We start from the raw sequence: 72,089 nt of genomic DNA on the forward strand, positions 1-72,089 counted from the left end.
TGCCTGGAAGAGGAAACTTTGCCTTTCTGGCCAGTTTACCCACGATTTGTTCTCTCATGGAGCCTGAGGCCGTGTGAACTTTAATAACGTACTCTCTCTTGGCACCTGCCTGTGGAGGATTTAATGCTAAGTACCACCACCCCAAACACACACGTGCACACACGCACACACTCATCCACACCCTCGTGCACACACATGCTCGTATTTCTGGCAGCCCCTAGAGATAGTTCACGTGTATCCAGGAATAAATCCAGTCAGCTGCTGGGCGGTGTTCCCGGGTCCTGCTCCTCTCTCTGTCCCCAGTGAGTGTCACCACCTCCACCACATTCAGCGACCTGCTGCCTCTGCTGGTGCTGCTGTCATTGCAAAGGGAGACTGTTCAGGCTCCGGCTGGATGCCATGTCTCTTGCCATTGGCCTTCCTACATCCTCTGAGGTCCCATGGCCACTGCCTTCCCAGACGTCACCGGTGTGGCATCTCCCTTGTCCCACCAGACCCTGAAATCTGCCAGGAATTTTAACTAAGTTCTTCTTTTTTATTATTATCTTATTCAAATCTAAGTTAGTTAACATATAGTCTAATAATGGTTTCAGGAGCAGAATTTGGCGATTCATCCCTTTCCGGTAACACCCAACGCTCACCCCAACAAGTGTCCTCCTTAATGCCTCTTGCCCATCTAGCCCATCCCCCGACCCAACACCCCTCCAGCGACCCTCAGTTTTTCTCTGTATTTAAGAGTCTCTTATGGTTTGCCTCCCTCTCTCTTTCTATCTTATTTTTCCTTTCCTTCCCCTATCCGTTTTGTTTCTTAAATTCCACATATGAATGAAACTATGTGTTGTTTACCTTTCTCTGACGAACTTATGTTGCTGAGCATGATACTCTCCAGCTCCATCTGTGTTGTTGCAAATGGCAAGATTTCATTCTTTTTGATGACCAAGTAATATTCCATCGTATATATACCATGTCTTCTTCATCCACTTGTCAGCTGATGGACTTTTGGGCTCTTTCCAGAAGCTGGCTATCGTCGATATGTAACTAAGTGCTTAAGGTAACATATCTGCACAGTGCTTTCTGGTTCAATTAGGGATACTCTCTCCCTCAGTAACCTTTACTGAAATGTGAAATGCAATCCTAGAGTCACTCCTCTATTTATTTGTTTGGTCTTAAATTTAATTCACTGAGCGTCCTCTGTGTTCTTTGCACTGGGCGCCAGGCCACGGCCAAAATACTGCTGCCTCTAGCAGCACCACTTCTAATGACCACAATGACCACAACTATGACCCAGCCTCCTGCTAGACCCCAGTCACTGTATTCCGTATCTCATTTACCTTAGTTTATCCAGTCCCCAGGACAGCACAGTGAGGGGCCAATTCCATCCCGATGTTGCAGGTGAGAAAGACAAAGCTTGTGAGGTCAAGGGGTCTGTTCAAGGTTGTCTACTGGTGACAAGTACCAGAGTCGAGGTCCGAACTCACAAAGCCAATGACTGAAAAAGGGTCACTACCCTCCAGTGTCACGCAGTCCTGTTCCCTCTGATCTGAACACACTGGCATGCCATAGAAGCACGATTGTGTTGTCAGGCACATCCAGACAAACACACGTAGGGATATTTTGTGAATTTGTCAATCGTTGTCACCTCAGAAAAGAATGGGACACCCATCATGGTGGACACTCAGGTGTGTCCTGTAAGTCAAGCTGACTTCGTGACCTCTTCAATGCAGCATCTTCCGCTCTGTGGTACCCCTGACCGCTTATGGCGGCTGTGTTCCCGCAGAGGGTGGACGTCTGGTGCAGTTGTAGGCTGTGATGGTACGGTGGTCTGGAGAGCAGGAAATGTGTCTTACCTCTCTCATTGTGTCTCAATGTGTCTCTTTGAGCTCAGCAGGGGCAGAACAGGAATGCTTGTAAGGAAGGCCACCCTGGCTTCACCTCTGGGTGATACAGAACAGTTTCATGTATATGGTAGAACCTGGGGATCCACATCAACTGTTCTGGACTGAATGGACCTTCCCCCCTGTCCACCTATTTGTTGAATGAATCCTTTTTTTCTTCAAAAGATGCCTCAGATAGGAGGGGTCCTGTTTGGAACAAAGTGATTCGGGAAACACTTTGGGAAAGTGTTTGCAGGTCACTGCTCTTGAGTAACTTGATCTCAAAGAAGGGCTGAGGATGAGCAGAGCCACATCTATTACCTTACAAAAGGGACATTTGCCTTAATGGTAAAACAGTAACGTTCTAAGGAAATAACTGTTCGTAATGTTGTTAGTCACCGGCATGCAAAGTCATTTCCAAGCACTAAACATGAATGTCTTTGATGATGATTAGCGGCATAGAAAGAGGGCCTGGGCTTTGTTATTATGGAGGGGGCTGGGGAAAGAGGAGGAGAAAGGGTGCTTCCCAGGTTCCTTCTCTTGCAAGAACGGAGATTGGAATCTGAGCGTGAAGGCTACGGGTACAGAGACTGACCTCCAAGCATCCCAGGTTCATCCTGTCTAATGGGCACCAAGAAATGCTCCCCTTTCCCTGGGGAAGGAAGGATACTAAGCTCGCTTTTACTCTGGGAACTGAAATGGGGAAAAACATCAACAACAAATACAGGTCAAGCTACACCGACAACGTGTTTTTCTGTTATCCTGCCATCTTCCAGAAGCACCAGGGAAAGCAAGGACATGGTGCTTCTGACCATCTGTGTGGCCCTTGGAGTTTTCAGTCTGTTCACATAAACTGACCCACTATGTCTTCCAATAGCCCTGTGACCTAGGAATTTCCATTCACATCATATAGACAAAAAAGTGAAGCTCGGATAAGGGAGTTGAATCCAGTATTTTCTAAAATCACGGGCTTGTGGACTACGAGGCCATTTAGATGGCACCCAATCTAGCTGGAACTCTGGTTCGAATTAGTTGAACCCAACTTTATCCCATTGGATTCAGAACGTTCACGTATTACCTGGCTGTGCTTAGCACTGCATCAGATGCTGGGTATAAAAACCGGACTTGGTCGTGGTGTCTGTCCTTGAAGAGTCCATCTTCTGACGGGGGAAATGGCGTGGCAAACAAGAAACTCCCGTACTACGAAGTAAATGATACCCAGAAGAGGTGTGGTGCAGTCTGGGTGGGGGCTATGACCTTGCCTGGGAGACAGCCCAGAAGGGTGCTTCGAGCTAAGCTCTGGAGGAGGGCAGGGTGGGGCGGGGGAGGCTCTCTTCTGGAAGACCAGCTGGTGAAGGTGGTTGGGCAACAGGGCGGGGCCATGCAGGTGGAGGGCATGGCACGAACAGAGGACAAAGCAATGCTGCAGAAGCTCAGCAGTTCTGTGTGGCTAGAACACTGTGTTGTAGGAGAAAGGTGAGGAGGCTGGAAAGAGAAATTAGAATCAGAATCTGCAAAACTTTAAGGGCCTTGTTAAGCAAGTCAGATTTGCTCCAGTAGGAAATAGAAACTCATCGGCTGCTTTTAAACACAGGGGCTCAGTAATAGCGATAATGATAATATGACAATAATGAGAATAGGTAATATTTATTGAGCATTTACTACAAGCAGGCACTTTGCCAGGCACTTTATAAGTGGTACCTCAGTTAATCTTCTCAAATACACTTTGAGGTAGGAACGTTTAGAACCCCCATTTTACTGACGTGGACACCAAGGTTAGTAGCCTCCTGTGAGAGAGCCAGGTCTCCAGTGATAACAGGCTCCCATGTCTGTGTTTGTTAGAAGGATCATGAAAGGTAGTGTGCAAGGTTGGCCTCGGTGGAGAACAGGGTTATCCTGCACAGACAAGCACGAATTAGGCCCACTGGCAACGTCCTTGATTTCTGAGCTGGAGAGGGAAATGTCCCTTTCGTCCAGTGCTTGCTTCACTCCCCAGGAAGCCTAGGGAGGAGCAGGGCCCTGGCTACCCAGGCCACCGGCGACTGCCTCCCACCTGCCCCTCTACCGACATACACCCCCTTTTCCTTAGTGATAGCTCTGAAATCCACCACTGTGACCCCAAGGTCTTTAGTCAAGTCAAGGCTCTTCGACCTAGGGGGTGAAGGACAAACAGGGTGGGAAGCGACCGGTCCAAGACAGGTTGGGGGAGGCAGGATGAGTGGAGACCCCCATTCCATAGCACAGTCCCTGGAAACGCTCAGATTCCATGCCAATTAAATGTGGGTAATGTAATTGTGATTGTACTGGTTAAAGAGAGGAAAATGGCTGAACTGTAAATCAGTTTATTGAAATGCATTTTTGTGAGAGCAGAGTATAGGCATATCATTAGCTTGTAAATGTGTCTAATAAGCCTGTCTTCACTAATATGCCAAAAAGAGCCTAATTAACTTTTTTTTTTCCCTCCAGTTAGGCAGTAGTATGAGAGTCCCTGATCACATTTCCACACTATCTTTTTAGCATCAGCAAAGCGGCACTAAAACAGCCCCTGTGACATCTATAAAAATGCTAGTTTATAATTAGGACGATCTTGGCTTGAACAATAATGTTGCAATTTGCAGTGATGGCTTCCGTTTCCCTTTAATTTTAACGTATTAGCCTACAATGCTCTGGAGGTTTCTACGCAGACCAGCCTGTTGCCGTTTCCAAAACTGCTGGCATTATATGCTTTAGGTTGAGCAAGGAGGAGCAGCTGCTGTTTGGTCATTTTTGTTTTTAATGAATGCAAAGGCGGAAGGAATCCTGAGGAGGAAGCATCCCCCACGTGTGCTTAATTCATCGTCCGGACGTGAGGACCACGTCTCGGAGACGATGCTGACGAGAAGCAGACACAAATCGCCAACAGCAGAATCCTGGTGTCTCCCGATGCTCTCCAGGGCAGGGGTCGTTAGCCTCTTTCCATCAGGGTCCTGGAGGCCTGGAAATCTCTGCCATGGATTCCACAAACAAAATTCCTCCTTCAGTCCCGTAAGTCTTCCGGGACTCCACTTGCAGACTGATGCGAAGTGCCAACATCAGTGTCAAGACCACGTCACTGATGTGCAATGTGGCTCTTTCTGGTCCAGAGTACAATCGCTCCTGTTGCCTGAAGTTAGGGTTCTTAGTACTGGGAGAGACGTCCCCCCGGATAGGCTTCAGGAGATCTCTGAACACCCTGAAATAGAACATAATTCTGATTGAACATCAGTATTATTTGCAGGAGATTTTACCCATACCAAAAACTTGGATTTCACCATTGGATGGGATTAGGGGATCTGTATTAGAAAAAAAAAAAAATACCAGGGGCACCTGGGTGGCTCAGTCGGTTAAGCTCCTGACTTTTGGTTTTAGCTCGGGTCATGATCTCATGGTTCGTGAGTGTGAGCCCCGCATCAGAGTCTGTGCTGGCAATGTGAAGCCTGTTTGAGATTCTCTTTCTCTCTACCTCTCTCTCTGTTCCTCTACTGCTTGTTCTCTCTTTGACAATAAAGAGGCTTAAAAAAAATAAGAGGGTGCCTGGGTGGGTCAGTTGGTTAGGCATCTGACTTCAGCACAGGTCACGATCTCATGGTTTGTGGGTTGGAGCCCCACATCGGGCTCCGTGCTGATAGTCCAGAACTTGCTCGGGATTCTCTCTCTCTGTCTCTCTCTCTCTCTGTCCCTCTTCCACTTGTGCTCTTTCTCTCTCTCTCTCAAAAATGAATAAATCTTTAAAAGACAACTAGATCATTTTGATGATTAACCTTTAACCGGGAAGAATTTTCACAACTGTTATCAGACCCTCAAATACCCTTGTGAGCCCCAACAAGATTAAGAGCTATCGGCCTCAAGAAGTCTGGCATTCCAGGCATGTTCCTTCATCTGACCTCATCTTTTGTCCAACCCTGTTCTTCTACTGGGGGTTGAGGGACCCAGTGAACAGAACTGCTCTCCCCTGCCTGAGTTCTCAGCCAATTTAGAAATAAGACAAATGAGTCCAGTGGAAGGGAGATGAACAGATTACCTTTATTTCCTAAGTGGCTACAATTGAAGTGGCATGCAGCTTTAAGCTAGTGGGCTTGTTAATACTGAAACCCCAGCTTTCTACAGATCCACCCACCCAGTCTCAGGCAGTGTTGGACTGGGGGGTAGGCATCCCCCACCCACCAGAGCAGGAGGTGCCCCCGAAAACTTAGAAGTGGAGGAGTGGAATGGTACCCCACTCAGCTACTCTGAGCAGCTGGCTAGTTCTTTGTGCCCATTTAAGACAGTTGTTTTAAAGTCTTTGTCTAGGAGAACCTGGGGGGCTCGGTCGGCTGAGCGTCCAACTTCAGCTCGGGTCATGATCTCGCGTTGTGTGCGTTCGAGCCCCGCGTCGGGCTCTGTGCTGACAGCTCGCGGCCTGGAGCCTGCTTTGGGTCCTGTGTCTCCCTCTCTCTCTGCCCCTCCCCTGCTCATGCTCTCTGTCCCTCTCTCAAAAGTAAATAAACATTAAAAAATTTTTAAAAAGCCTCTCCTTGAAAAGCGAAAGGGACTTTTCTGACGTCACACAGTCTGTGGGTGCAGAGCTAGGCCCCAGACACAGCTTTTCTCACTCAGATCCATGAGGATCAGCTTAAGAGATACACGTGCCGCGGGAGAGTTCAGCCAGTGGGATTTAAGCCACCCCAGCTATGCTCCCATCCTGTGTGCCCTGACTCTGCCCTTTTCCAAACACCCTCCTGCTCTGTCGCACCGGCACCCGTGGTTTCTAGGTCTCCCCATGAGAGTGCCGACGTGGCCACCCAGATCAGACACACGGCTGCTCTCTGTCTCTCTTTGCAAGCATCGCTTCTAGAAGCCCCCCCCCCCCCCAACACCGGCCCAAGAATGCCGCTGGCACCAGGGCAGAGAGAGTGATGAGTGGCCCATGCTCTTATCTGAGGATGCTCACTGATTATCATGTGATTGCTGATGATGTCAGGCTCAAAGACTTGGGGTCTTCCTAGAACCTGGGACAGGGGCCTCTGTCAAGGAACCTAAACCTGTTCAGGTAAACTAAAAAAAAACGAATTTAAGGATATTTTTCATTGGCAACGATTCTCCTGCAGGATTCTATGTTATATATCCTGCATGGTGCCCACTGGTCTGATTATCAAGAGTGTAACAGGGAAGGTGGTGACAGCAGTGACTTGTTCTTAGCTACTCAGTGAAATCCTCGGGGTCCCGGTTTCGTAAACGTTTCGTGGATCACTAGCTCCTCGAGAATCTTACAAAGAGCTCCCACGGACAACGTGCATGCAAATAAACACACATTTATCCATGAGCTCGTAAGGGCTTCACGAGCCTCCTGAAATCCAGAGGTCAGGTTCAGCAACCATGTGGGCAGAAAGCTGGACTCAGGGGTCAGTGGCGCCTTGGTGGTACCTTAGCCTATTTGCGATGCCGGTTGGGGTCAGCCGGTTTTTTCTAGCTTTTTGTCTCCTCCTCGGTTCAGATGTGAAGGGACAGTGTGTTCCCAGTTGGGGAGAGCAGAAGGCCATGCCTGGTGGCGGTCTCGGCCACCGGAGCAAGTAGATGTTGGTGGCACACAAGAAGGGGAGGGATGGAATCTGCCTGGCAGGGGTGCGAGGGAGTCTTGCAAGAGGCTGGCATGACCTTCAACAGGCCGGCTTTACAGAGGTCCACCCACAGGAATAGGTTGGAGATGGGGGGTATTGACAGGTCTCGACGGGCAGGATGCACCGGAAGGCAGACGATGTTATGGGTCTTGGCAGGAACTGTCAGCACCAGGGAGGTTTGAAAGAAAGTGGCAGGAACCGAATCCGCAGACTGGGATGAGGGGCAGAAGCGCAGTCCCTGGGAAGGTAAGTCAGAGGAACAGTCCAGCAGGAAGTGGAATGTAGGCAGGTCCTAGAAGAAAGACTCAAAAACAAGAACCAAGAGCCATCTGGCCACAAAAGTGGGGCTCGGGACTGGGGCGGAGACAGGGGACAAAGCTGTACATTCATAGAAGCCGGACAGATTGAGGACAGACACAGACAATTGATAAAGAAAGGATCCAATGAATTAATCGGTACAGGTATAAAAGCATTAGACCTCAACATTAATCAAATAACTGCAAACTAAAATAACACAAGATACCACGTTTCACTTATCAAAATAGCAGTGATTTTTTTTTTTTTCATTAAAGCCAAATAACAACTAGTTTTAGTCAGGGAGTAGGGTCATGGGTATACACACTCGATGCTGGGCCATTTGATTGGTATAATCTCTCCTAATTAGAAAAAAAAAAGTATGTCAAAAAATGTGTGCATATTTTGGTCCAGCATTTTCATCTTGAGAAATGTATACTAAGGAAATGTTTAAGAATATGCACACCATTTAGCTATAAGAATGCTAACTATAGGGACGCCTGGGTGGCCCAGTTAAATGTTGGACTTCAGCTCAGGTGATGATCTCATGGTTCGTGGGTTCGAGCCCCGCATCAGGCTCTGTGCTGACAGCTCGGAGCCTGGAACCTGCTTCGGATTCTGTGTCTCCCTCTCTCTCTGCCCCTCCCCCTGCTCATAATCTGTCTGTCTCTCTCAAAAACAGATAAACAGTAAAAAAAAAAAAAATTTAAAGAATGCTAACTGCAGAGAAGTCAGATGTGCAACAGTAAGTAACTGGTTAATATATGACACAATAAACAACGTGTTGGCATACAATGAACAAGTATAAGCGGTGGCATATTTATTGGCATAGGAAGGTGTTCGTGACCCATTGCTGAATAAAACACAAAGACTAGTTCCAAATATGTGCATTTGACATGTTCTCAACACAGAGCATACTCAATAAAAATGTGATTTTTTTTCAAGAAAATTTTTATTTGAGCACAGTTGACACAACATGTAACATTAATTTTGGATGTACAAGATAGTGATTCGACTTCTCTACAGATTATGAAAAATGAGCATCAAATGGCAAAATGTCAATAGTTACTACCTAGGGTTAGTAGATACTGGGAATTTTTTCTCTTTCTTTCTTTCTTTCTTTCTTTCTTTCCTTCCTTCCTTCCCCTTCCTTCCTCTTTCTTTCTTTCTTTCTTTCTTTCTTTCTTTCTTTCTTTCTTTCTTTCTTCCTTCCTTTCTTCCTTTATCTGTTTTCCTACTTTTTCTCCAATGAACAGGTACTATTTGTATAACACACATAAAGTGAATGTTACATTAAAAAAAAATCGAAATCAGGGGCGCCTGGGTGGGTCGGTCAGTTATGTGTCTGACTTCTGCTCTGATCATGATCTCGTGGTTTGTGGGTTCGATCCCCGCATCGGGCTCTGTGCTGACAGCTGGGAGCCTGGAGCCTGCTTCGGATTCTGTGTCTTCCTCTCTCTCTGCCCCTCCCCCACTCAAGCTCTGTCTCTCTAGTTTCTCAAAAATAAACATGAGAAAAAGGTTCTAAAATGGAAATCGTTTGCTACATGCCTCCTTTACCAGGGGTCTTTGTAATACTAATTAGCGTGCCCCGATCTGCAAGTCAGGCTTAGATAACACAGTGGAGGTCTGGGTGGCAGCCACCAGGTGCAGGTACAAAGAAGGCAGGCAGTGTTTCTCCCATCCTGATTCCCTCCCCACACCCTGCTACTACCTAACACGAGGTCACCATCAGGCCCATGGCCAAATCCCAATTCCCACCCCCCCCCATGCCTGACCTCACTTGAAAGAGCTTTTCTCAAGCTCCTTTTGCTAATTACACAGATCTCAAACCCCACCACCACGATGGCTAACGGGTCTACTTTGTGTGCGGCATTATCCCCATGTCCATAGCACCGTGCTCGTCACACAATAGATCCTTGATAAGTATTTGAGTAACCGATACAGCACAATTCTTAGAAAACAATGTGGGAAAGAGAGGAAAGGAAATAAAATTCGATTCCATAAGTATGATCTACAGGCCAAGCACTATTTTAAGAATTTTTCACGACTCTTAAAAGTCAATACAACGTGGATGGAAATATACAACCCGAAAGTCAAGATGCCTGGGTTCTCCTTACTAGCTCTGTGACTTTGAGAAGGTTACTTAGCGACCAGAACCTCGGGGTTCTCATAAGTGAATGGAAAACATGGCAGCCGGTCTCCAAAACCGGCCCCCAATAAGCCACGCCTCCTGGTATTCATGCCCTGTGTAACCCCCTCCCACATTCACCTTCTGCCCACCCGTGACCTGACTGAATAAATAAAAGGAAACTGACAGTGATGTTCTGGGCATTAAAAAGCCTGGCAGATTCTGGCTCCGAGTGGTCATGCAAGAAGTCTGTCCTTCTGGGGACTCTGCATGAAGAGGTGAGGCCCTGAGACCACGTGGGGAGAGCAGCCCAACAATCCCATGGTCCCAGAGGAGCCTAGGCAACTCGATCCCCAATTGCATCTGAGAGCACCACACCACAGCCCCTTAAGCAAAGCCGGCAGAAGGCTCTCAAGTGAGCTCTATCTATCAACTCCCAGAACTTGTAAGAAACAATCCAATGACTGCGTAAGGCCCCGATACCTGGGAGTGGACTATCACACATTAGACAACAAAACCCTGGAACAATCGCTTTTCCCTTTTTGATAAAATAGAGTTGTGCCTGTGAAACACGTGGAGCATAATAATTGCTCAGAAAATTTCATTAGTTGTTCAGTCTTTGCAAACAATTCTGTCCGGGAGGTAGAAAACCACAGGGCAGATTTAAGGGGCCGGCTTTATTTCACTGCGGCTGAAGCGGCCACTTGCCCCAAAGTCTCAGGCAATCTACAACCGAGTTTTCGGTATCAAATCCCCCTAGTAACAAATAGCGAGGGAAAGAAGGACAAGGGCGCGGTGCGCCTGGAGGACCGGTTGGGGGGCTGATGGCTAGCTTGTCTTGGGCGCTCGACGATTTCAGCTGGGGGAAATGAGCCACGGGGAGTGACTGCACCAGGAAGCCACCCCGCTCTCTCTCCTAATGCAACGTAATGAAGGGAGTGAAACTACAAATGGATGAAAATAGGGATGGAATATTTTCTCAAGATAATGCTTCCTGGCACCTCCAAAGCGCTCTAACGAACACCATCCGCTGGCAGAATGAGAACAGTAAGCGCCATTCCGTGTTAATTACATTTAAATGTAAATCTAAAGGCGCCAGGCTCAGACGAGTCGTTTTTAATAACACCTCGTCCCCGGCTATTAAAATTTTTATTTGTCACCATCTAATTGATTTGTGTCCGTTTCAATGATTTGTTTACTTTACGCTCGTCACTCTTCTGGGCCAGTGGGAACAGGTGGCTGGCAGCCTTCGTTTCTTACTCTCATCAACACCTACCATCCCAAATATCTGACACTGGACCTTCTCAAAATACAGTTGCCCCTTGGAGAACTTGGGTTAGTGTAATGCCCGAAGTTCCGAAACCTCCCACAAAAGACCACCAGAGTCGTAAGTCAAAGCCAAGCGGCAAGGGTCGTTTATTGCAGGTTCGAACCTGGACCTCCGCGCACTCGTTGCCGGTGACACTAAGAGGCCCCGATCAGGGTTGGTACAGCGTTTTTATAGACAGAGACAAATAGCATAGGGGAGGTTTCAGATTATGAGGGGCCTGATTAGTTGATTTTAAAGTAAGGACATTTGTTGTTCTCTGGGCGTCTTTTGTCTGTCCTTTGGCGGGAAGGTTTTGTCTGTTACTTGTGGGGGGGGGGAAGGGGAAGGGGGAAAGGGGAAGGGGAGAAATGTGTTAAGCAAGCAAGATTACAGAAGCGAGAAAATGCTGGTTAGTAAGTATTTTTATAATCTTAGGGTATAGCAAACTAAGTCTAGAAAAATTTAGGCAAGGCTGACCGATCGGGACCAACACTCTTGAAAAGAGTGTGGCCCTGAACAGCTGGGGTACAGAGTTTTTAAAGCCGATCACATCGTTTTATCATTATCTGGGAACAGAACAGAGAAACAGTTTCTAGATGAGTTAGAAACAGTTGCCAGATGAGTCAGAAACAGTTATCGAATGAGGTGATTATTTCAGACTTTCTGCCGCTAAGTTGCAACCAGTGGATCTCCTTGACCTTGTCTCTGACGCTTTTTTTGAGGTTTTGTTTCCTTCATTAGTAAAGCCTGATTCACAAGAGTATGAAGTATGATTTACAAGAGTAAAAGTAAGGCTGTTATCTTTTGACCTTCAGTGTCAGAACAAAGTTGTTATTTTTCAAGCTAAGCGTTAGCTTTACAGTACAATTTAACCCTTACATTAGAACCACGCGTGTCCACGAATAAGTGGATTTTTTTTCGATAAACACAATATAGAATTGTTAATGTATTTTCTCTTCCTTACGATTTTCTTCATATTTTCTTTCCTCTACTTACTTTGTTGTAAGATCACAATATATATAATACATATAACGTAAGAAATATGTGTTACTCAACTGTTGATGTTATCAGTAAGGCTTCTGGTCAACAGGAGGCTATTAGGAGTTAAGTTTGGGGGGAGTAAACAATTATATGTGGATTTTAGACTGCGTTGGGTGGTCGGTGCCCCTAACCCCCGAATTGTTCAAGTGTAGTGCACTTTCTGCCTGCTCCCTGACCTTATGGTCCTGCTGATTGAACCCAGTTCCAAAGTCAGCCCAGGGAGGCTTCCCCACCTAACCTTATCCCTCTCTTCCATACTCACTACTCAACAGGATCACTGGATCCTGTATCAACATATTTTGCCTTTCAGGGTCCATCGCCCAACTTGTATTACATGTATGTTTGGTCTCATTCAGCATCTACAAGCTCTTGGGGGCAAAGTTGTGCTTTCTGTCTTCCAGCTCAGCTGTTTTTCATAATGGGCAACACACACAGCCACACACACGCTCCCAACACACACACCCTATCCAGTGCTCTGAGTTCTAATTCCTTTCATCCAAATTTACTCATCATGCGCCCCCCCCCCACCCCGCCCTATTCTCTCAAGTCTCCTCCAAGGGGCCAAGAGTGGTGATGGTGTCATTAACGAAATGAAGGGCTGCTAATATGTTAATTCTCTTCTGTGATCCTGCCAGATAATAATAAACTCTAAATTAAATAAAAATGCATGTATCTCCTTAGGATGAGAACTGAATTACTGGAGGACATAAGGGGCTTTATACTAGAGGAAGAGGGTGCATCATTAGAGACAAGGAGACCTTTTGGACCCTCAAATCATATCAGGAATTCAGCTGCCTATTGTGCCCAGTCTTTGAATGCCAGGTTTACAGCAACTCTGTTTTGTAAACCTGAAGTGGCTGATGTTGAAATTGGGGCCTTTAGGGCCCCCCCCCCCTGCTAGATAATAAAAAGCAGATGGGATATGGTACCCAGACATGCTGGGCTTTAGGGCAAGTATAGGACAGAGGTCGCAGTAGAAGCAGAGAGGGACACACCCCCCTCCTACACCCTAGTTGCCTGCACATCCCCTCCTCGCCCTCCCCCACACTCTCCCTCAAGCTCAGCCAACACGCTCGTGCCTTTGAACGCCTCCAACTCGAGGCATGATATGTTTTCCACAGCAGTATGAATCAGAGTAGACATGGCTTCCAAAGAGCCAAAGGGAATGGCATTCACCCATCACTGCAGGGACAGGCACTGGAGGCTCCAGCAGTTGACAATATGTTTGTAACAGATCACTGGGCAATTTTCCAGTCTGATACTTCCACTCTGCCTGTGTCCTCCAGAGCACAAGGTATCAGGAAAGTTGGCAGTCTAGTGTGAATGAGGGTTTGAAACACGACCCCATCACACACCACAGGTTGGAAGCCATCCAAGCCATAGGACCCTGTAGGATCCGTCTGCAAGTCTCTGAGCCCCAGGTTAATTGTACCAAACAATGGCCCTGACCCATCAGCACAAAAGGAAAGCTGCCAGGCTCACAAGCGTCTGTTCATTTAACTCGCCCTTCTAAGTGTCAAGGTACTTACGTGGGCTCGTGCATACGTGGTAAGCACGGGAATACGTGTACTGATGCCTATTAGTGTACATGTACACCTAGGCAGATAGCCACATGCACACATACACATACATTCATGCACGTAAACACGCTTGCACGCACACACACACACACACAATGCAAACTAGGGAGATCGCCCATCGGGCTCGCTCTTGAGTCAAGCCAACTGGACTTGGCCTTCGCAGTCTGCTCCAGAGCCAGAGAGCACAGCTCTGCAATGCCCTGAGTAGGAAGCACGTTCTGGCTCCCGATAGTTACCTGAGCCTGAATACCTCTCCCCAGTACAGCCTGGCCACTTCACTTTGAAAATCAGCAAGTCCGTGTACCAGCCACAAAACAGAGGCTTTTCACAGCCATCCGACCTGCATCCAGAATGCCACTGACTCCTTCTCCTGCTCCGGGGAAGACCCAGAGGCCCCACATTGTCCCCCCTTGGTCTTGCAGCTCTGCTTCCTGTCACATGGCTCTCCCTCCCCTGACTCCCATGGTCACTTGGCTGATGAGCGTCCGTCCACTCTTGTGTGCCTTCCTGTCACTTCTGGTGGAGGTCCATCCGGCAGCGGTGATGGGCTGGGCTGGTGCCATACTCGGTCCTCACAAGGTGAGAGAACTTGGAGTCAAAGAAATCACGGCCAAGGACACGTAGATAAATGCGGCCATTCAACCCAGAGTAGTTTCTCTCTGTCCTCACTCTTAGGCCCCTCACTCCCCTGTCTGCACTAGGTTATGGTACAGCTGGAAGCCTTCAGGTGTGTGTTAAGCAGTCACTGGCATCGTCACCAAGCCCATGTGTGGCAACCCTGCCAGACGGACACAAACAATCACATCCCCTCCGAGAGGAGAAGGAGCCCAAGCCATGCGTGTGTTAGAAATGGCAGGAGCCACACACCCCCTTGCGGGACCTCAGGAGTCCCTTCATGGAGACAGTTCTGTGAGAAGATACAGTCTGTCTGGGCGCCTGGGCACACACGTGAACCCCAAGCCAGGTTTCTGATTCCAGGTGAGAAGGATAAGAAAAAGGAAAGCTATTGCCCTCTTTCCAGGTGAGTTGCCTAAGAACTTCAGAATCCCATCGCTTCTGACATAGGGTCTGACAAGCACAGTGCTACCCAAGGGAATAATATTATATTTCTCGAGCAATTACTATGTGTCGGGCATAGTTCTAAATACTCTGCATGTATCTCCACATGTATCTGCAAGGTGGGGACTTCTTATTCCCATTCTGTAGAGAAGGAAACTGAACTAAGAGAGGAATCAGTTCTAGAAAGTTCACACGGCTAGCACGTTCACTGGTAGGACTTGAACCCTGGAGTCTGGCTCAGGAGCCTCGACTAATAACCATCCTGCAGGCAGGGCGGATACACAACAGGAGGCCTGGGCATCATTAGTGGGTGCCGAACCAACAGGACAGTGGGGTGGGACTTCTCTGGACGGAAGCCGCGGCACTTTCTCAACCTTTGTGACCCAGTGACCACACAGAGCACAGATAACTAAACCTGTTTGTGAAATCTCCAAAATAGTCTTTTTCCTCACCTTCAAATAGGAGGACAGGCCAGACTAGAGACCTGATTCTAGCAAATGGCAGAGGGCGTGGGGAGGAGGGAATCTTAAGTAGGGAGTAACCAAGTCATTTGTACCTTCAATGCGTCCAGGCAAGTTTGGTCCAGCACTGGGATCAACGATGCCTGTAGCCACTTCCAGCCTGACACCTGTTTTTGTGAATAAAGCTGGGACACAGCCATGCCCGTTCACTTACACGTTCTCTGTGGCTGCTTTTGCGCAGCAACATCAGAGTTGAATTGTTGTGACAGGCTCTACAGTCTCAAAGCCAAAAATATCTGAAATCTAGCCTTTTGGAGAAAAAAATTTTGCTGACTTCTGGTCTAGAGAAATATTTGTCCTCGAACATGTTCTCATTCAGTCCTCCCAGGCCGGCGCGCTCATTATGTTTTCTCAACCCCATTTTACAGATGGAAAAAATCCGAGGCCCTGAGGAGTTGGGCCATTTATTCAAAGCTTCACGGCCACAACGTTCCGTGTGTCAGAATTAGGGCCCAGATCCCTGGACTCCAAGGCCAGTTTCCTTTGATTTCATCCTTCCACATTTCTTCCATGTGTGTAGATGGCAGAGAAGCCTCTATTTCTCCTCCAAAGCTCACAAAGCCCGGGGGAGCAGGAAAAGTGGTAAATAACACATGGATGCGTGCAGATACACAGTATTTTCTTTCACTCTCTGGTTCCAAAAACTCAAGAAGGACACTGGATGTCGATCGCGCCCAATGGCCTCTACTTTGCACAATGCATGCATGCATGAAGACTTCAGGCTTCTATCATGACTGTTTCATGATTGTTTTTGGAGTCATCGGAGAGCTCAGATCACAGAGAAACCAACCGGCCCTAAATCTAAGGAGAGACAGTGCCTGTAGGGAGAGAAGAAATGCAGAAACATGTCCACTTGGGGTGGACCCATCTGGACACTGGGAAGAAGAGTTCCTTCCCTGCACCAGCTGACGAACTGGTGAAGGTGGTGTGCTGGCCCCGGGGGCCGGTGGGACGCTGTGACTCCCCCTAGTGGGGCACTAACAGAAAAGATCAGAGAGCCCAAAGAAGGGTCTGTCGTGCTGCAGACACGGGGGAGAGGAAAAGCCGTCGCAGGGAGGGGCAAGAAATTCACCTAGATCATTCTCTTTTATTTCCCATGTAGAGCAAAAAGCTTTAATCTTTGAGGAGAAGGGCAATACATGCTCTGGCCCTAGGACTTTCGTGAACACTCCTTTATTTCAGCTGGGCAAAGGGAACGAAGAGGAAAATTCTACTCCTGGAGAGGATCCTGACACATGTCACCTTAGTAAAATGATGGAGGTTAACATCACTAGTAACACACATTGCCATCCAATACCCCCTGATACGATGCACTGAGAGGGCGCCTCACCTCCGTGGCATCCTGCCAATAGTGCCTAACTTCCATCTAATTATGAGGAAGCATCAGACAAATCCAGGTGAGGGATAGTCCATAAAGTAGCTAACCAGTGACCTTCAAGGCTGTCAAAGTCGTGAAAGGGAAGGAAAAACTAAGTAACTACACAGTTTGGAGGAGATGTATATGTAGCGTGTATAGAGAGGTGTATATATTTTGACACATCATCGAATATAGTGTGGGGTCCTGGAGAGGATCCTGGAAGGGGAAAAAGAAAAAGGACCTTAGTGGAGAAACTTTTGAAATCTGAAAAACTCCACGTTTTAGTTAATAGTATTGCACTAAGGTTAGTTTCGTAGATTTTATAAATATTGGTTTAAGATGTTAACGTTAGGGGGAGCTGGGTGAAGAACATGTGAGGACTCTCTGTAGTCTATTTTGTAATCCTGCTATAAATCTAAAGTATTATTTTACACTGTGAAAACAACTCTTAAAAAACACATGTGAGCTGAATTTTGCTTTACCACTGATGGCCATTAGAGTTCCAGAAACCTGTTATTTGATCCCGATTGTTCTTTAAGGACTATGACATGTTGGTTTGTTTTCTGTACCTCTACTCCCTTAACTCTCTGACAATTATGTCCTTATCTGTAAACAAACATACCACTTTTTGAGTACAACATGTTTCAAAGATCCTTTTATTGACATTTTTCAAATAAATGACATCTTTTGCGGGGCGCCTGGGTGGCGCAGTCGGTTAAGCGTCCGACTTCAGCCAGGTCACGATCTCGCGGTCCGGGAGTTCGAGCCCCGCGTCGGGCTCTGGGCTGATGGCTCGGAGCCCGGAGCCTGTTTCCGATTCTGTGTCTCCCTCTCTCTCTGCCCCTCCCCCGTTCATGCTCTGTCTCTCTCTGTCCCAAAAATAAATAAACGTTGAAAAAAAAAATAAATGACATCTTTTGCAAACTTGAGTGTCCTCCAATGTGCGCGCTCTCTAAATTGAATGTTCACACGTCAGACCCCATCGGTTAAGGAGTAGCTACCAGACCGAACATAACATGCGCTTTAGCACCTCACTGCCTTGGTTTCGCTACCTCGCAGCTGACATGGGTTTGCTCCTCTGGTCTGTCAGTCCTCCTCGTCATTCAAAATGCAGTGCACATGTTCCACTTTCGTCCTATCGTGCTTCCAGAAGGTGGTTCTTTCACGGCTACAATATTCAAAACACTGAAAAGCTGATGCATCATAGGCATTGACCCATCAGAACTGACACTGGCCATCAACATACCATTTGGTCACACTGGTACATCCTTGTTGAGTATCAGCTCTTCTTTCCCAGTTGCTCATTCCACTGAGCCTTGCAACCCACATAGCGTTTTAAAAGATGTGCCTGACTTTGCCCAGTGAGCAGTAGAATCTTTAGGAGTAGCTTCTTCGTCTTTGTGTACCCCCAACACATGTAGCACGGTGCCTTTCCCCTAACACCGGTTCTGAGGACCCACAGAGCTAAGTGATGGGGCCGGAATTTGAACCCGCCATTAACTCCTATGACTGCACATTCTGCGCTCTTTGTAACGCGTCTCTCATAGAATGTGTTTGGCTCCAAGGAACAGAATACAGGTCAACAATAGCTTTGGCAATGAAGAAATGTAATTATCTCACATCACAACGCGATGGTGGATCATACCAGGTTTATTGCAGAGTCGACACATCATCAAGAACCCAGGTTCACTCCGTCTCTCCTCCCTACTCTCCTCAGTGTGCTGCTTTTCGCACGTTAGGCTTCTTCCTGATGGTGACCAAATGGCTCCAAATGCCACAGTCACACATGCTGGCATCTCGCACAGAAACAAAAAGGTACAGAGAAGAAAACCCTTGTACCCCAAGAGACTTTCCTTTATGTCTCACTATCCAGAAGAGGTTCATACGCCTAATCCAAGACCAGTCACCGGCAATAAGAAATGGAATGTCTATGATTCGCGTAGACCAAATATAGTTCCTTCCCCGAACACGGAGAAGGGACCTACATTCCCAGGGAATAATCTGTGTCAGGACAAACCTGGGGGTCCATTGGCACGAAGGAAGAGGGCAATGATTGTTGGATAGACAACCAGCATCTGTCACATATACTAACTTGAACTTTTCTGGTTTTTTATATGCATTTATACTGCCCCTTTAATTACATTCATTATGGTCCTGATAGCAAGAATCAAGTCTTAGACTTATTTTGCATTCTCTGGAGAGCCTGGTCCAGAGCTGAGCTCAGTAAATATTTGTTGATCGGTTGAAGAGTTGAAGACCCTGTCATTCACGGTGCCTCCATATTTCCATGCTAGCTTTCCATGGGTCCCTCTGGTACACTTGCAGATGATGCCAAGCTGGAAGAAGGGTTACCAGGAACTCTGTGTGGCAATATTCAGTTCATTGGCTGGGCATGCACACATGCCAAATTATACACCAGGCAGACATTGGGACACCTGCTTTGACAAAGCACGTCTATTATGGGATTTGTGTAAATACTAATGCCAGCAGCAGACTTCTCCACATTCATCATGTTGGTTTCATTTCCATATTTTTGCTCATGTTACCTCTACTTCCTGGTATGCTTCCTCCTCTCCTTCTATTCTTTCACCTGGCTGAATCCCTCCACAGAGTCTTTCTTCCCAGATTCTTTCCACCAGGTGGGATTTGGGGGCTCCTCCTCTGTGGTCCTGGTTGGGGATCCTAATAATTGCGTATAATAATGTTATATGTCGTGGATATGTGATAGTATTTATCGAGTGCTTACTATCTTCAAGGCTTGTGATGAATGTTTTAAATATATCACCTCAGTCAGAAAAAACTCTGTGATACATTAGGAGGCCTACTTTCTGGCTTGAAGTACAGATGATCGAATAATGGCAGAATCAAAGGTACAGTCAGAAACTCTGAAAAATGCTCTCAAGGAAAACATACAGGGCCATGAACGTATCTGAGAGGGCAAGCAGATTTAGTCTGTCCCAAAGAAGCAATATTTCAGTTAAGAGCAACAGACTGAATGGACATTAGCCAAGTCAAGGGAAGAGGGACAGGGGAGTCTGAGCAGACAGCAAAGCACCGGTAAGGCCCCGTGACTTGGAGGGAGCATGATGGAGAAAAAGGTCCGTGAGAGTGCCACAGAGAGCAAAGGGAAGAGTGTTCAAGGTGAAGTTGGGATGACAAGTGGGGCCAGTCCACACAGGCCCTCATAGACTGCACAAAAGGTATCGTGTTGTTCATCTAAAAGCCACTGGGAAGGTGTTCCTTTTAAGAAGTCTTGGAGAGGGTGACTGTGTGTGTGTGTGTGTGTGGGGGGGGGTTAGGCAGGAATCACGTGGTTGGGTTTCTATACAAAGAAATGATTTGGGCTGCGGTGTAAAGACCTCCTAGAAGTTGAGGCAGAAGAATGTGGAAAGAAGGACTGGTTCAGGAGAGAGCCGGCGGGGCCTTAGACTAAGGTAGGGACCATGGAGGTGTAGCAACATAGAGGGATTCAAGCTGTATTAGTTTTCTATTGCTGCTGTAACAAGTTAACAAGCGTAGTGGCTTAAAACAGCACGCATTTAGTATCTGACAGTGGGTCAGAAGTCTTGGTACAGAATAGCTTCACTGGGCCCTCCGCTCAGGGCCTCCCAAGGCTGAAGCCATGATTCAGGAACCCCGGGCTCTTCTCTAGGGGCAACGAGGGCAGACTCTGCTTTCAAACTCACTTCAGGTTGTTGGCAGAATTGAGTTCCTTGCAGTTGGAGGACTGTGGCTTCTATTTCCTTGACACATGACCACCTTCATCTTCAAGCCAATGATGGTGCATCAAATTTGCCTCGTGCTTGGAATCTCCTCCTTCCCCTTCTGCTGCATTTATCTGATTTTTACCTTATAATATAAGCATGGGCATGACATTAGAGATCAAAGGCCACGGGGGCCAAATTCTGCCTACCACACAAGCTTAATAAAGGAGATGAAATCTTCCTTTTTTGGAAATGGATTGAAGGGACAATAATTATATTCTTCTTCCTGGCAGACAGATGCGAGTGGAGAGAAGTTAGCCCCGTATCGGGTGACAGGCGACTGCTGTTTATCAGCTAGTACCCTCAGATATTTTGCAAGTTTGACACCTAATTGTGAGTAATGCTGCCTGGGTCAGCCCGGTGGGTCTCTGAACAAGCCAGTCCACCTCTTGGGGCTTGGTTTCCTAATTTTTTGTAAAAGGAAGGAATTGAAACAGATAGTCTCTTCCAACTGCAAATTTCTAACAGTGAGTTAATCGTATACATTTGTCTTTCTTTCTGCTACTTGCTCAGGAGCGGGCCAGGTGTGAGGAGAAGGCGCCGTGGAACAGCCTGCAAATGCTGAATTCATCACGTCTTTTCATAGAGTGTAATGCCAACAGATGTTTCTGAGTCAGAATGAAAGGTTAAATATTTTAATAAAAAAGACACATGTTGAAAGTGATTTGGGTTTCTGTTAAACTCCCCCATACCCACCATTTTTTCCTCACATGCAAATGAACTGGAAGCTTATTAATGAGATGAGAGGCTGAAGCCTAATTAGCAGCCGGACTGGGGAAGCTTATATTAGCTGATTCAGCAAACTAACTGGATAATTACTGTAGCTGGACTTTGGCAGCTTCTAGAAAAGCTTATTAATGGAGCTCTCAGAAATTGCCTTGATTATGGTCTCTCAACCTAAGGGCTTAATCCAGGCCATAGACGTTTTATGGTTATTCTGTGCAGGGAATCACTGTCTTCCATCATCGTTAGTGGGCAAGCAGAATACAAACCATCTCCTGCTAGGTCAAAGCCGTATCAACTTGGAGACCCATGGGGACTCTGTATCTGCTGCTGACCCAATCTTTTCTTGAGCCCAGTCTTCATTCGCTCCTTGGCTTCGAGAGATACACTTGATGACCTGATGATACTTTACACAATCATTGCCTATTTGACACTAGGAGGTCTAGTATTTTAGACATTAATTTTTAAAGTAAAAAAAAAAACCCACTTATATCGTATTTAGCATGGTAGACACAGTTCTAAGTGACTTACACTTATGAAACCCCATTTAATCCTCACAAAAATGCTATGGGGTACATGTTATTAGTATCATCAATTTCCAGATGAGGAAATGGAGGTACAAAGTAATTCACCTGCAGTCACACAGTCAGTAAGAAGCAAAGCCGGTATATGAACTCAGGAAATTTGGCTCTGGAATCCAGACTCTTAGCCATATCCTTATGATGACTTTGTAGCTTGACATGGTAATAGTTAAGAGGAAAAACTGAACAAGGGAAAGCACTAGGCTCCCAAACTAAGCTGGCCATCTGGAACTGTGGTTGCAAAACTGGAACATTCACTCTATTTTGTTAGAATAACTTAATGTCATTTGACTTTTCCCAGATCTTGTTTTGTTATTAAACAATCATTTCTTTTCTGTGTTTATGACTTCAAACCTGGGTAGCCAGACTGCTTTCAAATTGCAATTATTTTGCCTAGTCTTTGGAGTTCAAAGTTAACTGGCTCCAGCTTACTGGTCTTGTCTTAGCTTGTATTACCAAAACTGTTCCTTTGAGCTACTGCCTCAGGGACTAGAACGGGGGGAGGATGTCCAGGCCCTCATCTTATTGAAGGTCTTATCCTAGGTTACTTACTCTAACCTCTTTTTCACACTGAAACCTTTGTCCTGGTCTTCCTACTTTCCACTGAACTGAATTTGTTAATCTTCTGCTCTGTTCTATGCACCCCTGAGCTGAAGGCTAGAAGTACAGGGTAAAACAGGACATAGTTCTTACTCTTGGGGAACTTACATAGCTTAACGAAGAAAATAGGCTCCATCTTTAAAACAAATCAATACAATATGGTGCGTGGAGATAGATGTAAACTTGGGGTTCTCTGAAAGATTAGAGGTGAAAATGTTTTTTGGAGAAGGTGATATCTGAGATGAGTCTTGAAAGTTAAGTAAGAGTTGGGCAGGTAAGAGAGTGGGTAGGTGAACACAGGAGGCGGGGGCCCCCGAGAATGGAACAGCCTGGGGTATACAGGGAAATGCAAGCCATGGGCTGTGAAAAGTGACGGGCGGGGAGTTGTTGCGTGAACTGAGTCTGGAGAAAAGGCCCATGACATGGAGGATCTTGCACAGCCTGATAATGTGCTTGAGCCTATTCTACTGTTGGTGCAGACATCTTGAAAGGCGTTGAGTGGGGTTGTGAGTAGGCCTCTGACTATAGGAGGGGGAATGGATTCCATGGATCAAGACCGGAGACAGGGAGACCAGTTGGGTTTTGTTTGTTGGTTTTGCAGAGATACTGCTTGCAAATGGCGTCTGGTTTGCAGCCCCAATGGTTCTGGATTACAACATTCCATCAAAATAGCCATTTACTCAGCAAAAACAAAGACTGATGGACCACATAAGAACAGAATGTTTGAGGACTCTACTGACTAAAAGTACAAGGGGCTGGATTAAGAGATTTTGCTTCAGGTGAAAGAGATCCTCATGAGAAAGTGTAGGAAGAGGCTTCACATCTCTGAGCCAGGGGCCTCACTGATCCCTGCAGTCCTCTTTAGGGTTCTTTATTTTTCTTGGAAGAGTTGTATTAATGTGCTGTTACCTTTTCCTCAACTCTACATTTTTCAAACCATCATAGCATGGCTTCTGCCCTCATGCTCTACCAAAACTACTCTTGTCAAGACCATCAGTGATGTTCCTGTTACCAAATCCAATGGACTCTCCCTTGGTCCTCATCTTACACAAACTCCCAGAAGCATTTGACACAGTCAGTATCATTCTCCTTCTCTGGTGACGTTCATGACACCTTCCTCTCTTGGGTTCCTGCCTGCCTCACCGGTTGGTCTTTCTCAGTCCCTATTTTGTGACTTCCTACTTCACTCAGAAAATGCGAGGACTTCCACAGGGCTCTGTGCTAAGCTCCAGTCTCTTCATTCTCTTCCAAGGTAATCTCACACTTTTCCATGGTTGAAATAACATTTTTTTAAATTTTTAATATTTATTTATTTATTTTGAGGGAGAGAGAGAGCGAGAGAGCATGAGTGTGGGAGGGGCAGAGAGAGAGGGAGACACTGAATCTGAAGCAGGTTCCGGGCTCCAAGCTGTCAGCACAGAGCCCGATGCGAAGCTCAACCTCCCAAACTGCGAGATCATGACCTGAGCCAAAGTTGGACTCTTCATTGATTGAGCCACCCAGGTGCCCCAAAATAACATTAAAATTTTTTTTTAATGTTTATTTATTTTTGAAAGAGAGACACAGAGTGTGATTGGGGGGGTGGGGCACAGACAGAGGGAGACACAGAATCCGAAGCAGGCTCCGGGCTCTGAGCTGTCAGCCCAGAGCCTGACGCGGGGCTTGAAATCATGAGCTGTGAGATCATGACCTGAGCCGAAGTTGGACACTTAACCCACTGAGCCACTCAGGTGCCCCTTGAAATAACATTTTTTTAATGATCTTGGTTCTCAAATGTACCTCCTCAGCCCAGATAACTCCTCTGAGCACCAAACTCACACCTCCGGTTTCATCCAGTATCTCCACCTGAAGGTCTATCACACACCTTTAGCATTCCATATCCGATATGGAACTCTTGATTTATGACTTCTACCCCAACATGTTTTATGCCTGCTGAATATCGAATCCTCGAGCTGAACATCCCCTTGAGTCCTTACCCTGCACTAATCAGCAATTGCGCGTGGTAAGCTGCTCAAGGTTGGAGAAAGAAGTCCTCAAAAGGATTAGAGGGGATGATCCCTGGTACTCACGCAGGGCTGGGAATTATGTCTGTTCCCACAAGGCAGGGTGAGAAACCTCATAATTTACAGGGCATTGGGCAGAGCGCTCAAAGGGGTTTGCCTCAGTAGTGGGGAAAATTAACCACACACAAAAAACCCTAGGCTGTTGTACTGACTAATCAAATTACAGATGAAGGAAAACAGCTTAAATGCAAAAGCTGAAAGGAGCAAACTGTGTCGAAACAAATGAAACAGAATCCCAAAACAATGCTCAAGGATAGTTATAGGAATACAAAAATATCCAATATCCAACAAGGTAAGATTCACGCCTGATATGCAATGAAAAATTACCAGGCATGCAAAGAAGCAGGAAAATACGACCCACAATGTGGAGAAAAATCAACCAGTTGAAGTCGACCCATAATGACACAAATAGAATTAGTGGGCAAGGACATTAAAAATGTAGTTGTAGAAGGAATGCAATTGTAACCAAATTGCAGATGTCTAAAAACCTTGAGAAAAATGTAAGCACGTTAAGTAAAACCTAGAGTGTGAGATGTAAAATACCCTAGATGGGGTTCATGGTAGATTAGACAATGCAGAATAAAAGAACAATGAACTTGAAGACAGCAATAGAAACTACCAAAATTAAAACACTGACAGAAAAAAAAAATATTAAAAAGAAAAAGAGAGGAGGAAGAAGAAAAGAGATGTGGAACATCTTCAAACAACCTAATAAATAGGCATTTGGAGTCTCTGAAAGAGCAGGGAACAGAAAAAATATTTAAAGAAATAATAGCTAACATTTTTTTCCTTGGAAGAAAACCATAAGGCCACAGATCCATAGAATGGAATACTACACAGAAATACAGAGTAATGAACCATAGACACATGGGGTCATATAGATGAATCTCAAAATAATTATGCTGAGTGAAAGAAGACAGACCCCCTTCCCCTCACCTCCCCCTATAAAAAGAGAAAGAATATACTGTATGACTATGAACATACATCATATATATGATTAACATACTGTATGAGAAGATACTGTATGTATCTATAAAGTTCTAGAAAATGCTAGCTAACTTTTAATGACAGAAAGCAGATCGGTGGTTGTCTGGGGAGTCAGACGTGGGAGTAAGGGATTACTAAGGAGCACAAGGAAATTTGGGGGATGATGGATGTGTTTATTACACTGACTGCAGTAGTGTTTTCACAAGTGTGTATTAATCTCAACACTTATAGAATTGCCACTTTAAATAGTGAAGTTTATTGTATAGTAATTGTGTTTCCATAGAGCTGTTTTAGAGAAAACTTGACCACTGGAGAAATTTTGTGAACCACTCACTGTTTTGAAAAGTAGTAAATAAAAGGAAAAGGAATGACGGGAATAAAATTAATACCTTGTCCTTCCTTTCCTATATGAACTGTACCACTGGGTATCCAACTAATAGATAAAGGGAAATTTCTCATATAGATGTAACCCAGCTTAAAACAAATGACAGAAGAGTGATAGAAACAGAATTTACCGTTTTCTAATCCCTAGTGACTAATGGATCTAGGCATTGATAAGCAATGACTGCAAATACTACCGAAACCAGTGAGAGCAAGACATTCTGTGCTGCCTGATGTTAGAACACAATATCACCTCTGAATTAGTCTTGCAAAAAAAAAATTAGACCTAGATATCCAACAACATAATCATGGGAGGCATAGAGGACGGGTGAACATGTTAAAGTATACCATGGAGGTGCAATTGGCAAAATGTAGTCTATGCGAAGCCCTACAGGACAAACCACTCAATTCTTCAACAAATAAATTACTGGGTTGGCGGGGGGAACAGATCAAGAGAATGTACAGATTAAAAGAAATGTAAGAAGCATTTCCACTAATTGCGATGCATACAACTTATTTGGATCTTGATTTAAACAATACGCAAGAAAGTGATGCAATTGTCATAAAACTGATGAAAATTTGAAAGCTGGGACACTGGATATTAGATGGGATGAAGTAATTAACATTAACATTTTATGGTAATTAACAATATGTTAACGTTGTTAACTTGAGGATAACAAGATGACTTTCAGATAAAGATAACATATTGTTATCTTTAAAATACGTATGTATTTTGTTTTAAGAGTTATATACCCAAATATTTGTGGATGAAATACCATGAAGCCTGGGATTTGCTTCAAAAGAATACAGGATAAGATAGTGGGCAAGTGTATATGTAAAATAAGATTCGCCACAAGTTCATAATGGTTAAAGCTGGATGGTGTGTATGATAGAGTTGATTATTCTCTGAGAGTTGATTACACGCATCACTGAAAATTTTAATAAAAATTTTTAAAAATAATTTTATCTTATTTGAAACCTGAGTTTTATTTTTTGTTTCAAAAAGCTAAAGAAAACTACTTCAAATCATGTGGAATTACACGACCTAGAGAAACATGGAAAGTTAAATGAAGTTTTGTTTTTAATTAGATACACAACTAGTTTTCAAGGACAGTAATGGCACCTGGGTAAAGGAGAGAAGCCTGCTTGTTTATACCCCAGGATGGAAATTATGGTATTTGTTTATACCCAAACTGAACAAATCTGACGCTGCGAGAAACCACAGACTTCCTTACCAGCCTCGTTGGCAGAAACCCCTGCCTCAGCGGGGTGCGCGCATCCAGATTCTTGGATGTTCATCAAGACCAGATTGAGTCTTTAGGGCTTCACCCATCACCAAGCAGAAGGATGTTTCATTGCTTTCCCCACCACATATGTCACTGAAGATTAGGATTTCCTAGTTAAATCTTACCCTGAGGTAGTTGTCGGGAGCACACCTCATTTACTTAAGGCCAACGTCAACCTCAGAACTATAACATGTTTCCCTTTCCAACAAAGGGATGCCAGTCTTCCGTGTCGTGTTGGTTCTCGGCATGCGTTATAGTTTAGAAGCCTGTACATCCCTTCAGCATATTTTTGCATATAGCTAATCCTCCTGCTTTGAGTTCAACATCTTTGCTGGGATGACACCATGCAATACAACCCAGTGAGAGATTGTTCTGGAAAAGGAGTTGTTCTCAGAATCCCGTAGGAGAGTAAATCCCGCAGGAAGAGGGGTTTAAATTACTTGTTGTCTCTTCCAAAGCCATTCTGCTGTAGTCAGGATATGCCAGTGCATCTCAACCCTGGATGTGAATTAGAATCATGTGTGGATCTTGCAGATATCCTGATGAATGAGCCCACTTCCAGAGACTCTCACTATTGGCATGAAACAGCTTCAGGCGTCAGTACTTTTTTTTAACAGTTGTCCAGATGATTCCGATGTTCAATAAAGGCTGAGTATCCCTGAGTAGAAAGGCCTCAGCTAACATCAATGATGATGTGAAACTCTGTGAACAGTGTTGCTGAATGCTAATCTCATGCCTATTCGTGAAGATTCGTGGGGGACAAAGGAAGACAATAGGCACAGCTGTAAGAAGATTAAATGCTTTACCTGAACTAAACTTGCTCCCCGTTTTCCATTTTATGTCCTCTGATCAATCCAACAGGCAAAAGCCTCATGGGTTAGCTCTTCCATTCACTGGGTCCATTGCTGCAGATCTAGCATTCATGGACGCCGATGACAAGTGTAAACAGCCCAGAAATGGGACTCAAGGAGAGAGGCTCTAGCCCTAGCTTGGCCATTATCTTATTAACTAACCTGTCTGAACCAGAAGGCACCCTCAGGCATCCTCTCCCTACCTGCGGGCATGGCCAGACACCCTGTAACCGGTGGTGATGGTGTTCATCTCAAGGAATGGTTGCCCTGTACTTGCAACTGTTTTGATGTGTCCCTGCCTCCAATTTCGTCCCATTGTCTTAAAATTCACCTTGGTAGTTTTGCCTAACCCCTATGGACTTGAGTTTAATTAGGTTCTTAGCTTGGCTAAAGACTCTGCCTTTCAGATTTCCCCAGGTCATAGCAATCCAACCCCACTCGTGCTATAGCCCCCAGCCTGTCAGAATCCCTGTCCCCCATCTGTAGTCCTCATCCTCACCCCTGCCCTGAGACTGGTCCCCTAGGATACCAGTCTTCCTAGAATTATGGGCCTCTGGAGAAAACCTAGTACAGAAAGACAGTAGGCTTTGGTGTTGGCCAAATTTGGATTTGAATCCCCACCCCCCAGCCCCTGTTTACTGACCCTAGGATCTTTATTTTTTTTAAGTTTATTTATTTGTTTTTGAGAGACAGAAAAAGCACAAGGTGGGGGGGGAGCAGAAGAAGAGGGAGAGAGAGAGAATCCCATACAGGGTCCACACTGTCAGTACAGAGCCAGATATGGGTCTCAAACCCACAAACCGTAAGAGCTGAAGTCAGATGCTTAACCAACTGAGCCACCCAGGTGCCCCCACCTTGTGACCTTTCTTTTTTTTTTAATGTTTTATTTATTTTTGAGAGAGAGAGAGAGAGAGAGAGAACAAGCAGGGGAGGGGGAGAGAGAGAGGGGGACAGAGGATCTGAAGTGGGCTCCATACTGAGAGCATTGAGCCCAAAGTGGGGCTCGAACTCACAAATTGTGAGATTATGACCTGAGCCAAAGTCGGACACTCGACCCACTGAGCCACCCAGGTGCCCCAATCTTGTGACCTTCCTTAAACTCTGTGGGCCTCTGTAAATTGTGCGTGACGATATTCATCCATTAGAAATATTGCAGGGAATACATTAGAGGATATCTGTAACATAACTGTCTCACAATAGGCAATAGCACACCATTGTATTGTCTTTTGCCCCAAATCCAAGTTTCATTGTCTGCTCTGTGAAAATGGAGATGGGCCCTTTAAATATTTCCCCTTTGTCAGCTGGCTCACGGTAAAGCTTTTGTCCACAGAGGACGCTAGAAGGACACCGGTAGAGGACGGAATTTTCCTTCCTAGTTCTTTGTGCTTTCATGGCAGTACCTTGCAGCAAATGCAACTTCCTCAGGGCCTGACCCCCGCAGCATGAAAAAATCCTTCTGAGCCACCTTCCTGCAGCAAAGGGCTTCTCCAGCACCCAACTTCACAACACCCCTAGTGGTCAGCAGCTCACCCCAGCACCCCCACTCAAGCATCTTCATGAAAGAGCCTTCTGGCAAGGGCACCTCCCATCAGAGGCTTCCCTGGCTTATCCTTTGCGGGATTTCTCAGCAAGCGCTGAGCTGCGTGACCTCCCTGTCGACAACTTCCGCGGGCACCTGAAGGAGAGGTTCTAGCAAAGGCCACCTGCCTGACACCTCAGCGAATTCGTCATTATCCGGTACCCTCTCTGGATCCCAGCTCGAGAGGAGGAGAGAAGGGCATCTTTCCAGAGCACTCTACGACAGCCTAGGGGAATGGCGGTTGCTACTATCTGCTGTCCTATATTCCTTAGAGAACTCTTTGCTTCTTACCAGCCAATCCCCTGTTACAGTTAATAGTATATTTTCCTTGTTCAAGCTCTTGTGTAGTTTCTCTCTCCTGACTGATATAGGTACTCAATTCATATCAGGTGAGCCCTAGACTGGAGAGATTGGCCTGTATAATCTCTTGTATTTCTCTTCCAGTTCTTAGACTTAAAAAAAAAAATGTATTCCGTAGCTAGTGTTACTTCTTAGGATAATACAAAGTATAATGCATACATTAGGAATTAGTATCTGGAGACAAAACAATGAAGACCCTGACATATGACATGTATCCATATTAGCATATGGCCAGATTCAGGTCGAGCAAGAGTCCTTTGGTGATCGGTATCTCCTGTCTGAGGACCTTTGTTCTGCAGTAACATACTCTCCTACCTTGCTTTCGGAAGCATTATTAGAAAAGAGATTCTATCAAGGAGTTTGTTCTTTTCTGGAATGTCCCCCAATACGGTTTCATGAAAAGGGGTGCGTTAGTTCAGAGATGAGATTGCTTATCACTAGAAAACAAAATGTTCTCGGGCCCTCAGAAAAATGCGGTGGAAAATTGTCTGCATTAGTGATTGCTTAGAGAAACAGAATAAGAATGAATAAAGTTTGGATAACAAAGGTCAAAGTGTTAATTGTACCACTAAGCTGGCAGTCGCTTTAATTTCCTGCCAATGGGATATTGTTGAGAAATTTGACTTAAAATTAAAGGCAGTCCCTTTCACAATGACTCACTGGTAATTGGTGCCTTTGAAAAGATGGAACAGGACTTATGACTTGAGGTTTCTTTCTTAATTTGCATTTTTAATTAGATGGGATCTCAAAGGGTTTCTGAGCCTTTTCTCTTTTTGCCTTTCGCATTGTCTTTTTTGGACTGTTGCTCGCAATTAGAATTTGTAACGAATGAGTCGCTGGCATATAAATGTCAACTGTGAGGTAAAATATGGTTACTGAAGGACTGAGCAGGGTTCTGACCATTACTTTTTTAAACGAAAGCACTTTTCAAAAGGTTAGCACATTCCTTCGATGGGAGAGAATCGGTGGGGCTGGAAGAAGGGGCGTCTGGATTTCACTCTGGCTCACGTTCGTTCTGTAAACTGTTTTCTCCACGTATGTTTGAGTAATTTCTGAAACACAGCACGCACTCCCACTTCGGAGAACATTTCCTTCTGATTCAAAAGCCTGTGTCGAATCAAGCAGACAAAGTTAACAATCCAGAAGAAGGGAGCTGGACTCGGTCACTCTTCCAAGAGCCTCCCTTGGCCAAATGGTGTGCATCTGGCCAGATCTCGTTCTATGAGACGATTGTAGGCAAGTAACCACGGGGCCGATATGTGACCAGCCACAAACCAGGAGACTGCATTTGATCATTGCTAAGTCATTCTATGCGAACTCCTGACTTCGCTCGTTCGTTCCCATTCACAGAGCCCACGTCCTGGGTCGGGTGCTGCAGACAGTGGTGAAGCGGGCCGACTATCAGAAGGGCAGTAAAGGCACAGCCGGGCCTCTAAGGGGATAGTAAAAGGGCATATATCTGCCGCTCTAGGTACAGATCATCTAAGCTCTTTTTAAAGGCTTCTAAGGAAGATGATTCTGCAAACTCCCATGACAACCTATCCAGCATACTGCCAGGAACCACTTTCTCCCATCCTGCGGAAGCCCCCCATTCTAGGGCTAAGCCATTATTCTCCGGTTCTGTTCTCGGCTGCGAGAGAAAACAGCTGTTCTTCATCCTGCTTAGGTGAGCCTTTTATAGACTTCAAGACGGTGTCTGCCTTCTGTCTGCTTGTGACAGGAAAGAAACTGGGGCTGCCAACCAAGATAACAATAATAATTTTCACTCGGAGATGGAATTATTATTGCTATGGTTACTAGTAAAATTTTTTCCAAAGGGGGAAAAAAAAGACATTTCTTCGGCACCGTGCCTCTGAGAAGAACAAAGTGCTAATAAACCCTGGTTTGTCTGCTTTGTTGATTATTCAGAAACATCAAACGGGAACTGCCCAGAATATGTCCCGCTGCCATTTGGATTCTGGCGGAGAACTTGATGAAACGCAGGTCCTTCTTTCAATTTCTGAGCCAAAGTTCAATGCTCAAACCCAACAGAATCTCCCAGTTTATTAAATCAGGGTAATTTCAAGAGGGGGCTTTGAAGGAAGAAGCAAGTAGAGTGTGACTTAGAAGTTACAATTGTCATTAAGAGAAAAGGGATAGGACGGCCTTTCTTTTCCTTTCTTTTCTTTTCTCTTCTTTTCTTTTCTTCTTTCCTTTTCTCTTCCCTTCCCTTCCCTTCCCTTCCCTTCCCTTTTCTTCCCTTTCCTTTCCTTTCCTTCCCTTCCCTTCCCTTCCCTTCCCTTTTCTTCCCTTCCCTTTCCTTTCCTTTCCTTTCCTTTCCTTTCCTTTCCTTTCCTTTCCTTTCCTTTCCCTTTCCTTTCCTTTCCTTTCCTTTCCTTTCCTTTCCTTTCCTTTCCTTTCCTTTCCTTCCCTTTCCCTTTCCCTTTTCCTTTCCTTTCCTTTCCTTTCCTTTCCTTTCCTTTCCTTTCCTTTCCTTTCCTTTCCTTTCCCTTCCTTTCTTTTCACTGAAGAAAACCCCCAGAGAAGTCACAAAATGGCCAGGACAAGCTTACGTGCAGTTAGCTGCCTGGGTCTTGTGCTTTGAAGAATGGTAGGCATGACTAACTGCCTTCCCAAAATCTATCCCCCAGTGGCCAGCCAAGGGCTCACCATTCTCCCATCTGTCGTTTTTCTAGTTTTAGATGGAAAAGTTCAAAATTAAAGTAAAATTGTCTTCTGAGACAAATAAAACACCCGGTCATTATCAGTTCTTGGCTCTCAAGCTCTAATTAGTTGGTTAGGTGGGGCGCCTGGGTGACTCCGTCGGCTCAGTGTCTGACCTTGGCTCAGGTCACGAGCTCACAACTCGTGAGTTCAAGCCCGGAGTCGGGCCCTGCACTGACAGCTCAGAGCCTGGGGGCTGTTTCAGATTCTGTGTTTCCCTCTCTCTCTCTGCCCCTCTCCCGCTTGTGCTCTCTCTCTCTCTCTCTCTCTCTCTCTCTCTCTCAAAAATAAATAAATAAACATTTTTTAAAAAGTTGGTTAGGTTAGTTCTAGCCCAGAGCAGGGTTCTGAGAGAATGGATAAGGACAAATGTGTGTGTCTGGGCTGAGGGGTTGGGGAAGAGGGAAGGCTGAGTTAATGCCATGGCACCCTGACCTTAGGATCTGCCCTCCGCTGAGGGCAGAGACGTGGGGGTGAACAGGGACAGCCAGTGGAAACAACCTTACCAACTTCCCAATTTTCATGGCATTTTATATAGAGAGACCACACCTGCTAAAACACCACACCTGTTTTTTTTTGTTGTTGTTTTTGTGTTTTTTTTGGTAAACTGAATTAATTGCAATAAATAGAATGTCAGTAGCAAATATTTTTTGCAAATAATAAAATATGTTCTTACGCTTTTATGTGTTCATGATTTTTTCAAAAATGACTTGTGATGGCTTCAACAATTAACGCTTAATAGGAAAAAAAGTAGAAGTTAATAAAGAAGGAGAAACAGAGTCTAGTTGAGGAGAAGCAGTAGTTAGCATATGAAAGGTATGTATTTGTTTAGCTTTTATTTTATCGTTTTTTTTTTTTAATTTTTTTTTTCAACGTTTATTTATTTTTGGGACAGAGAGAGACAGAGCATGAATGGGGGAGGGGCAGAGAGAGAGGGAGACACAGAATCGGAAACAGGCTCCAGGATCTGAGCCATCAGCCCAGAGCCCGACGCGGGGCTCGAACTCACGGACCGCGGATCGTGACCTGGCTGAAGTTGGACGCTTAACCGACTGCGCCACCCAGGCGCCCCATATTTTATCGTTTTTTTAAATCTTCTCTGAAGTAGGACAATAAAAATAGAGAAGTGTACATGAGACAGAACTAGTGAATTTTTATAAACTAAATATACCACAAAAATGGCACTCAGAGAGACGAACAGGGCATTCCTAACACCCCCAGAAAACCTTCCCCTGTTTCCTTTCAGTTACCACGTCATCACAAGTGTGACCACTGTCCTGGATTCTGACAGTAGAAGTGATATTTCTGTTATACTTCATATAACTCGCCTAAAGCTGTGTATCTTCCTCCTTTTTTGGTCTAGCCTTTCTTGTTCTTTATGTGAGATTTATGAGATTCATCAATATTTCATATATATTTATGAATTATTTCCTTCCATTGCTAATTAACATTCCTTTGTGTGAACAAACAATATATTTCTCGTTCTATTATCAACGGACATCCAGGTAGTGTCCAGGCTGGAGTATTAAAGGTACTGCCGCGAATATTCTATTCTCTGACGTTCGATGAACAAATGTACTGATTTCTGTTGGTATACACTCTGGAGTAGAATTCTCTGGTCTTTGGGACTGCATATGTTCAGCTTTTCAAATTTCGTTAAAAAAAAAAGGCTGCTGGGATTTTGAGTGCAACTTCATTAAATCTATAGATTAATTTGGGAATATTGACACACTGCATTCTCCAATCTCTGAATGGGGTAAACCCATCCATTTAATTCATTTCTCTAGTAATAGTTTGTATTTTTCAGTGGAGTGGTCTTGTATACCTTTCCCTAGATTTATTTATAAGCATTTGATACATTTTGATGTTATAGTTTATAATTTTTTCTTTCATATTTTTTGTTGCCAGCATACGACTAATTCTTTTATGTTGGCCTTACATTTGCAACTTGGCTGAATTCGTTTATACGTCTAATAACTTGTTGACTATTTTGGATTTTCTAGATGAACGATCATGTCATCTATGAAAAATGAGAGTTTTATTTCTTTCTTTACATATGGATGCTTTTTATTTCTTTTCCTGGACTTATTGCTATGGCTACTGCCTCCATCGGAATGTTGAATGAAAGCGAGGCGAGCCAGAATTTTTGCTTCGTTTCCCAACTCAGGGGTTAAGTTTTCAATATTGTTATTATTGGCATGATATTTGCTACAGGGTTTTTTGTAGATTATCACATTAAAGAAGTTCCATTCTGTTCTTTTTCTTGCTGTGAGTTTTTCATGAATGAGTATTGAATTTTGCCAAATGATTTCTCTGCATCTATCAAGATAACGTTTTCTCCCATGATATGATAGCATTTTCTCCCTTTTTCTATTAATGTTGTCCATTGCACTAATTAATTTTGTAGTGTTAAACTGCCTTTCCATGTCTAAAACAATCCTACTTGCCGCTGTTAACCCCCCCTTTTATATTTCACTGTCTTCTATTTGTTAATATTTTCTAAATGAATTTTGAATCTATATTTATGAGAACTATATTGGGCTATTGATTTTTCTTCCTTGAAGAGTCACTGTCAAACTTGAGAATTAGGTTATGCTGGTATCCAAAAAGATTGGGAAATGTTCCCTCATTCTGTTTCCTGGATGTGTTTGTGCAAGAGTGGTGCTATTTTTTTTTTTTTTCTTAAATGTTTGGACAAAAACTTTTCTAGCCTGAAGAATCAGGCATTAACATGTTGGGGGGGGTTTATTGCTGTTATTTTCCATATCAGGTTGTTTTTTTATTTATACCGGGTTTCCATTTGGTGTAGGAGTAGTGAATGCTTTGGGAGTGTTGCTTTAACTTTCAAGGAGCCTCTTTTCTTCTGGGCTAATGACAATTCTACCCCCAGGAAACTGGGATCTGAGAGAATCTGTCTCACTTTGGGGGCCATAAAGTCAGGAGTAGGGAGTGGGTACAAAGAAGCAGAGAGGAGTGGCCTGCAGAAAGACAGAAGGAAGAAGCAGATACATGGAAGAGAACAGGGACAAGGGACAGAGAGCAATTCCAGATGGCTGTCTGGTTCTCGGAGTCAGCTTTTTCCAGAGGCTCCATGGCCCTGGGTTCTGTGAGACATAATAGATTCCCCTTTCCTGCATAAGCTAGCTCCCGTGGTCATTGTTACTTGTCACCTAAGGAACATTAACAAATACAGCAGCAGAAACTTGAATCCACCAGTTAGGAGAAAGCATTATTGACGCATTCTCATCACAGAGGCAGTGAATCGTTAGGGTTGGGTATTGCTATGCAGAATAGACCAACAAAACAACCCTAGCTAAAATAAGATAGAACCTATTTCTGTTTTGGATAAAGTAAATTTAGAGGCAGGAAGTTCAGGGCTCATATGACAGGTCTTCAGTTATCAGGAAACTAAAATCCTTCATCTGTCTTCTTTGCTACCTTTGGCTCAAAATCCCTCCCTCGACATTGCCTCATAGTTCAATTTGGCGGCTGAAGCTCCAGCCTTCGTGTTCAAGTTTCAGACCTAAAAGAAGAAAGACAGAAGGGCAGAAAGGAGCTCCAGGCTCCCCCTCAGTTTTATGGTGCTTTCTCAGAAGTTCCTCTGAACTATTCCGTTGGCATCTCTATCACCAGAATACAGTCAACTGACCACTCTTTGCTGGTATGGTGTACTAAAAATGTCTTTTTTACCTGGGACATTGCTAGACCCAAAGATATGGGTGTTCCCTTGGAAAGAAGAATGGGAAAATGGAGGGCAGGTATAGAACTAAACCCCCTGCAAGCCACTTGGTACATTTATGCATATCCACAAGAATGTATCTAAAAGCACACGAGTCTGCTCAAGTTAGCAGAACTGGTGATCTATCAAAATTCTCCACAGCAAGTGCCATTAAGCAGGGAGAGGCGGAGAGGCCACTGGATCCATGGCCATTGTCCCTCAGGAAGGGGCTGAGGGAAGCCACAGGCATGCGGTGATAAAAATTTGCTCCCTTGTTCACAACCCAGCAGTTGTGTTAAGGGGCTTAAATTTCCCATCAGCATCATAAGTAGCATCCTTTGAGCTACTTCCTTTGAGATATCCAATATCTCTCCTGCTTCCTCCTGTGGAGACGATGTGCGTTGTTTCTCCCAGGAAGCAGGCAAAAGGGGTTAGTTGGCAAACAGCTAAAATAAGTTCTCTAGAGGCTCTTTCAGTCTTAGACCTATGCAGTGTCCCTATGGGGCAATCTGTAGAGGAAATTCATCCTTTTGCAATCGAGCAAGAAGTCAAAGTATCTGGAAGGGTCTCTAGAGCCCCCATGCGTGCTGACCAGGAGCACAAAGGTGAAGAGAGCAGAGGGAACTGGAAGAAGATGCGGAAAGAGTTGAGAAAGAGGGTCACACTCTCAAAAGGGAGCGCCATATTTTTTTAATGTCAGATCCTGGCTGCAAACTGCCGGCAATAAAAAGAAGATACCAGCTCACCTTGGGACGTGCAGATACTTCTGAATTTATGAGAAAGGACATCTGTGGAGCATGAAAAAAACACATTCAAGGCAGGCAACAAGATCTGCTGTTGGAAGTTCTCTGGGCTGGGGATTGAGATTTTCCCCGGCTCAGAGTGCGGCTTTCTGCACTTTGTTCAGCCTCTGGAAACATCCTCAGTCCAACCCCACCACTGCTATGCATTCACTGTGTGAAACCACTCAGGCCTAGGGAGAAAGAAACTGTTTCCTCACTCACCCGAGGTGCCCTTTAATCACTGGGATGCTTTCTGGAGTGGTGCCGTGGGCCATATGGTTAATCCCCAGCATTGCTTTTGTTACCAGGTTTGAGTTGGGTTGTATTTTCCCTTATCACAACTTGTGCACTGGCATGGTTTTCCGGAGGTTATGGTGTTTAAGCATTATTTGTGAAACATGCATAATCTTAATTACATTTCAAGAAAACCTCAGGACTTCTCAGAAGCAGACATGAATTCTGGAAAAGAGGAATAATTGCAATTTTCTCTTCTAGCCGAGTGTCAAAACTTTCTATAATGGATAAACGCATGGGCTCTGGGGTCAGAGCACATGAATTCAAATCTGAACTCTATCACTTAGCTGCTGTGTGCCTTTGGACAAGATATTTGGTTTCTGTGTCTCTGTTGACATATAGTAGTATTAATGCAAGGGTTCAAAGCAGAACTCTCAGGGACGCCTGGGTGGCTCACGTCAGGTAAGCCTCAGACTTCGGCTCCGGTCATGATCTTACAGTTCGTGAGTCCAAGCCCCTGGTCGGGGTCTGTGCTGACAGCTCAGAGCCTGGAGCCTGCTCCGGACTCTGTGTCTCCTTCTCTCTCTGCCCCTCCCCTGCTCACGTTCTGTCTCTCTCTGCCTCTCAAAAATAAACAAACATTAAAAACAATTAACAATAAAGCTCATTACAAAGCAGAACTCTTAAAACAATGCTGGCTCTCTATAAATACCAGCTGTTATTGTGAATTATCAGGATATCATTTACTGCTCAACAAGATCACTGTCCAAATGGGTGTCCTCGAGACCCTCTTACGCCCACCCATCCGGAGAGTGACACACATTTGATCCACACACTTCTTTAGTTACTATTAAGAATTCCTGGGTAATACTTCCTGTTTTTGATGCGTACCCACACTCCTGACAAGCCCTTACTCTTACCTGAGAAAAATGTAAAGCTCGATCTTAAGAGACAGTCACAGTGTTACGGGCTGAATGTTTGTGCCTCAAAGGTCATAGGTTGACGCTTAATTCCCAAGGTGATGGTACTAGGGGGTGAGGCCTTGGGGAGGTCGTGAGGTCATGAGGGTGGATCGATGTCCTCATAAAAGAGGCCTCAGACACCTCTCTTGCCCCTTCTGCCACGTGAGGTCACAGTGAGAAGACAGCCATCTATATACCAGGAAGCAGGCTTGTCGTAGACACTGAATCTGCCAGCACCTTGGTCTTGGACTTTCAGCCCCCAAAACTGTGAGAAATAAATATTAGCTGTTTCGGCCTCCTGGTATATGGTATTCTTTTTTTTTTTTTTTTTTTTTTTTTTTACAGAAGCCTGAACAGACTGAGACAAACAATTACTTTTAAGCGCCCGTGAGATCCTTTCAGCCTCCCCGATCCCTGGTACTCTTGGCTGTGGCAATGGCCGCCCTGGTTTCATGCTTTACAAGTTGAAGCAGGTTTGTTCATGCCCGGAGCCCTCTGTGCTGCTTCCTTTCACTTCCTGCCTCGGGACTTCTTTGTTGTTGCTGAAACATAAGCCACCAAGAAGCACCAGGTTCACTCCCCAATGAGATGGCCCTGTGTCTAACGGGAGAAGGGAGCCAGCAGGTGGACTCTTCTCCCTTCCTCCACCGAGATGGAGTATCCTAAGAAGCAACTACTCACGTGGCGTCTCAGGAGATGGTCCCGGGAGACCCAGCAATCAGTTGCCCTGGACACCAAGAGCTTGGACACCCCTCGAATCGCCTCCTCCTCCTGCCCTGTCCTGCCCCATTTTCCCTCCCTTTTGCTTCTGGGGGACTGCACTTTTAATAAAGTCGTAGCACTTAGGCTTTTGACTGATGCTCTGCTTTCTGGGGAACCCAGCTACGCAAAATCTACAGTTTTTAATTGTAAGTAAGATTGGTTCCTTTTAAAACTACACTCATCTGGTTAAAATGAACAAATCAGAAGACTGTAGATGCTGGCGAGGAGGTGAAGAAACGGGAACCCTCTTGCCCTGTTGGTGGGAATGCAAACTGGTGCAGCTGTTCTGGAAAACGGTGTGGAGCTTCCTCAAAAAATTAAAAATAGACGTACCCTATGACCCAGCAGTAGCACTGTTAGGAATTTACCCCAGGGATACAGGAGTGCTGATGCATAGGGGCACGTGTACTCCAATGTTTATAGTAGCACTTTCAACAAAAGCCAAATTCTGGAAAGGGCCTAAATGTCCATCAACTGACGAATGGATAAAGAAGTTGTGGTTTATATATACAATGGAATACTACTTGGCAATGAGAAAGAATGAAATCTGGCCATTTGTAGCAACGTGGATGGAACTGGCGAGTGTTATGCTAAGTGAAGTAAGTCAGGCAGAGAAAGACAGACACCATATGTTTTCACTCATATGTGGATCCTGAGAAACTTAACAGAAGACCAGGGGGGAGGGGGGGGGGAAGTTACAGAGGTGGAAGGAGGCAAACCATAAGAGACTCTTAAATACTGAGAACAAACTGAGGGTTGATGGGGGTTGGGGGAGAGGGGAAAGTGGGTGATGGGCATTGAGGAGGGCACCTGTGGGGATGAACACTGGGTGTTGTATGGAAACCAATTTGACAATAAGTTATATTTAATATAACAAAAATAAAACAACATATTATTGAATGAAAATGTGTGGCAAGTTGGTGCCAAATGTTTTAAAAACTGAACCTACCACGGAAGATGTGGGGCTGTCAGAACTTTTACACATTTTTATTGGGAGTATCAATTGTACAAGCGCTTAGAGAACAGTTTGGTTGAGTCTATTTAAGTTCTGCATGTGCATACCCCAATGCTAGGTGTATACTCTTCCCCCAAATGTATGTATGTGCACAAAAAGATATGTACAAGAATGTTGACAGCAGGGGCGCCTGGGTGGCACAGTCGGTTAAGCGTCCGACTTCAGCCAGGTCACGATCTCGCGGTCGGGGAGTTCGAGCCCCGCGTCAGGCTCTGGGCTGATGGCTCAGAGCCTGGAGCCTGTTTCCGATTCTGTGTCTCCCTCTCTCTCTGCCCCTCCCCCGTTCATGCTCTGTCTCTCTCTGTCCCCAAAAAAATAAACGTTGAAAAAAAAAATTTAAAAAAAAAATTAAAAAAAGAATGTTGACAGCAGTATTCTTTGTGATAGCTAAACATTAGAGCAACCCCTAAATGTCCATGAATAGCAGAATGCATGGATAAATTATTGTCTATTACTATACTGGAATACTCTACAGCAAAGAGAATGAACAAACAGCAGGCAGCATAATGTTGAAAGAAATACAAAATACTATATGTCTTAAGAGTTTATTAATATAATGTCCTGGAACAGTAAAAACTAGTCTATAGCGTTAGGAGTCAGAATAGGATTAACCTTTGGGAGAAGAGTAGGAGATAGCGATTCAGAAGGGGCAAGATGATTGACTTTGAGGTCCTGGAAATGTTCCGTTGTTTTGATGTGGGTAATTGTCTTTAAATAATCCAGTTGTTCGTTGTGATTATTTACTGGTCTTCATATGTATGATTCGTGTACTTTTTTTGTGTAGCTAGATAAAAAAGAGTTCTAAAATTAAAAAAGAAAATAAAACTACACTCATTTATTTTACATGTGCATATTAGAAGCTCCTATCCTGTGTGCATTGATTCTTTAGAGTGGTTTGAATCTTGATACCCATAGATTTCTTCCTTGGAAGTTCCAGAGATTCTTTAAGAGTAATTTTTTCTCGGGGTGCCTGGGTGGCTCAGTTGTTAAGAGTCCAACTTCAGCTCAGGTCATGATCTCACAGTTCCTGAGTTCGAGCCCTGCATCAGTCTCTCTGCTGTCAGCACAGAGCCCACCTGGGATATTTTGTCTCCCTCTCTCTCTGCTCCTCCCTTGCTCATGCTCACTCTCTCTCTCAAAAATAAACATTTTTTGAATATATTTTTTTTCTCTGCAGAAGATGAAGAAATCTTATATACAGAGCCACCCCAGTGTCATAGCCCAGACTAAGGATCCGAAAAGGGTCATCTCCAGTCCTGGCCAAAAGCTATCATCCTTAACTGCATCCAAAATACCTAGTGCACTTTCAAGGTTATTTGTCTTCGAGACTTCATCACTTTGCTCTGCCAAACATCTAACAGTTTCAGATCTATTTCTGCAAAAGACGTTAGGTATGCCTACGTTCTCTACTGCCCTTATGTTAATAGGCTGGGCTACATTTCTTTAATCTCTCTGCCCCCCACCCTCACTCCTCGCAACCAATTCCAGGACCTCCCCCCATCTGCTATCACATAATGCTTTCAGCATTTACACACTGTTATTTATACATACTGAGTGTGACATGTAATGTGATATGATATGAATTTGACTGAGGTGTATTGGGGCTCCCTAAATAAGCCTCAGCTCAATATTATTCACCAGGAAGCTATTTATTATTGAATTATGTTTATGACTGTAAGCCTATATGACAAAACAATACCTGCTAAAAGACCCAGCATGTTTTAATAGCTCTTTACTTTCTCTTCTTTCCCTCCTGCTGTTCTCCTTTCTCATCACACCCATTTTTCCCCCTCTTACAGGGTGGTTAATTCTTGAGAAAGAGAGCACCCCTATTTCTCCTCTCTCTGGATTTGTCCTGCCTTTCCTTTAGTGATGGGAACAAATTTGCAATGATGTGGGAGAATAGTTTGATGTACCGCCCTACCACCTTCCTTGGTATGTAGTTCTCCCACCTTCCTCCCTCCCCGACTCAGACAGCAGCGAAGTATTCTTTACTCCCCACCCAGGATGCAAAAGGGCAAGGAAAAAGGGAGAAAAGTTCAAGTTAGGCTTTGGTTCTCTTAAATAGATACTGTGTTATGGACCGAGTGTCCTCAAAATTCCTAGGTTGAAATCCTAACTCCCAATGGGATGAAAGTAGTGGGGCCTTCAGGAGGTGACTAGATTTTGAGGGCGGAGACCTCATGAGTGGGATTAGTCCCTTCTAAGAGAGACCCTGGAGAGCTCCTTCACCCCTCCTGCCGTACAAGGACACGGTCTGTGAACAAGGAAGTAAGCTCTCACCAGACACCGATCCGCCAGCACGTTGGTCTTAGAATTCCTAGCTTCCAGAAGAGTGAGAAATAAATTTTTGTTGTTTATAAGCTGCCTACACTGTAGTAGTTTGTTATAGAAGCCTGAACAAATGAAGACATACCTTTCAAATTCATTATTTGGGGGTGGGGGGAAGATTGAGGATGTTGAATTCTGGGAAACTGGCTTTTCAGGAATTAAAGTAAGATCCTTAAAGCTATAGGGAATAAAAATTATGTCTATCAATTGATTTAAAAGATATATGGAACCTACTTGCCCTCATAGAGGACACCTAATGTCCTTGGGAAGACGGCGGGGAGCCAGAGAGGAGGACAGAATTGGACATTACTCTAGGTCCCTAGGAAGCATCTCTGCATCCCATTCACCCCTACTCTTTCTCCTCGGGATGTGAAGTCACACCCCTTAAAAGCTTTCTTGAAGTGCCCAACTGCCATAGTAGAGGAAGAAGAAGAAGAAGAAGAAGAAGAAGAAGAAGAAGAAGAAGAAGAAAGAAGAAGAAGAAGAAGAGGAAGAAGAAGAAGAAGAAGAAGAAGGAAGAAGAAGAAGAAGAAGAAGAAGAAGAAGAAGAAGAAGAAGAGGAGGAGGAAGAAGAGAGGACTCTGCAATCACCTATTAATTTTCCTGTGATCCCATAGTAGTTTGGAGCAATAATTGATGTTGTCTTAGATGCTTCTTGAGAGAATCTTTGAAGTAGCATAAAGAGAGTCAGCAGACCTGAAGAGGCCTTGTGGTTGGGTTCTGGGGAGGCTATGGCATGCCTCCCATGGACCAAAGACAAGATCAAACACCACCATGGATGCCAGGGGAGGTTATAGATGCCGTGGACTAGGTGAGTGGTCTGAGGAATCGTAGCCACTGTGTATATTAATTGGAATTATTAAAAGGGAGCGTGCTTCAAAGGCTTATGATGGGTTGAAGAGCTATTAAGTGCCCAAGCTAGTCATTCTCACTGAACATTGAAACTTTAGCAGATCTATCGTGGGGCTAGAGGCTAAGTCCCCTTCTCTTATTTCCTTGGAGTCCCCTCAACCATCTAGTATGTCACCCACACCCACCATTTACAACCAGCACCATAATAGAAATAGGTAGAGAAGTCACTGGCCTTAAGGAATTTAGAATCCCCTGTTTAACAGCTCACCTTTCCCTTGCTAGAAGACTGTGTGCTGTCTCTCCATGGTGCCTCTCTTCAGCTTATTCTTCTGTAAAAGGAGAGAATAATATTTGCATCCTATTTATAGAAAGATGGAAATAAATTAGGTGAGCATATGGGCTCTAATGGACTCTGAGTTCTTTGGGAAAAGTTGCTGACCAAGGACAATACACTTTTTTTTAACTGACCATTGCACATAGAATCAGTTCTTTAACACCACAGTGTCCTTCCTTTTTTTTTCCTACAAGATGTCATGTCATGTCTTTGCAAGACTTCCAGTGAACAGGAGGGCTCATCAATTTCAACCTAAAGCTATTAAAATGTTACTTTGTTAGCAATAATTAAGGTGTGCAGCCAGGGCTCCCTATAGATCACACTTGAAGGCACAGTCATATTTTTCTCCTATTGCTCCTCAGGTGTCTTAAATTGTCAGGTAGTCAGGGGAGGGGGGGTAACTGGGAGCTGGGCAGGAAAGGAGAGAGGGACGAAGATGCTTGCCTTACAAATAAAGGTAGAAACAATAAGAATCTTTTTCGTTGAGCCAACCTTCTCATAAGAGTTGTCTAAAGACATTTTTTTTTCAGGTTTAATCTGTTGAAATGCTTCTAATAAAAATCTGTCTGATCAAAAACATTTCTTAATTAGACTTTTTAAGTCATCAAAGACTCTCACTAAAATTTCCCTTTGACTTTGGCTGACAACATATCTGACAGGCTATGAATTCTATAGCAATGGCACCAAGAAACATCACGTCATCTCCACCATGTTTTATTCGTGGGCTTGCTTTCTTCCACGGAATGAATCTTCATCTGTACAAGAAAACGCTGCTTGTTGGCTGTTTTCTTTCTGTGCTCTTGGCCAGCCCACTCCATCCTATCTTCTGACATTCCAGAAAGATCATAGTCCCTTGGAAGTTTGTCAAAGTAATTTTCCTATAGAAAAATTAGCTTGCACAAAATTTTGAGGACATAGGGTATGGAAGGGAAGGCTAATGGAAGTTTGGAAATCAAGCCATGGGCAAGCACTAGAAGCAAAAGAGACTTGGACTTTGAAGCCTGATGAATAGAGCTAGCTGTCTAGTATGGGTGAAAATGCATTCTTACGTTTTTGTTACTCACCCTGCCTGGGTCCATAAGGACTGTAAAGTATTTACCACCCTGTGCATTGGAGAGGTTTTTGATCACAAAAGAGATCCAGAGCCTGCTTTTATGAACTGATGGTCTAGAAGTTTGATGCAGTGGAAATAGCTTCAAACTTGGAGATGAGAGACCTAGGTTTTATTAATTATGTGACTTTGACCTCAACATCTAAAGACTTTCTTTCTTTCCGATGAAGGAGTCAAATGGAGACACCTCCTACCTCTGAGTATTGTTATGAGGTGAAAGAACATTATAAACAATAAAGTGCTACACCAATGTTGTTTTTGCTGAGTTCTTTAGTAGACTGGATTCCTGACCCCAATTCTTCACCCTTCCCTGGATCCATGACCTTGGTCATAAGTCTCACTTTGGCAATGGAATGTGGACATATACTCTATCAGCGGCCAATTCCTCACCTAAGCCTTAAGAGAGGTTGCACATTTCTGCCCTCCCTCTTGTGCCTCTGCCATTGTCCTATGTAGCTGATGGTCCAAGAAGGATGAGAGATCTAATCTGCAAATTAGAGCAATGGTTCTTGAACTTTAGCATCAGAATCACCTGGAAAGCTCATTAAAACACAGATTGGTTCAGTTGTTCTCAGAAGTAACTAACTTCCTTTCTCCCTCCCTCTCTCCCTCCCTTCCTTCCTTCCTTCCTTCCTTCCTTCCTTCCTTCCTTCTTTCCTTCCTTCTCTATTTTTCTTTCTTTCTCTTTTTCTGTTTTTTCTTTCCTTCCTTTCTTCCTTCCTTCTTTCCTTCCTTCCTTCTTTCCTTCCTTACCTTTCTCTCTTTCTGTCTGTCTTTTCCTTCCTTCCTCCTTCCTTCCTTCCTTCCTTCCTTCCTTCCTTCCTTCCTTCCCTTTCTCTCTTTCTGTCTTTTCCTTCCTTCCTTCCTTCCTTCCTTCCTTCCTTCCTTTCCTTCCTTTCCTTCCTTCCTTCCTTCTCTATCTTTCTGTCTTTCTCTCTTTCTGTCTGTATTTTCCTTCCTTCCTTCCTTCCTCCCTCCCTCCCTCCCTTCTATCCATCCTCCTTTCTTTCCATCCTTCATTTCTTCCTCCTTTTCTACCCCCACTCCCAGTGTGCATCACAGGTCATATTATGTTCTAAAACAGTCCAAAAAGAGCAACTCCAGCCCATCCCCAAATGCAACTGAATTTAAAATTCACTGTCAAACCTGTTTCTAAAGACGAGAGCAACTGAGCCCAGCCTGTATCGGCCAACATCCGGACAGCCTGAGGAGAGGTGAGCAACATAAATGCTTATTGCTGCACGTCCCTGAGATCCTGTGGTTGTTACACAGCAATAGCTGACCAATGTAAGTAATTGCTCAGACAGATTGCAAATTACAGAATATATGTTTGTCTTCTCAGCAACATGGCTTCTCAAAGAGAGGTAAGTGACAGCTGCTGAATCATGAGGAGGCTGCAGGACAGTCTTTAAAATGCCATTTATCAGTGATCTTTCCCAGGGAAACCCCAACATTTCTGCGCCCCAACATTTGTCAAGTTTTCCCCCACTCCTTTCCGCTCCCGACTCTATCTCCCTGCTCTAAGTGATCCTGGGAACTCATGAAAGCAGGTTGAAGATGAACTCTAAACACAGCCATACTAGCCACCAATGGAGTGAGCTTCTCCTATTGGTCTATTTTAGAACACAACGTGACCTACAATCCAGAGATGATGCACATACTGAGAGAGACCAGGGAGGGAAAGAGGAAGGATGAACTTGCAGGGCCCCTTGGAGTCTGATGAACTCTCTCTGTTCAATGACCCACAGATGCAGTTTTTACAAACCTCCCTGAGTGTCTGCTTGGGGGACAAGGGGGACCAAAGGACTGCATCTGTCCCTCTAGCTCCATTTTGTGTTTGATAACTGTTCATCCAGTGGGCACAGGGAACAGATAACATCCCCCTCCATATGATAAGCTCCTCAAGGGTAGGGATCTTTGTGTTGTTCACTGACATAACTCAAAAACCCACAGAAGTGCTGGTGTACTGGGCATTCAATAACTATTTTTTGAATTGAAATTGAATTGAATTGCCTGGAGGCCATGCTATGGACAATATCTGGGAGCAGCATGTTGCCGGGCAGATGGGCCACCCCTGCCGTCCCCAGCAAGCCGGTCACGCTGGCTCTCAGTTCCCAGTACCCACCCCCCTGCAGTACTATGACACCCGATCACAGGAGCCACATGTTCCATTTACTATATTTAGCGACGTCGTTCTCTCTTAAATCCTTTTCACTAACTGGCTCATTTCCCACTCAGCTTCATTTCCTTTAAGTCTACACCCCTCCATTGTTTCTTACCATAATACCATTATCTCTTGGCCATTCTGGAGTTTTTTGCTGTTTATAGGAATATTTAGTTTGCTCTTTTCAACAACATCACAGTGGAGATGTTATAGAAATTTTACACCTTTGGAAACTGAGGCACAGAGAAGATGAGTAATTTGCAGGATGGAGGGGAGACTTGAATTCCCCGAGAGGACCGTCCTCCCCACTGCTCCATGACGCCTGGAGGGTGTTTGGCGCCTTTCCGAGCCAGCGTTAGATGCAGGCAGTGAATCCGATAAAGCCTATCTAGGTGTCTAGGACTATGATGTGGAATGCTAACTCCTATATTCCATCAGGGCAACGAGAAATTCACAGACTTCTAGACGACTCTGCAACCTGCAAAGCACCTTCATGTGCACAGTCTCGTTTGAGAGGGAAGGACTCTCCCTGGTTCGGGTGATGCCTTTTCTTGGTAGATTTCCTGCAGTTCTGTAAGGAAAAAAAAGCAGGCCCAGCATCAGCGTGATAAATAATGTTCTATCGACGCAGTTGCTTTCCCAGGACAGCAACCCCTCGCACTGAGCTGAGCTGTGGCCCTGAAGAAGCCAAGATGATTCTCTGGGTCTCAGATTGACGTCTGGAAGTGGGATCATGGAAAATGGAGCCAGAGGAAGGAGGAAGAGGCAGCGAGAATGGGACATCTCCTCACCATGGAGGCAAATGCTGACGGGAGCACGCACAGTAAAATATTTTACTACGAAGCAGAATTACTCCAAAGACTGATGGGCCCGCTCGCGAGACCCACTCACATTTATGAAGGTCATAAGTTACAGACGCCCAGCCCGCTCGCAGGAGCACAGCCGTCACCTTTTATGGGTGAAACTTCCTGCAATATATTAAACTCTCCAGAAAACAGACAAGGGGTTTATGGCAAACGATAACTTTAATGCCTAGAAACCATTCGGTGATTTGGGGAGGATTATTAGTAACAAGGGCAAGATGCTGAGTCGTTTCCAGGCACCAGGCCCTGGCTCTCCTGCCGGCTCAAGCCAACCCTCTCTTCTCTGCATCCCAACCAGAAACGTGGACCCCGAGTCGCACCTGGGGTGAGAGGGAGCGTGAGTAGGAAGTGTGCTGAGGAGGGCGGACTGTTATGGGCTGAAAAGAATTAGATTTGAGGAGAAGAAGTGTCTGATGGGAATCCTTAGGTTGCAGCCCAGACTGTCGCCGGAGATCTATACAGGACGGGTGGCCAGGAGACAGCTACGATCACTGCCGCTTGTTACAAGTGATAAGGAGGTACCTGTCTGTGCTCCCCACGCTTGGAGGAAGTCGTAGAAAGGCCAAGGATCGCATCATCTTAAATGCCTTGCCCTATGTGATTTAGAGGAATCTGAGAAAGTCCTCCCCATCAAAGTCCTATCCCTCCGACTCGGTTTATTCCACGCCTGGCTCACAAAAGCATGGAACAGCGAGCCAATGGATGCTGTCAGTCGGCAGAGGAGTCGCAGGAAGCGGCCAGCAGATCTGAGCACCTTGGAGTCGGCAAAAGTGTCCAATGCAAGGAGTCAGATGGGCAGCTCCTTCCCGCACGAGACATCCGTCCCGCGGTCGGGGTCGAGAGGGGCCAGAGCACTGGACGAGGAGTCGGGTGTGTTTGAAATCACAGCCTGGGACTGCAGACATGTCACTGCTCCTGTGGGGACCTCAGTTCTATGGTTTGTAAAAGAAGTGGGTACGATGCTCCCATGGAGTCCTTTGTCTTCATAGCCTCTGACTGTGGCTTCTTCCCTGGGCTCCGGCTGAACATGTCCCAGCGGCACTCAAATGATATTTAGTTCTCCAAATGGTACTTAGACTTTTTTGTTTTCCCCATGGACCTGCTCTTAAAAAGCACGTTCAGATCATTCTTAGTGGCTGAGCATCAAATTTCTTAATTGCAGAACAGGGAAGGAAAAGAAAGGAGAAAAGCAGAAAGTGTTCCACAGTGAGAATACAGGGTCCTGGATTCTAGTTCTCACGGAGCCCTGAACGGTATGCATACCTTCCCACACTGAACTTGCATTTCTTCCTCTATATACTCAATGGGACCAGGGGCACCTGAGTGGCTCAGTCGGTTGAGCGTCTGACTTCGGCTCAGGTCATGATCTTAGAGTCCATGAGTTCGAGCCCCGTGTCAGGCTCTGTCCTGACAGCTCAGAGCCTGGAACCTGCTTTGGATGCTGTGTCTCCCTCTCTCTCTGCCCCTCCCCTGCTCATGCTCTCTCTCCTCTCTCTCTCTCTCTCAAAAGTAAATCAACACTAAAAATTTTTTTAAATAAAATAAAAAAACAAACTCAATAGGACCAGATAATAATTGCTTACATTTATGACTGCTTCCTATGTACCAGCCACTATCCTAAGTGCTTCACACGCACAAATGCATCTAATCCTCACAATTCTATGGGGTAGAGATTATTGTTACACCTACTTTACAGATGGGGAGATCAAGGCATATAGAGGCTAGTAACTTCCAAGGTCTTACAGGGAGTAAGCGGCAGAGCTGAGATTTAAAACTCAAGCAGTCTGGCTTCAGAATCTAACTTTATGCAGCTGTGATTCTTTTTTAAGCTGAATAAAAGTTCTAAGGAAACAGCAAACCTTTCACGATTTTCGGGAGCCTTCGGATGGGGTCCATTTCACCTGACTCTGGCCATATGGAGACAGGTGGACCCTCTGCACTAGCTCAGCAGGTCCACAAGCACGTGTGTCCAAATGTGTCATCCGTGAAGCTTCTAGAACATTCAGCTTCCAGACCTTCTTGTACGGCTTGTGATCTCACAGTTATGGGCAAGTCCCAGGATGCCGTATTTGTATCCGATGTCAGAGGATGTCGTTGGAGGACCATGACTTCCTGAGAAACACTGCTCTAAAGTATCTCCGGGTATTTTCGGAGGCTCTTTCAGGAGTGAGGGACAGGGGAATGGGTGGACAGAGGAACGTCTTTGAAGAGCTCACCATCCTGTTAGAGAGAAAACCCAACACAGAGATGTTACGATGACAAGGCGGCCTGGGATATTTTCACCTTCCCCACCGGGCTGTGACTCTTTTCCACCCATCCACGTATGACTCAAGTTCCATTTTGAGTACTTTGGGACAAGGGTAGCCTCTCTGTTCCCAGGACGTTCGGCTCTCAGCACTGTCCTGGGCCTCACCGGCAGCTCCGGGACCAGAGTTCAGGGGCGGGGTAGACATGAAGCCCACTCTACTGCCTTCGCCACCTGTGAGGGCAAGAGAAAAGGGCCACTGCAAAGCCATTTGCACCCCGAGCGGCAGCCTTTAGCCAGGGTGGGTGCTTCCTGGTCCCCTCTGCTTAGGGAAGGATCCAGACAGACTATGACCTGTTTCTTTCTCTTATTTATGAAGGAGAGGTTGTCCTTGCGGTTGCTCACGGACACTCGAATATTCCTTCCGTTTCCCTCCACTGCGCGTGTGGGAGAAAATGCACGCGGGAATGACACAGTCCACCGTGTGATCTGGAATCCTCCCTCACCTGGCATCTGAACCGGGCACCTGCACCCCCTGCGAGCCATCGCTGTTTTGAAACAAGTCTGACCGAGGCTCTCTTGTTTAGCTGCAAGGGCCTCTCTTGTCCCATCGTGTTTTCCTGTCTATCTGTTATTAGATCGGCCATTTCCTGAGGGCAGGAGTTGATGGCTATAAACCTTATTTTTGTTTTGTTTTTAAACTTTTTTTTAAAGTTTATTTATTTTTAAGAGAGAGAGAGAGAGACTGAGTGGGTGAGGGACAGCGTTAGGAAGACAAAGGATCTAAAGCAAGTTCTATGCCGACAGCAGCAAGACCAATGTGGGGCTCAGGAACCGAGAGGTCATGACCTGAGCCGAAATCGGATGCTAAACCCACTGAGTCACCCAGCGTCCCCAAACCTCATTTGGTAATGGTCCGGCAGGTTTCCATGGATGTGGGCGCTTAACACAAGACATTGCTCCCAGGTGAGGGTCGTCTGATGCTTACGTCACACCTGTGAATCCACCCGGTAATGTTGAAGCGTCTTGAAGCAAGTTACAGACACGGGAATGGCATTCCCTGGCTTGACGTGCTATCGTTTAGTCTTATTTTCGAATGTTGGCTTGGCAATTGCACTGGTTCGTGGGATTTTTCACATGGGCTCCAGAATGTCCTGGAAGCCTCCCTGCTCCATTCACCCCCCCCACCACAGCTACCAAGTGGAGTCAGGGTAGAGGGTGTCTCATGCAGAGACCGAAGAGGGCTCACGCGCCCTCGAATCAAGGCAACTCTCCTCTTACATGCACACATCTGCCTCCCAAAGACTTTCTTGTGGAAAGGTTTTTGACGCTTTGAGGAAAGGGTGCAGATCATGTGAACTTTTCAACTTATCTCTGGTTTAAATAATCCAACCCAGTGTTGTTGCTGCTAGTGTTCGGCTGCCCCAAAATGTTTGCTTGGTATTCGCTGTATCCTTGCCAAAAAGATTTAACCAAAATGGGGCGCCTGGGTGGCTCAGTCGGTTAAACGTCTGACTTTGGCTCAGGTCGTGATCTCTGGATTTGTGAGTTTGAGCCCCGTGTCGGGGTCTGTGCTGACAGCCCGATGCCTGGAGATTGTTTCGGGTTCTGTGTCTCCCTCCCTCTCTGCCCCTCCCCTGCTCTGCGCGCACTCTCTCTTTCAAAAATAAACAAACGTTAAGAAAAAGTTTTTAAAAAACACTTATCATTGGTTACTTCTCTGTTTGATAATTTTCCTTAACAGTACCCATCTATGTTGTTAGTGTGCAGTTTCTAGATTCAATCTCTTTTTTTTCCCTGCCTGAAAACCTAAATTGGATTTTATTCTGTCCTGCCGCGTATTTTGCATGGTTTCTCAAAGATCTTTATTCTGTAGTTATGTCTGGAAGCTCCCTATTTTCTATCAAAATGAGAACAAAGTCCTTTCACGTGGGGCTAGCCCCAGGACTCCTACAGAGAGCTGACATGTTCTCCTACTATCTGCACGACTGACCTGGGCTTTCTTTTCTGCTTTGAGGATCATCATCCTTGAAGAAAAATAAGGGGGTAAACAGAGAATTAAAAATTGCGTTTTGGGGCGCCTCGGTGGCTCAGTCGGTTCAGCATCCGACTCTTGATTTCAGCTCAGGTCATGATCTCACAGTTCGTGAGATCGAGCCCCATGTCAGGCTCCGTGCTGACAGCACGGAGCCTGCTTGGGATTGTCTCTCTCCCTCTCTGTCTGCCTCTCGCCCGCTCATGCTCTCCTCCCCCCATGAAATAAATACATAAACTTAAAAAATGATTTAATAAAAAAAAGAAAGTGCCTTTCATCTTTGATCAGGTGTAAAGTAAGGTTTGGCAGAGGCCAAGAGTCCTTACGACGTACCCTTGGCCACACAGAATGAAACCAGTGAAGTATCTCTCTGAGCATCAGGAGGAAGACGTCATCATCCTCAGACACGTGGGAGAAGGTACCCCGTAAGTTCTGATTTGTCACTCCTTCTGGAATATTTGGTTTCGCAAAAGGATGCTTCTTTCTCATCTCATGCAAAATTGCACTTATGCCTCTAAGAAGCAGAGGCAGGAACCGTCCTTGGGTTTTTCATTTGAATATGCCTGAATAATCTCTTTGAGAAAATGCATCCTAGTATCTAAGCCTGAATTCCTGTTACTAGATTTTGGGGTTTATGTCTTCTTTCTTCAGTGAGTTGGGGGAAAGCTCACAGAAGCTGACACTCGCTCTTCTGTGACATGAATATGTTTCATCTGAATCGAGAATAAATACTGGCCATCTGCTGTATGCTAAGGATTGTACCCGCCACCGTGGGGAGAGCGTGCCCATTAGATCAGACAGTGCTGCATTTAAATCCAGAGTTGAGCTCTGAACTGCCACTTAGCCCTGGACATTTCATCAGCCCCTTGCAATCTAAATTTCTGCATTTGTAAAACAGGGCTTTTAAATTTTATTATACCTATTTCACAGGACTATTTTTCTGATTAAAGGAATATGGTGTGAAAACAGTCCTTCCCAAACTTTGCTGCACAGCGGAATCACCTGGGAATCTTTTAAAAATGCTGATAGCTGGCTCCCACCTCCGAACATAGTGAATTAATTAGTACAGGGCATTAAGAGGTTTAAAGCTTCCCTGGGTGATTCTAATGTGCAACAAAGTTTGGGAACCACGCATTAAAGTACCAGACACAGAGCAGGCAGCTGTTAAATACTGGCTTCTTCCCCTTCGCTTTCCCTTCGCTGAAAGAGCACTTAACAGCTTCCCAGGATACACAAGCTGGGTGCTCTATTTTCCATACCTGAGTTGAACAGGATGGGTCATTCCAGTGGGAATCCGTGGTGTGGACAAGGCAAAGTCCTTGCCCTCTTGAGGATGACATTCTCATAGAGCATCCTTTCCTGTAGACATTGCTTCCATGGTCATCCCTCAAGTTTAGACTTGTGAGTTTCCTAAAGATCTGTAGACTTGGCCACCTTCTCAAGTCAGAATGGGCTCCTCTCTTCAGTTCCCCTTCTCTGCTCTCCCCTCTTACTTCCCTCTCCCACTAAACACACCTCTGGCTGGTACTTATTTCTGGCTTCCAAGCCCTTCAGACCCAGGAGAGCTCCTATCAGGAAGAAGAGGCACCTGTCAAGGGCCCGTCACAGTGGGGAGCCTGCACCTGCCTCTAATTCTAATTCACTTTCCACTAGAAGCTCCCAGGGGGCACCTTGACCCCCTAACTCTAATTTGAACACGAGATTACTCACTGGCCTAATGTTGCACTCCTTGAGTCCGCTTCCATCAGGGACCTGAGAACTAACCCACTGACAAACACCTTTTACCCTGCAGGTTTAGATTGTCATTGACTTGGAACAGTTCATGAAGCGGCTTCTGGGACAAATCCTCCCTTGTGGGTTAGCGTATGTGGGTGCATTGGAAAGATCTAAGTGGCTTCCTCTCCCAACACCAAATTGCTTTCTGGAGGATCCTTTTGTCATTGTCTTAAGTTGGACCGAAGTCAGGGATGTTGACTTCTAAAACCCCAGCCACAGGGCAGGTTGTTGGTACCGGACATGATGGACCCTGGCATCCCACTGGACTTCAAGCTCCAAGACTTGATGCAGTGGTTCTCAACAGAAGTAGGAAAGATTACCTGGAACCTTTTCAAAAATAGTCACCTCTTCCACCCCATTTTATTGTATTCTGGTTGGCTGAACGGGCATGCTAGTATGTTTATCTGCGCGGAGAAGAGCCCCCTTCACCTAATCAATCATTAACCAGTGACTCCATTATCACCACATAATTCAAAATCACAGATTCAGTGGTGAGACGCACCTGTCTCTACAAGCAGTTCTTTCAAATCTCTGCCTGATCATTAGAGTCATAAGTGTTGCTTTTACAGAATACAGATTCCCAGGTTCCACTCAAACTCTGCTAAATCAGACTCTTTTCCAATCGTGTGAGAAATCAAATCAAATAGCACGAGAAACAGGCTCCTAGGTGACGGTGGGTTCAGCCAGGGCCGACAACCACTAACATGGTGAGCGGAAGCCTGGAAACTGGACTCAAACGTGGAATAAATCTTTATAGAAGTCACAACACCCAACCTGGCACCTCGAACTAGCGTCTTGGGTGCTTGGAAATAATAACGAAAAGTCGCCACCGTTGAGCACCTGTTCTATGTAAGCAATGGACAGGGGCTTTACACACGTTATTTCATCCTGTTCTCGTAATAATCAACAGTATCTTGAAGTTCAGAGACCTCAAGGCTGGACGTGGCAGAATCCACACTGAGACCCCGGTCTAGTTCCAGAACTCATGCCTATTTCACACCACATTCTGCCCCGTGAGTGGTGAGTGCATGAATTGCCAATATTAGAGCCCTTTCTATGGCCTTAGTCTCAAATGAAAAGTCACCTGCCACCTCATGCAGACACTTGAAATGAATACCCACTTAATCATACGCACATAGATGAGAACAGAACTCATTCCATGTAAATGCCTGTGTGGGAGCTTTTGGGTGGCCGAAAAAGGATCAGGCGTCCTCTGAATTTTAAGTTTTCAGTACCTGGGGTGCCTGCGTGGCTCCGTCGGTTGGGCGTCCAACTTTGGCTCAGGTCATGCCCTCGCCGCTCGCGAGTTCGAGCCCCACGTTGGGCTCTGTGCCGACAGCTTGGAGTCTGGAGACTTGTTTTGGATTCTGTGTCTCCCTCTCTCTCTGCCCCTGCTCACGCTCTGTCTCTCTCTCCCTCAGGAATAAATAAACATTAAAAAAAAGAGTTTTCAGTAGCCATTTTCTTGGGAGAATGTGTGGAGCCTCAGACGCAGGCTGGTTAGATGGGGCTGGTGTCCAGAGGTTCAGGGATAAAGGATTTAAAGTTTGAAGGAGGCGTTTGGAAGGATGCGAGTGCGGAGCAAACTGCTAGCTCACCCACCACTGCTTTTTTCCTCAGACAACGTTTCATAAAATAGATGATCTTAATGTCCTCGAATGGCATTTTATGGTTAACCACAGGTCCCACGTATTGGTCTACACATGAAAGTAGGCATTCGGTGTTAGGATCCCTAGAAGGGACATATATCAGGCAGGCAGATGCTGGAGCCAGAAAGCCAACTGAGCGGGGAGGGCAGAAGCAGACCAGGCCCATGGGTCTGTAAGTTCAAGACGCTGCCCCAGGGAGGAAATGACCCTGGGTTTGGCTGCGTGTGATGAGCTCTGGGCTCGTGGGCCATGGTTGGACATAAAAGGCTGTTGAGGGCCATCAAAGCACATCAGGCAAATTGTGAGAACTTCCAGTCACTGCAAAGCACCAGGGTGTTCTGGATACTGTAACAAACCCACACCCCAACTTAGAGTCAGAGAACCTCCGGGTTCCCAGATGCAGGCAGTGGAGAAATGTGTGGATCCATAGCTCAACCTGTCTCTGCCATATGCACCTGCACGGGCACGTGCATGCACACGTGCACACACACGCACACACACCGCCTCCCTCACCCAGCTGCTATTTTTAGGACATGCCCTTATCTGCACATTCTAACAGCCCTAAGGACCCCTGATATGAGGAAGATTCAGTACCTGTTTAGCTGAGGCCAAAGCTGGGGTCACGTGATGTTTGCCATGACCAGTGGCTTCATCTGGGAGTTTAGGAACAGATGAATGAGAGTCCAAGGGCAAAGGACACATCTTCAGGGAGACAGCTGGCTGTTCAGAGTGGCAAAGAGGCAGCAAGTCCTTCCAATGAAGGACATTCCTCCCTTTTAGTTCACTCCTGGTGCTGTCATTGATCCAGAAACTGAGTCTTAACGGCTCATTTGCCGAGAAGTACATCTTCCCTCGATTGGGTAAGAGGTGCCCACTGACACAGTGAGCCACTCACAGGGAATGTGTTGCCTCACATTGCTTTACCTGTTAGAAGGCTCTTCCTTCATTTGAATTAAAAACAGTGAACACCTACTAGCTGGGAACACGTCGTAGAGTTTACTTGTGTTTAGGAGAACAAGTTCACAAACCTGACCACAGATTGGGAGCAGTGGTGGGGTAAAGGGAAAAAAGCAGTTCGAGGTAATGCCCAAGTTGCTGAGTTAGGCAACAGAAGATGTGTGGTTACGAGGTGGCATATTACACAAGTTGCCCCTGCTTTTCCAGAAGGGCACTCGCTCTCTCATCGACCCTCTCCTTGCCCACCTGGATCTTTCAGCCTCACTTTCCACTGCTTTCCTTCCACCCCTGCTGGCCCCTTAGCACTCTGGTCCTTTCTCCTCATTCCACTCACCGTCTGAGACTCCCACCGTTAGCGCTGTCACTAATGATAATACCTCACGCTTGTGTGTGAGGCACACCTGACTTCCTCAAAACACGTCTATGTGTGCCGTCTCATTTTTTCCCTGCAAAACAACCTTCCTCTTTCACCAAAAAGTCATGTCTGCAGGTTGCTTTTCCTCCAAAGGTAAGACACGAAGACTAGTTTTTGGCTGCTTCATTTGTGTGTTTCTTTCTGGCCCTTGTTCTAGAATCTAGGTAGATCTGCCTCATTGTTGCTCATCTTGGACCCTGCACTCCTCACCAGCCTAGGGCATGGCAAGCACAAAGCAGCAAGAGCTGCGAGGAACCTGGTGATTATATTACTCGCCGAGGAATGGGGTTGACTGTTGTGGACACACACAACTAAAGCAATCTGACAGTGAAATGAGCTGCCTTCGGAGGTGATGAGACCCTCCTCACTGGAGATGTTCACTCAACAGCATGGTTCCTCCAAACACTGCAGAGCAAACTGGGAGTTAAAGTCGGGGCTTAGATTGAGAGACCCTATACTTCCTGTCAACCTCTCTGATCTTGGTACATGAAAGCGTCTACCACAGGGGTTCACAAAAGCTGATCCCATCCATAAGAAGTATTGCAGCAAAGACTCTCCGAGGAGTGTGTTCTAAGTGAGGTCTCCTTTGTATTGAAATTCTGATAGGCCCACCCTCCTCCCTTCAAAGCATCAGTGAGTAGAATTCTTCAGGCTTTTCTTCCTGGTAACACTACCCTGTGGCCCCTGGGTCTTAGAGCAAATGCCCCATTCATAGCTTTTGAAGGAATAGGGCTGGATTCCTCAGCCAGAAGCTACTGAGGTGGGAGAATCAACTTGCCCCTCATGCCTCTGGGTTGATCACTTCTCCCTCCTTCCTCTCTTTTTAAATATCCTTTGGCACTTTAAAATGATTCCTCGTGGTACCTGGGTGGCTCAGTCAGTTAAACATCCAACTCTTGGTTTGGGCTCAGGTCGTTTTCTCACAGTTTGTGGGATCGAAACCCACGTGGGTCTCCATGTTGGTAGTGGAGCCCACTTGGGATTCTCTCTCTCTGGCCCTACTCTGATCATGCTCTCTCTCTCTTTCTCTCAAAATAAACAAATAAACTTAAAAAAAATGATTCCTTAGCATCTCCCTATACTTCTTCTCTCCAAGCACCATTTGGTCTCACAAATGCAAACCATTTCAGTGTTAGTCTAAGGAAGCATTTCCCTAAGTGAGATTAGAGCAACACTTGCCCTAATACCTGCTTCAGGAACACAGATCCTTGTGTTCAAATGTTGCTGTGCGTGTTGTTCCTCTTTGGAAAACTTCGATGCATATTATCATATTGGAAGTTTTGAAGAATCCTTCACAAAGAAACCTGTATCACTTGTTTGTTTGTTTGTTTTTCTTAAGTTTATTTATTTTGATAGTTGGAGAGAGCGGAGTTGGGACAGAAAGAGAGGGAAAGAGAGAATCCCAGTCAGGCTCCCCCTGATCATGAATGACGTTATGAGTTTTTGCCCTATCCGAGCCATTCTTTGCAGGTATTCCAAGTACCAACTCATTTGCCAGAGGCCAGTTCTCCCCTTCCCCTCCAAAATAATGTTCTATGAAATCATCTCTATCTCAAATAAGTTTGTGGAACTCTGGGTTAACAAAGTGTTACAAGTTTCGGGAATCCCGATGTGGGGCTTGAACTCACAAACTGTGAGATCACAACCCGAGCCAAAACTAAGACTTAGACTTCACCAACTAAGCCACCCCAGAACCCCTTGTTTGTTATTTTTTAACCTTTATTTATTTTGAGAGAGAGAGACAGGCAGATAGAGCATGAGTGGGAGGGAGGGGCAGAGAGAGAATGAGACACAGAATCTGAAGCAGACTCCAAGCTCTGAGCTGTCAGCACCAAGCCTGATGTGGGCCTCCAACCCACCATCCACGAGATCATGACCTGAGCCGAAGTCAGAGCTTAACCCACTGAACCATCCAGGTGCCCCAAAACCTGTATCACTTGTTAACCCAGCCTTCCACAAACTTATTTGAGATAGAGATCCTTTCATAGAATATTATTTTGGAGGGGAAGGGGAGAACTGGTCTCTGGCAAGTGAGTTGCTACTTGGAATACCTGCAAAGGGTGGCCCGGATAGGGCAAAAACTCATAACGTCATTCATGATGAGGGGGATATAGCTTTGGTTTCTGGATTACGTATTGTTTGGATCAGCTTGTGCGACGGTGCCCGCTTCCACCTGCAGGCATGGGGACACAAATGTTGAGTATTGCAACAACAGTCCACCCCTGGCACCTCCTTTGGGAATCAGTCTTTGATGAGTGCTGTTGACTTGGCTCCAAGTCACCATGCAGAGCAAGACGACCTTCACCTTCAGGGCTGTGACCGGGATGTGTCTGCAGTTTCCTCCAGGAGCAAGTGTATTTCATCCTCCAGCTCCAGGGCACTGGTCCTGCAGCACCTGGAAGAGAATGATAACTCTATCGTTGCCATGGGATGTTCCTGGTAATTCAGCTGGCAGGAGCGAGGGGCCCAGAGGCTCCCTTCACAAATCTCTAAATCAACTGGCCATGCAGATGCAGGAGCAGCCGCAGCTGTTTCAGAGGCAAAGGCCATTCATCTTCTGCCTTTTATTCTCTTGTTTCTGGGAACCTGGAAGAGTGAATATCTCTGCCACAAAGCATCACCTGCCCGGGCGCTCAACGAAGGTTGAGACTGTGTTCCACAGTTGGGACTGTGGAATGTGCTAGGTGCTTGCAGAAAGCTTCCACATGGAGGACCAAGTTCTTTTATGCAAAGGGCGTGGAGACGTTAGGGTTCTGTTTTACAAGAGCTCATGGAACCCCAAATTCCTGCTCTGTAGCTCCTCTTGGCACTACTCAATACGATCAGGTATTTACGGTGCCCAGTACTGCTCTGAGAACTGAAGCAGGTCCAGAAAAAGGCACAAGATGATGGATCTGAGATTCTGGTTAAGAAGCGGTCATAATACCTCTGAGGGGCACTAATTACCCCCCAATAATCTCCATTTCCCCCTTGAACCACTCCAAATAACCATGAGATCAGCAGGAAAAGAAAACTTGCCTGTGGCTCTGCCTCTCCACATGGATGTTTAATAGATGCCACACGCTCACCACGCCCAAAGCTCAACTTGTGGTCTTTATTCCCAGCCTGCCTATTCCCAGTCTTCCTCAGCCCAGGGGAAAGTAACTCTATCCTTCTTGAAACAAAAGTTGTAGAGCCATTCCTGAGTCAAGTCTGACCGCACTCTGTCAGCAGGCGCATTGGCTCTACTTCTAGAAATAGCCAAAGTCTTGTAATCTGGACCTATTGCACCCTTACATAGGTCACCTTCCTCTTCTACCCCATTTACTGCCACACTAGTTTCCTGCCGTGTCCCCAGTTTCTGCCTTTTTCCCAGCTGCAATCTATCCTTAACCTGGTGACAAGAGTGACTCTTAAAATTTTAAGTCAGAAAGTGTCACTCTTCGTTTCAAAATGCTTCACTGTCATCCCTTTTTGCTCAAGGTATTACCTACAGTCCTTCAGTCAACTTCATGGGTCTCCCCGAGCCCCTCTGATCTTATTCCCTACCACATTCCTCTTTCTTTCTGCTCCAACCATATTTTCCCCAAATCCCCAGGCACAAACTTCCTCAGCACATTGTACTTGTTTGCTGTCACTTTTACCTGGAGATCTCTTTTCTCAAACTATCTGCATGGGTCAACCCCTTGCCTTCACAGGTCTTTGCTTAAGGCTCTCTCACCACCTCTACTAAAGCACTCACAGTCCCCCTCCACTGCTTTGTTTTTCTAGCACTTACCACCATCTACCACAGTGTGCAGTTTACTTTTATGATTTTTCCCATACCCATTTTCATCTAAGTTCTTTAGAGTTCTTTAGAGGAGTATTTGCCTGTTTGATTCACTGTTTCATGGAATAGGGACAGACCCATGGAAGGCACTCAACAAATACTCTGCACAAAGGAACCAAAGTGTGGTAATATTCATTCAACATATTTCAATATACCACCCATGAGACAGGTGCCACATATATTTAATTCAATCTTCATTCCTCTGTTAAACATGAGAAAACTGAGGCGCTTATCAGATTTAGAACTTAATCAGATTTCGAACTCAACCTACCCACCTTCTAAACCCATGTACCGGAACACTCCACAGCAATCCCGTGAATCCCCTGGGGAACCAGAGCTATTGGGATTCCAAGGAAAGAGAAATGAGTTGTCACTGAGGGGAGGCCTGGGAAAGGTTCACCCCCGAGCTAGAATTCGATGAGGACCTTGGCAGATGGGCACAATTCTATTATTTAGAAAAAAGATGGTGTTCTAAGCAAGAAAAGCATGACAGAGAAACAGAATAACCCATAATTTGTTCATCCAAGAGTGACTTAGACTGAGTAACTGCTCATCCCAGTTTGCCCAGAACTCTCCTGGTTCTTGCTCCGAAGATCCTGTGTCACGGGAACCCCCTCAGTCCTGGGCCAACTGGGATCATGGATCACCCTATAAGACAAATGTACCATTTTAATAGAATGGAGTATTTATGCGCATTGTTGAAGAAATGTTGAGAGTAACCGCGAAAAATGAATTTTGAGGCCGGGGGAATGGGTTTGGAGCTCATGGTGCAGGTAAAGGGAAGACTTTACAAGTTTTTGAGTGGAGGCCATTGTGTGCGAACAGAACAAGCCCACATGAAACAGGAGACAGCAATGAGAGCCTAACCATGGCAAATAAAATATAGCATTGCATGGGGGCAGACCAGGGACGCTAGGGAAACTCATAGCAGAGGAAAATTGAATTAAATCTAGATTAATTTATCCCACGTTCCTTCAAAGAGTTGCTTCCTCTTGAAACTGGCACTTTTTCTTCTCCTTATAGTTCTTCAATCCTGGGTAACACCTGTTGTTAACGTCAGCTCCTGGGAGTGGATAGAGGTGTGTCGTCTCCCATAGATTTGTATCCAAAAAGAACTTAGGGACCCAGGGAAAGCCTGTCTTGGCTTCATCTCACACTTTCCCACCCCCTAAATCTTCCTCTCCTACAGCATGCACCTATAAACTGCTTTTCTCTAGAGCAGCAGGGCTTATGGTCAAGATCCTCTTGGATGCTTATGCAGTTGGGCTGCCTCTATATTAACATGTCTTTGGGGACACCGTTATGTCTTTCGGGAGCCTTACGCTTACTAATTTAGTGGAAAGTCCTTGTTGAAAGAAAGGTGTGAGTGCAGTGCTCGTGCATATTTAAATAGAGGAGAAAGAAGTACCAGGGAGACTACAAGTGCCCTTTATCCTTGGAGGTATCCAGGATCATCTATGAAAATTGCACCAAAGGCAGTGATGCTGCATAAAAACAACCAAAATAAATGCATGTGATAGTTCCTTCTTCACTGTAGTGTGTTTAATATCAAGTACAACAGTCCTGCCATCAGAGGTCCTCAGCACTTCATGAACCAACTGGAATGGGAAGTAAGGCTCCAGCAAACTACTGCTCAACAGAGATAAGCAAACTAGGGTTCTGGTAGAGCTGGAAATCGTCCTCTGCTCCCACAGATACCCTGCCAATGCATGTGTGTGTGTGTGTGTGTGTGTGTGTGTGTGTGCATGCACACCTGTTTCTTGTTTTTCAATTTCCAGAATATATGAAGGAATTTTGTCTTAAAAATACAAGTTCTGGGGCGCCTGGGTGGCGCAGTCGGTTAAGCGTCCGACTTCAGCCAGGTCACGATCTCGCGGTCCGTGAGTTCGAGCCCCGCGTCAGGCTCTGGGCTGATGGCTCAGAGCCTGGAGCCTGTTTCCGATTCTGTGTCTCCCTCTCTCTCTGCCCCTCCCCCGTTCATGCTCTGTCTCTGTCCCCAAAATAAATAAACGTTGAAAAAAAAAATAAAAAAAAATACAAGTTCCCCCAGAAATAACTGGCTTCGGTGCCTAGGAAATTGTCATCAGTTCTTTTCAGGAGTCAAGTCAGGTTTTGCCCAAAGGTCAGAAAGCTCAGCCTCCTTCCCTGTACCAGCTGTTTTCTGGGTGAGTCGAAGACAGTGCCCTGCACTTCGGTGGAAAGGAAGCTCTACCAATGGAGCCATGGTCCGCACGATGAGATGGATAGAAATCAGCTGATGGACACAGAGAAAAGAGTGTCTCTGCTGTTATATTTCACTATTTTGGACTGGTACAGAGCAGGGCCCAGAAACGCTCCCTCTTCCTCTCCCCTGCACATTCTCCTCATTTCAGTGTTGCTAATTTGGATTCAGATGGAGCCTGACTCAATTCTGGATACCTCAGTTACTACCTGTGTGAACTGTGGGAGGGCCAGAGCCAGACTATCCCAAAATGTGCCTCTTGCGCATATTGGTTATTTTGAATTTAAATTTACTTAAGTGAGGGTGCCTGGATAGCTCAGTCAGTTGAGCCTCCAACTCTTGATTTCAGCTCAGGTCATGGTCTCAGTGTTGTGGGATCAAGCCCCACATCAGGCTCCACTCAGAGGTGGAGCCTGCTTGGGATTCTCTCTCTCTCTCTCTCTCTCTCTCTCTCTCTCTCACTCCCTCTGCTTGCTCTCTCTCTCTCTCTAAAAAAAAAAAAAGAATAGATAGATTTACTTGAGAAACAGCCAGTGTAAGAGGAACACTCTTACCCACCTTTGTCCCCAGAAAACAAGAAATAAGTCTCCCGTGTTAAAAGTGCCCTCCCTGTACCAGGAGGTAAAGAGACATCCTATCACCAGAGACAAGGAGTTCAGAGCTGAGAAAATTGTATAACAAACCTTGTTACTTTTACTAATTTTCCACCCCAGCCCAAATTCTGTTTAAAATTCTTTACTTTTTTTTTAAAGATTTTTTTTCTTTTCATTTATTAATTTATTTATTTTGGTGGGGGGGGGGTGGATAGAGAGAATCCTAAGCACTCTCTGTGCTGTTGGCACAGAGTCCAACTCAGGGCTCCAACTCACAAACCGTGAGATCCTGACCTGAGCTGAAATCAAGAGTTAGACAATTAACCAACGGAGCCACCCAGGTGCCTCTGAATTCCTTACTAATTGAAGCTCCAAACATATATTTCCTTTGTCCTGTCAATTCCTCACAGATTTATTGTTTGTCTAAAATACATAAAAACTGTGTTGGTCATTGGGTCTCAATTTTATTATTGGACCTCTGTGCACATGGAATGAAATTGTATTTTTCTTCTGTTAATCTGTCTCATGCAATTTCATTATTAGACCACCTAGAAGAATCTCGGAGGGTAGAGGAAATTTTTTCTTTTCCAGCAACTGGATATTTTACTTAACTTACAAACTTAAATTTATTGGTCTATAAAGCAGGGAAACTCCTTTCTCAGTAGCCTGAAAGTTGCCATGGGTTTGTTGCAAGACATTACCAACGAAGTGTTTTGCACGGTACCTAGAATTCAGTAAGAGGTCAAACAAGGTAGTGGGAGTTATTACGCCTTCAGCTCTCTCTCCATTTTCTTCTTCTATTTCTTTTTCTCTTGCTCACTTGTTTCCTACCCTAACTTTGACTTCCAACCCTGGGAGGGCAAATTGGTACCTGTTTTCACCTGCCATTGATTATTTTTTTTAGATGGGCTGTTCCGTAGAAAAATTCTTAGGAGCTTCACTGGATTTGAAATTTAAAACCATCTCATTTGCATATGTAGCTTAGACATTGCTTGAATCTGGCTAGTTCAAAAAAAAAATTTTTTTTTTAAAGATGGATATATGTTTAAAAAGCTTACAAGTTCTCTTGGGCACCAAATGGCTCTTTGGAAAGAATCGTGTGACAAGTTAAGTGTAAATGAACCAGAAACATAGAGATTAAATTCCTCCTGAAATACTCCTGGGTGTGGAAATTAAGGAAAAAGCAATCGCAAGATGTCTCTCGTTTTGCAGACCTGCATTCAGCTGGCTTCCCTTAAGGATGCCTGCCGAGCTGTGGGAAGAGCTGGCTGGCTCAGCCTGGCCTCCAGGGTACCCCCGGAGCCATGGGGTTACTTCCTCCCAGGTGGGGCGGCAGAGGTGATTTGCTGGGGGAAACTTTCATTCCGACCGCTCTTCCGGCAAAGATCCTCTCCGGGGACCTCAGACTGGCACCTTTCACCATTGTTAAATTCACTTAAGATAAAAGCGACACCAGGCAAATGACAAGGGAAGAGCCATTAAGGGGTGAGCATAAGCAGTGACTGACAGGCAAGCTCTACTAAACACTCAGCTGCCAGCCCAGCCTCGGCTGGCATCACTCCCGAACGCCTGCCCCAGCCAGCGCTTGACAGACACAGGATGCAATCCAAGCCCGTGGGCCTCAGCCTTTGTTTCCTGGAGCTTCAGCCTGCAGGTGCGTCCACCCACAGCCACCAGCCCTCCGCCCCAGGGACGGCACCGGAGTCCACGCTGAAAGGAGATGGTGGCCTGATGCGGGTGAAAACCTGCCCTTTGCCTGCCCTCGTGTGGGTGCCTGCAGCTTGCGGGCCATATCCACTCACATTGTCCTTAGGAGAGGTGAAGACGGAACTCAGCCAACTATGAGGACACATACTCTGTCAAGTCTCTCTTTTCTCCAGTTGTGTTTTGGTCTTAGTTTAAAGTCACGTTGGCCGCATTGATCTTTTCTCGCGGTTGTGTACAAGGGGACCCACGGGGGCTCTCTGCTGGGAGACGCTCACCACCCAGCATCCCGGGAGTCCTGCAGCGCTGGGTCTTATTCACTTACTACTTGCTTAATAATTTTTATTAAGGTGCTTTGTTGGGAAATAGTTGAAAAATACAAAAAGTTAAAAACCCACCACGAAAAGAAAAAGAACAGTCATTCAGAAAGCCCACAATTGTTAGCACACTTACAAGGTTTCCGGTCTTGACCATGCAACCTTGGGAGAGTTTCTTTGCTCCTCTGTGCTTTCCTTTTCTCGTCTATAAAATGAAGATTAAGTACAGAACTTACCTCGTGGAGTTGTGAGCATTCTTTTTTTTTTTTTTAATTTTTTTTTTCAACGTTTATTTTTGGGACAGAGAGAGACAGAGGATGAACGGGGGAGGGGCAGAGAGAGAGAGGGAGACACAGAACCGGAAACAGGCTTCAGACTCTGAGCCATCAGCCCAGAGCCGGACGCGGGACTCGAACTCACGGACCGTGAGATTGTGACCTGGCTGAAGTCGGACGCTTAACCGACTGCGCCACCCAGGCGCCCCCGTGAGCATTATTTATTTTTTTTTTTCAACGTTTATTTATTTTTGGGACAGAGAGAGACAGAGCATGAACGGGGGAAGGGCAGAGAGAGAGGGAGACACAGAATCAGAAACAGGCTCCAGGCTCTGAGCCATCAGCCCAGAGCCCGACGCGGGGCTCGAACTCACGGGCTGCGAGATCGTGACCTGGCTGAAGTCGGACGCTTAACCGACTGCGCCACCCAGGCGCCCCGAGCATTCTTAAGTTAAGAACGTGAAGCAGTCAGAAGAGAGCCTGGGGTGACGTAAAGACTCAACAAGACAGTCGTCGTTGTTTTCAGGCAATGATTTTCACCAACCTGTGATTGCAACTACAGCTCCATTAGATCGGTGGTTCTCTGCCTGGGGAGATTGGCCCAGAGAGGACATTGGACAGTATCTGGAGACATTTTTGGTCACAACGGGGGAGGGGTTATTACTGGCAGCCGTGGGTAGAGGTCAGGGATGCTACCAAATACCCTGCCGTGCCCAGAATGGCCCCTTCAACAAAGAACGATCTGACCTCAAACGTCAGTAGTGCTGAAGTTGAGAAATCTTAAATCGGATTAAGGCACATATTATGTGACAGATCCCAGGCCCTGCTTGCTCACCCTGAACTTCAACTGCCCCTCGGGGCACGTCGCAATCTTTTCCAGGGGTTCTGGGTGCTTGGGAACACGCCTCTGCCCCGGCCTCCTTTCCACCTGTGCCGCTGCCTCTGTGACGTGGAAGTGAACAGCTGTCCTCTGCCGATGCCACCCTGAGTCGAGTTGGAGGTTGGGGACAGGGTGGGCCAACGGCTTTCTCCCAGATCTCTGACGTCTTGTTTCCTAGATCCTGAAGTGGCATCACGGATGCTCAGAGGCTGGCGGTTTTTACCAACACAGCCTCCAGCTTCTCTCCCTACCTTGTCTCTTGGTGGGGTCTCAAAACCAGACTCTCTGTCTGGGTTTTGGAGCAGAGTCCATGTCATGGAAGTCATTCTCATCTCCTTTTCCCTCCATTTCCTTAGGTATCTCCATCCCCAAAATGTCTTTCCCTTCCTTCAGCCCAAAAGATAAGGATCTCGGGCATGTCACGGGAGTCACATTAGCTCGGGCGAACAGATTCTCAGGAGCAGCAAGCCAAGGGTATGTGCATCTCAGCAGTAGTCCTGTTAGTACCCATGAACTTACAGATAGAGAATTTTTTTAAGTTTACTTATTTATTTTTGAGAGAGAGAGAGAGAGCAGGCAAGGAGCAGAGAGAGAGAGAGAGAGGCAGAGAGAGAGACAGAGCAGGCTCCATGCCACCAGTGCTGAGCTCAGTGGGGGGCTCAAACTCACGAACCGTGAGATCATGTCCTGAGCCAAAACAAAGAGTCTGATGCTTGACTGACTGAGCCACCCAGGTGCCCTGATAACATAACTTTTTCAATCAAAGTTGTGACGTTATCATACATTTGTCCCTTAGTATTGAAAATAAGATAGTGCCGCACTGAATAGCATTATAAAGCAGCTTTGTACTCTTGTCTACTCACTTTCTAAAGATAAATTTCAGAATATAATTTAAGGGTTGTGAAAGAAAGGACTTAGGAACTCTGTCTTAGGCAACGTCCGCCCGTCATAAGTATATCAGAATAGCAATCCAACACCCAACCTGTCTGGGAAAGTGAAGTACCTTAGTCATTGGAAAGTTCTGGTTAGCTGAGAATTTCCACCCCCTAATACCATACGTGGGAAGATTATTTCTAAATAACATGCTTCACACTAAATGACAGAGAACAAAATTCTGTTTTCCCTTAATAATTCAAAGGGTACTCATAGAGCTTCAGGGTCATTAATATAACCTCACTTCTCACTGCAGAGTTTCAGGTGATGTGTGTAGAAGCTTTTTGTGAGTGGCAAAAAACAAACAAACAAACAAACAAACAAACTAAAAAACATGAAGGTTTATAATTTCAGTTTTTAAATGGGGAGAAACTATCTTGACCAGATTCGTCAAGAAAGGACATGGCTTAGAAACTTCTGATATTGGATACGTTTCTGACCTCAATTTGTTTACATGTCATTTATCCCTTTTCCTCATAAAAGCAAAGCTAAGACTATGTAAAAATTCCTTTTGCTCCAGGTTTTGGATTATGTTCCAGAGGAATATATTTTACTATAATCTTGATATTTCAGAACATTTCTCAGTCATCAATTCTTCTCTGTCTGCTCCCAATGACAAAAAATCGGATGATCATAACAGAGAAGCATCACAGTGGGGGGAAAAAGGTACTTTCTACCTGTGCCTTCATTAAGTGAGGAATCAATGGATAAGCCCAATACTACCTCTTGTAGCCATGACCTTGGACAAGTCAATTATCCTTTCTGGAACACATTTTCTTCATACATCGTGAAAAAAACAGTGAATCCCAAGATCTTTTTAAGCTCTAAACCTTCTGTGAGTTGCTGATTTAGTTTGTTCCTTCTGAAGGATTTGAAATTCTGTTCTCTAATTTTCTTGAAAAAAAAATCTTGAGCTAAATAAAAACATTTTTCTTGGAAAACAGGATATCGAATGCAATTTGCCCAGCATCTTGGAACGTTGGCCAAAGCCCCAAAGCTGAGAACAGTGGATGAGAAGTAACTCCTCATTTTAAAGAGAGGAACTAGAAACATACTACCAAAATGTGCTCAAAGGAAAGCAGGACCTGCCCAGCGACCATCAGCCCCATCAATGTCCAGCACTGACTAGAAGACAAGTCCAGAGATTCAAATGGATGACTTATGAGATTCATTGAAACCTGGTTTTTAGACTAGCAGGGAGGACTGTGATGTCTCTTCTCCATTTTCTTTCCTTTTTAATGGTGCCTTCCTCCAAATCAAGTGGTGGGGACACAAGAGAAATACTCAAAGAGGTTGCAAGTGCACCTGAGAAGCAAAGGGTCTCTCGATGCCCCCACGGGATATTTAGGAAGCGTAGACTGGGCTCTGGGGCTAAAGGAGGGAAATGAGGTGAAAGACTCTTTCTTTGAGACTGTATGTGAAACTCACGACTGGTACCTGCTTCTCCCCTAGAATTCAGGAGGCTGGAGACCACCTGTGGCCATGCATAATGGTAGGTGTGAAGCGACAATGACAGAGGGTACCCTTTGGTCTGGCAAGGATGAGTGAGTTTCCTATGGCCAAGTGGATCTTGTGGGGAGTCCCTAGACTTGAGTTACCATTCCAGAGGGCAGCCTGTTGGGGCAAAAGTTTTTCAGCAGTAAGAGGTAGGAGGTGAACAACGCTGACAGCCAGGATTAGCCAAGAGAAGATTACAGTAGCAGCAGTGATATGAAAGTCTTCCCCTCTTCATCCTATCACCCTTCCCCCCTGCTCAGACCCCAGAAGATGCAGAAGGCAAAGTGGGGAGATGGCAGACAAAGAATGAAAGAACATATCATGCTTTCCCCCCAACTGTTGAGCAAGGAGTTAAAGAGAGGAAAGAAATTCTGGACTGAATTCGAAATTAAAGTTGTTTTTTTTTAATTTTTAAAGTTTGTTTATTTATTTGTTTATTTTTATTTCTTTTTGAGAGAGAGAGAGAAGGCATGCAAGCAGGCGAGGAACAGAGAGAGAGAGAGGAGAGAGAGGATCCCAAGCAGGCTCCAAGCTGTCAGTGTGGAGCTCAACGCAGGGCTTGAACCCTCAAACTGTGAGATCATGACCCGAGCGGAAATTAAGAGTCAGACGCTTAACTGACTGAGCCACTCAGGCACCCCTGAAATTAAAGCTTTAATATGAGACTGGCTTGGGCTTTTTAATACTTTAAGGGGAGCAATAATTAATGAAATGACCCTATTTATAGCAGAAAGTAAACATATACTCCAGGATCTGCCTTGACATTCTATGAAGGGGTGAGAAAAGGAGGTGTAACTAAACAAATGTCATGAGTGGTGGACTCCAGCTGAGTCAACACGAAAATAACGCCAATAAGTCTGGGATTAAGTGTGTGTTCAAGGACCACTGTTTTTTGTTTGTGTGTTTTTATAGCTGAGAAAACGGAGGCAAGGACTGTGATCCTTTAACCAAGAATCTGCTTCACCTATCCTAACAGTATGAGGTGGTTTTTTTCAAAACACATTTTTCTTTTCTATGGACTTCTTTATTTTCACAACCACAATATTACTCTAAAGTAATAATTCTATAGCAGAAGCAAAAATCAGTAAATGTCATTTCTTCATCAGATATATAGAGGAAGGTTTAAGACACGGTAGTGAAAAAACTCTGTCTATAATAAAGTAATGCTATGGTTTAACCATAGAATTGTTACTTTCAGTGACCTCTTTCTTCAGATATATGAGATTTAACAAACTGGTAGCGAATGTTCCTTATTTAGTTATCCCTGTATAAGCCATGTAGAAAGAAATCTATGCCTTTCAAAGAAATTGCATTACAGAACTGGGTTCATGGAAAGTTATGGCCTTTGAAGGTAGACAGATTGGAGTTAAATTCCTGGCTTTACCACCCACTAACTATGTGACCTAGGGAAAATCATTCAGTCTATCTGAACCTCAGTTTTCCCATCTGTAAAGGGGGACTACTAACATTTATTTCATTGAATCGTGAGGATTAAATAAAATCACATATACCACTCATTGACTCAAAGTAGACAGGCAATAAATTTGTTTCCTGCTTTTCCTCTGCTTCTTGGGCCTAAACACAAGTTTGCCTAATTTTATTTATTCTAGTTTGATTGATTGATTGATTACATATATATGTATTGTATGTATATGTGTACGTATATGTGTAAACACATATAGTTTACTTAAATGGATTTTTAATAATCATAAACATAACCTGTAATCTTTGCTACAAGTCAAAGAGAAGCATAATAAAATGTTTAATGACCTCACCATCCCCAATCCCAGCTTCCTTAAATATCCAGTATTAGTAGTTTTGGGGGGCACTCTCCCATAGCCTTCTCTGTGCTCAAACATCCTTTACACATCACTCTGAAAATTGCTTTTTGTCCCTTAAAATATATATTCAGGACACATCTCAGGTCAATATATATAACTCATGTTTACCCTTTGGAGTAGTTATATAATGCCCCTTAACTTGATGACCCTATTTTAACTTCTTTTCATTGACATTTTGGATGCCTCCAACTTTTGCAACCATGATGCATCCATGATGGTTACTCACATTTGGGGGTCATGCCCTCTGAAGTCTTCATTTACCGAGTCTATAATCCCCACCGAGGGACTGCTGAGGCAAGTGTGTACATTTTTTAGGAGTGTGCACATTTTGATGTGAAAAGATACTGACCTATATTGTAAATTTTCATAGGTAAGTTCATTCTATAAAAATGAAACAAAACAACAAATGACTCAAAGAAACAAAATTCAATGAATTCTGTAAGGCAAAGGCCACTTTTTATGCACCAAGCCTTTAATTTACTCGTTTGGTAAATTCAAAATGTCAGAGATTGCTTTTTCTCTGATTGGGAAAAAGAAGACGTTCCATGCCAGAATGGCTGTGGTGAGTGGCTCAAGGGAAGCTTAATAATGCGTTGTCAACTTAGTGTCCAAGGCAGGGCTCTGGTCCTCAGACCATTTCATTCCCTCTGGCCATTAGCCTTTGTGAGTCAGATGTGAGCTACTTGCCACACTGGAAACTGCCCCTAATGTCACCATGCAAGCTCTTCCCATTTAGAACAAATCCAATCTCTGGGTCACTAGAAAGTCACATGTCACATGTCACAGACTGTCAGCTTTTGTCTCCCATCACTCCTTATTACTTAAGGGTGTTGGCTGAGATCCCAACATCTTTATCTCTTAGGGGGTTGGAAGCCTGGGCAGTTTCTGTCCCTCTCTCTGTGGTTTCTTCCCCGTATTCCTCCACTTGGTCCTGGGCTTCTAGAAAGCTCTTGCTCACAATTTTCTGACCCTTGGAGATCTGGATTCCAATACTGATCATATCAACACCACTAGGATTAATGGGGAAAAAAGCCACCAATCTATATCTGCATCCAGCTCTGGGCAGAATATAATATGGGAGTAGCCACGGAAGTTGGGCCTTCGTGTTCAAAAGAATCATAAAATCATTGTCCTCTCTGACTTTCTGCAAGCATGG

At 45.2% G+C, this 72,089-nt stretch overlaps 1 long non-coding RNA gene across 2 annotated transcripts; it reads right to left on the reverse strand.

Annotated features, from left to right (window-relative positions):
• Positions 1–4,200: 4,200 nt before the first annotated feature.
• Positions 4,201–49,878, reverse strand: LOC109495778. Of its 2 annotated transcripts, none has more exons than XR_002739211.2 (3): positions 49,647–49,878; positions 43,584–43,644; positions 4,201–5,085 (listed from the first exon to the last, which is right to left on the reverse strand). It is a non-coding gene; the product is annotated as an uncharacterized LOC109495778 (long non-coding RNA). The 2 variants fall into 2 exon arrangements; XR_002151460.3 differs by lacking the exon at positions 4,201–5,085 and adding an exon at positions 40,664–40,916.
• Between the last annotated feature and the right edge of the window lie 22,211 nt (positions 49,879–72,089).

Source organism: Felis catus, chromosome F1 (genome assembly GCF_018350175.1).
Source record: "Felis catus isolate Fca126 chromosome F1, F.catus_Fca126_mat1.0, whole genome shotgun sequence".
NCBI classification, from domain to species: Eukaryota; Metazoa; Chordata; class Mammalia; order Carnivora; family Felidae; genus Felis; species Felis catus.